Here is a 71,179-nt window from a genome sequence, read left to right on the forward strand (position 1 = left end):
GCCATGAGGGAGATATTGGCTTCACGCATGGGTGATGCCCCCTTCCTTCCTTCCTTCCTTCCCTCCCTCCCTCCTTCCTTCCTTCCTTCCCTCCCTCCCTCCCCCCTTCCTTCCTTCCTTCCTTCCTTCCTTCCTTCCTTCCTTCCTTCCTTCCTTCCTTCCTTCCTTCCTTCTTTCCTTCCTTCCCTTCTCCTTCCTTCCTTCCTTCCTTCCTTCCTTCCTTCCTTCCTTCCTTCCTTCCTTCCTTCCTTCTTTCCTTCATTCCCTCTCTCTCTTTCTCTCTTTCTCTCTTTCTTGTCTTGTTCTGTTGCCCTGGCTGGAGTGCAGTGCTGTGATCATAGCTCACTGCAGCCTCGAACTCCCGGGCTCAAGTGGTCCTTCTGCCTCAGCGTCTCTAATATCTGGGACCACAGGTGCGTGCTACTACACCTGGCTGTGAGTGACGCCTCTTATTCCACTTCTCTCTCTTCTTAGATTGTGGACATACGTGGCTATTGTTGATCATGTTGGAGATGGTGAAAGGTAGAAATAACTACACAAACCCATATCCAAAAATAAAAGCTACTTTGGATTTGGTAGCGACAAGTGTATGGGGCTTGAAAGTAGTCCAGAAAGACACATGGAGATGCATTTTGTTTTAAAACAGGCTTTGGTTCCTAGGGTGACTTTTGTGCACGCCACCTGCACGTCAGAGGTGAATGGTGGCAAGCAGGCAGTAGCGGTGGCAGACCAGGGAGACAGATACTGGCTGGGAGGCCCGCCCCCATTTTCTGATGGCAAGAGCTGCTCGTGAGTTTTGGCTCTCCACCATGGAGCCTGTGCTTTCTGCCAGCATGTGGGCAGAGAAAATGGCTCTGACACACTCAAGTACGTGGTTGTTTATGGTGATGGTGATGAGATTTCTATTGAAGACTTCATGGTTTGAGAGCATTACTAAGATTATAAAATAGTGCCTTTTTGAAAGAAAGTTTTTATTTTTTTCAGAAGAGGTTGATGTAGAAATAGAGAGAGCTAGAGATGCAGTGGAGAGAGGGAGAGAGAGGAAGAGAAAAAGAAAGAGAAAGGAGGAAGAGAGAGAGCAAGTGCAGGAGTGCCCCCCTCCCTGGCGCTAGTCAGTGTCCTAGGACCGGCCTGGAGGCCCAGGCCCTGAAAGGTTCATTGGTTGCGTGGTCCTGGCTGCGTCATCCTCCTGAGCTGGGACCACAGGACTCTGGTGACTGGCCACTGTGGCTGTGTATGTCCGTGTCTCTGTTCACGTTTCGTCTGCCTTCCCATCCACCTCCATCCATTGAGATCCGGATCTGCTCATATGTTATGTCAGCCTTGACCAAAAGTTTTAGTCCCAACCCTAAACTTTTTGGAAATTAAGAATCATTCAACAAAATAAGTGGCGTTAAAGAGAGAATCAAAACGGCACTCGCTGTTTAGTTAGTATCAATGGAATCCTGCTTTTGAGCTCTTGTAGGAGTGGTCAAAACAGTATTCGTGAAAATATACGGTGTTAACATTTATTATTCATTCATTACCATAGTATTCATTTATTACCATATAGGAAAAAATACAGATAGATATGCTATGTATTCAAGAAGTGGAAAAAAAGACAAAAAATAAGCAAAAATACAAAAGAAGAAAAGCAGAGAAAATAAGATGATATATGCAAAAATTATTATACTAGAAAACAGAAGAATATCTATGTGGGTTATAAATCTATCAGCTGGTTATTTGAGGAAAAAAGACATCCAGAAGTCAAATAATAAAGAGAAAATACAAATGCATAAAGTTAGAAGTGGAAAAGGAGATATGAATATAATCTGAAGTTTTAGAGAGTAAATGAGAAAAAACATGATTATAAAATTCTGCTTGTAAATTTTTAGGTTTTGATAAATTTGATTTTTTCTGGGAAAATAAAGTGGGCAAAACTGGATTAATAAGATGTTTAAAACATGGATAGATTGATGACACTGGAATACAATTTACATGTTGTCAAAGAATTATCTCAAATACAGGAATACATAGTTCCATGACACAGACAATTTTAGCGGCAAGTTTATTTTGTGCTATATAAATATCCAACCATAAAATGAAAAGCCTCCTGAATTCTTTTTTCAAAGATAGCAAAATTCTTATATAAATCCTGGCCGAAATAGTATATAAAACTATAAACCATTCTCACTTATGCCTATCAATGCCTTACATTGTAAATAAAATACTATCTAATCAAATCATGGAGAATATTGAAAGAATATTACATCTTAATTTTAATAATGATTTATGTCAGAAATGAGATACTGGCTTAATATAGGATACTGTTAATATAATTTGTTACATCAATAGGTTCAAGGACAGGAAAAAATATTCATCTTGACAAACTTCTAGGAGATGCTGCTAAAATTTTAGTGGATTAGGAATAAAATGATTACTTTTAAACTTGGTAAATATTCTGTCTTTTAAACTAAAACCTAACATCAGACATTAGGATAAAATAATCAAAAGAAGACTATTAAACTGAAGAATAAGGCAGGAGAGCCCATTTCCCCATTTTAACCCTGATCTATAAGTTTTAAACGTGCAGTAAGATAAGAAAAACATAAGAAGTAATAGATATATTGCCAAAAGGCAGAAAAAATTATTGTAATTTGTAGACCTTTTACTTGTCTACCTAAAAAACTCAAGAGAATAAATTGAAAACACTAGTGCTACCATTGAAAGAGTTTGTACTAAATTGGCTAGTCATAGCACAAAAATATTATCCAATAGGTGTTCTCTGCGTTGGCAATAAAAGGTTTGAAAACAAAGGGGAGAAAAGACTGTATTATACTACATAAAATATCTTGGAATCAATTTTAGAAATGGGAAGAACTTGTATAACAAAACAGTGTTTTAAAATTTAATTAAATGAAAAGATTTGCCATATTCTCAGACATGAAGGCTCAATATTATCAAGGCAATACTTTTGCTGTAATTAATTTAAAACATAATGTAATTCCAACCAAAATCATTTCAGGACAATTTTGGAACTTGACCAGGTGATTCTAAATTGGAGAAATAAAAAAATGAATGAAAATAGATGAACATTTTTGTAAAATAAAATTTAGTAGTTGTATTTGCTCTACCAAACTACAAGTATTAAAAAGAAATAGTCAATCAAACAGTGTGAGAAAGGTAGATCGACATAATGAAAAATGGGAAAACAAAATATTTTACAAAAAGTTAATTTCATATTGATTAACGTAAAATGTTAAAATGTTTTAAACTACTTTAGTATATGATAGAACGTACATTTCACATGGGTTGTTGAGTGAAGGGTGCTGGACAGTGGGTTACTATTTGGAAAAGAAGAGTTACAGTCACTTCCCATCAGACACCACCGTGTTTAAAAAACCATAAAAAAATCAGAGAGAAAAAACCAGAGCAATTTTTATCTGATCTTAGAATGGGAAAGACCTTTCAAAACATAACAAAGAAAACCTACAAATGCACAGATTTATTAGGTTTGACTGTATCAAAATTAAAATATTTGCACATTAAAAATAAGATTTCAAGTTAAAATGCAAACAAAATGTACTGGAAAAATATTCCAATATGGCAGACTAAGAGTTAAAAACCTTAAATACAAAAGTGCTCTTAAAGATCAATAAAAAAATGTTGAACATCCAGGGAGAAAAATTAGCAAATAGTGTCAACAGATAATTACCAAAAGTAAGACAAATGGCCAATAAAAATAAGTGAAATGTTCAACCCCACTAGTGATTAAATAATTTACAGTAAAATTAAAAAAATATTTTTCAGTGCTCAGATTGGCAGAGATAGAACAATGAGATAACAGTCAGTCAGGTTTAACAAAGGTTGAGTAATACAAACATTCTCCCATACAGCTATGAGTAAATTGGTATAATTTTCTGGAAGTAATTCTATGACTTTTTATCAGGATTCTTAATGTTTAAACCATTTGACCCAGCAATAAACCTGTCCTAGGAATTTATCCTAAAGAAATAATAAAAGGCTACATAGTAGAATTTTTATTTTACCGCAATGCTGTATATAATACCAAAAGAAGGAGACAGCACAAACAGCTAAAATAGGAAATTGTCCAGTAAGGAAAGCCCTATTCGTGAGTGGAATGCCACAGCCATAATTTTGAAGAGGATCTAATGAGTTGGAAAATTTGCATAATGTGTTGATACGGGAAAGAAGGATGCTGCTCATAAGAAATCGTACAAACCCAATGTTGTAAGATAAATCTTTTATATATATATATATCAAGTCCATAACGTAGTTATTATTTAGCTCTAGATGATGAGGTGAAGGGTGATTAAAAGTGACCTTTTTGGCTGGGCGCGGTGGCTCACGCTTGTAATCCCAGCACTTTGGGAGGCCGAGGTGGGCAGATCACAAGGTCAATGGATCGAGACCAGCCTGGCCAATACGGTGAAACCCTGTTTCTCCTAAAAATGCAAAAATTAGCCGGGCGTGGTGGCGGCGCCTGTAGTCCCAGCTACTAGGGAGGCTGAGGCAGGAGAATGGCGTGAACCTGGGAGGCGGAGCCTGCAGTGCGCCAAGATTGCACCACTGCACTCCAGCCTGGGCGACAGAGCGAGACTCTATCTCAAAAAAAAAAAAAAAAAAAAAAATGTAACCTCTCTGTGTCTTCCAAACTTTGTCCAATGAGCTTATATTATATTACTTTTATAATCAGTGGGGAGAAAGGAGCATCATGAGACTCAGCGAGGAACTCTGTGGACTGAAAAGGAGAGAGTAAGTTGTCTAAGAGGACAGCAGGACACGAGAGACCCGTTCGTGCTTTAGGCCTACATGACGCACGCCCAGGCTGGGGAAGAACGGCTCAGATGTGTTCTCACCCTGCTGTGGGGAGCCCTTGGCGGAGGACCAGCAGCGCCCCTGAAGGCTGGAACCGGGTGAGCATCACTCCTCACCTCTAACCGGGAGGTGCGGGCAGGGGCGGGGCTGAGGTGCGGGCAGGGGCGGGGCTGAGGTGCGGGCAGGGGAGGGGCTGAGGTGCGGGAAGGGGCGGGGCTCACGCCGGGAGGGGTGGGGCAGGTGTGGAGTCAGCCTCTTGGTGGAAGAGGGGCTCTGAGTGTGTGGGAGGTTGGGCGGGGACTCTCGCTCTCTCCATTTTCTGTTCCCAGCCCTGGGACGTGGCTGTGGATAGGTTTGGGCTTAGGTGAGTTAGTTCCTCCAGAGAGCAAAAGGCTTCCTTGGGGAATATTTTTATACTCTTGGGTATTGGGAAGCCCAATACATATTTATGTTATTTAATACTGAAGTTGCAGAAGGTGTAAGAGAAAGAGCTGCAGCGCCTTAGAGGTGGCCAGAGGCGTGTGGATCACCCAGCTCACTCCATTCCCATTCAGCGCCGGTGTTTGTTCTGGGACACCTTGAGCTGACTGCACACTTTGAGTAGAAGTGTAGCACTTTCAGAGGAGTGCTTCTCAAGTTTAGTATCCACAAATTCTGCATTGCAACCCAACTCTCTGAAGCTGGGGGCATGTCATTCTCTGGTGGCTTTTCACCTTATCCCTGGACACCTGGCCGGCAGCTCCCACCTGCTGGCCTGGGTGCACCAGGAGGTTTTTTTTTTTTTTTTTTTTTTTTTTTTTTTTTTAGCACAATGATACTAATAACAATAATTTAGCAAATTTGTTGAGTGCTTGCTTAGGGACAGGCATTGTGATTGACATAATTATCTCAGAGAAAGTTTACATTGTATAGATGAGAAAACAGAGGTTCAGAGAGGTTCAGATGTCTAAAGTCACACGGTTAAATGGCAGATTGGAGAGTGGGCTGCAAACCCCACCTGCTGACCACATGCCTCAGTACATCCCTCACTGAGATGAGTGTTTTGGTCTAGTCTAAGCATTCTCTTTGGGGATCACTTAGTATTCTCAAGAGTTAGTCTTCAAAGGGTCTGGGGCTGAACCCAGTTCACGGAATTTGGTTTGACCAGCTGAAGTCTGAATGTTAAATTCTATTGATGTAGTCCAAATTTGTGTTTTAAACATCACATTCTATTTTGCAGACCTCTCACATCTGCCATTAGATTCCCTGGGTCTTCTTCACATGTCCTAAATCATCTCGGCTCTTCTCCAGCTTACATTTGAGTTCAGGATGTTGTATTTGTGCTAGATAAATTCCATCTTTTAAGTTCTTCTGTAGATCTCATCTATTTGCATGCTTCCTTAACATTTTTGATCTGGTCATTTGAATATGAACTGTATCTTAAGCCTTTGATCAACCTTACATTTTAGGAATGGGTTGACATCTTTGACATTGGTAAGATATTGAGGAGTGATGCTCGGAGGATGGGTCCAATCACACCAAGGCCTCCTCCAAGAGACATGAGCCCGTGACCAGCGCCCGATTCCATCCTGCGGCCCTCTTCCTCTCCTGCACAGGTCCTCATTCTGTCTTCTGAAATGCCCCAAGACCGGGGCTGTGTCTGTGGCTGTCCTGGAAACGGCACTGTTGTAGCTCAGTCCACCACGTAAGTCTGTTTAAATGATGTTTTTCAACTTCTCATTAGAGTAGGATGAAGACAGGGTGTCACCTAAGCCTTTGGTCAGTGAGTTTTGTGACTGTAGCAATCTGAACTGGTGTGCTTCCTCCTGGACCAAAGGTCTACTGAGTGGATGCTCAAGGCCACCACCCTCACCACTCTGGGAGTTCCTGTGGCTTTCTCAATTTGCTTTACCATTCTGTTGGTGCTTTCTGTGCCCTGCAGGCTCACCACTCACATCTAATGGATGATAAGGATAATATCCAACCTCTAAGTAGGCCGAGTCCCTTCCCAAACACAGCTTGGATTCCACTTTGTTCTTCACACCAACAGACCCGCATACTTCAAGTGCAAATTAAGCCTCTTGCAGTAATATGCCTATGGCATGACTGTAAGGCAGTAAGATGGATTCCATAAGCCACATGCAAAACCCGTCTAAGTAATTTTGTGGTGAGGTGTCCTATGTATTTAAGTTTATCCACTGACAAAAATTATATATTGGGATAACTTTTAAAGAGCAACTGAAAAATAAAATTTTAAAAAAGATTGCATTTTAAGTACTCAGTTAAATGATGGGGTCTATTAGCTGCCCTCTGTCTTTCCAATCTCTAGACGCTCAGTTCTAGAAACTCAAAGCAGAGCAGTTGGAAAATCTAAGATTCGGACTTTTTAGCAACCGGGTTGCCTTAGAATTTAACTTCACATTGTTCTTCCCAAGCCCCCACTTAACCACACCTTCTCAGAAGTCCCCAGATCCAGGAAGGTGGTCCCAATTGTGTCATAGCACCGTGGAAAGTAGAGATGCCAGCGACACTCATGGAGTGGATAGCCTGGGAAGATAAACGTGAGAATGGGCATTGCACTGGTTTTGGCTAGTTCGAACTCGTGCTCTCCTCTCTGACTCTGAAAGTGTATTTGACTTTCATTTCTTGGAAACAATGCCACCATCTGGGATATGAAGCCAGATGGGAAGGAGCCGCCGCCGTGTGCTCTGCCTGGGAATGCTGACGATGGGCTTCTGGTACTGTCAGGCCACTGGGCGAGTCGGTGCGGTCCAAGCTCTGCAACTGTCGCCCTGACCAAAGCACTTACGATGCCGTACAGTTTCCTGAGAGGTGTGCACCTGGGAGGGTCCTAGCCACGTCCCACTGCCAAGGCACCCAGAAAACAGGTGGCTCTTTCTCATCTTACATCCGCCGTTACCCTCTCAACTCCAAAGTAAGGAAGTATTGTACAAAGAGAAATCCTTCACGGTTACTTGAGATGCCCACCCACTCTGAACACTGCGTGAGTGGCCCCCAGCACCTCCAGTCTCAGGATGGACACTCCAGTTGTCCCTGGACCTCCAGACACCCCACCAATGTCTCACGCTGGCTTTTGCCAAACATTTTCAATGAAACAACATTTCCGTACCTCCTTCGGGAAAGCATCATTACGGGAATTACAAATTCATACAGAATCAGACCCAGATACATTAAAAAAAATCAGCCTTGTCATTATCACAGTGTTTTCTCCCCCAGAATCCTGCAGAAAAGCCAAATACCATTTCTGGCTGTGTCATTGGTGCTGGCCACACACCACAGAAAGAGTCCTCCAGCCTTTGGTTTGGAAGCTGACTCAAGCTATCCATAGTCCATCCGGGGAAGCTACTCTGCTGTCGCCGCAGTCCAGGCCTGCTGTGGTGGTCTCCTTTCCTGTTTTTCTGTGGGGGGCTGACACACGAGAAGGTGACCACCCAGGGCTGTCATGGTCGGCACCAGGTGACGGGGAGCTGGGAGCTCGGCTGAGGGGAGCTGGGTTAGGCAGGGCATCCTGGAGGGGGACGGGAGGTAGTTCACAGTGCTCTTCACCAGGAGAATCCCAGACACCTGTATTCTAGGGTCAGCCTTAATTTTAACTGAAAGTTAAGTTCAGTCTTAATTTTCACCAGCACAAGATGTGCCCTGAGGCAGGTCACCACCAACCCTCTCTACGGCTAATGTCGCTCTGTACACACCGCTGACCGGTCACGTGACTGGGAACGTCCCAAAGCCTCCTTTCCACCGTCCGCGAAGTGAAGGTGATGACAGTACCTGCCTCACCTGGTTGTCGCTAAGGTAGACGAGGCAAGGAGTTATACAGCAAAGGTGAGAGCAATGGTCGCTACACTATTGTCAGTGAAAAATGGAGGTGTCAGATGAGGCTGCCTCCAAGGATTCTGCCAAATCGGTGATTCCAGGGCAGGCGGTGCTGGGCTCCCTCCAGCCTCCTGGAGACAGTCTGCTGACCGGAAACAGAAAACTTTCCCATGAGAGTGGTCCCTCCCGAGGCGGGGCGGAGGCGGAGCCACGGCAGCCACGCAGGCCCTGAAAGAAGGGCTTTCTTCAGGTCCTCTCGCCTCTGGGATGGAACGGAGGTGTTTCTGTTTGGAAAGCCCATGGCGTCTCAGATGAAAGACTCTTCACAGGATCACAGCGAGAGGATTTGCTGTCTTAATATGAATCGGAATCTATAATAGAAAGGCAGGAGACAGCTGGGCTTGGGCAGTGTGCCTGCGGTCCCAGATACTCAGGAGGCTGAGGCGGGAGGGTCACCTGAGCCCAAGAGGTCAAGGCTGCAGTGAGCTGCTATAGCACCACTGCACTCCAGCCTGGGTGACAGAGCAAGACCCTGACACCCTCCCTCACAAAAAAAATAAAAATAAAAAACATAAGGGAGAGGCTTAAAACCCAATTGTTCTGGCACACTTCTGTAATCACCCAGGAAACTCAGGAAACTCAGGGCCCAGGAGGCTGAGCGTCTCTACCTGGGCCCCTCGGGGATGTAGGGAACACAGCAGGTCTCCTTGCTCCTGCCCTCTGTCCCACACTGACTTCACTGCATGTGTAATAATACCGAACGCATTATTCGTCATGCTTCCACTTATGAAAACCTTGAATTGTGAAATATAAAGCATACAGAAAAATGCGTAAAATTTACAGACGGCGTGATGAATAATTGTAAACAACAGTGTGATTCTTTCATTGACTCAGGAAGCAGGACCCTGCTGTCTCCCCAGAAGTTCTCCTCCCTTCTCATGGGGAGCCCCAGTACTGACTTCTATGTGGAACCCTTCCTTGTTTGGCCTTGTAGTTTGGAACTATGTATATGTCTTTAAAATAGGATTTAGTGTTGCTGTTTTAAAAGATTGTAAAGTGGAATTCCACTGTTGATGTTCTCTTGAGTCATTGATTTTATTAAACATGATGTTTTAAGATTAGTCCACGTTGCTGCCTGCAGTTCTAACTTGTTCATTCGATTTCTGTATAAGGGTCTGTCTTTCTAAATGTGCCATAATCTTGTACCCATCCTGCGTTTAATGGCTATTCGAGTCATTTCCAGCTGTTAGGAGCATCACTGGTCCACGTGGCCTGTGTACGGGCCTGCGTGTCTCTAGGCTGTGTTCTCAGCAGTGGAACTGCTGGGCCCTCGGATGTGTATTTCCTCAGCTCCCCTAGACAGTCAACTGTTCTCTAAGATGCTTGTACCAATTTTCTGTCTGCTACGGTCTGCATGATTGTTTAGAAATACCTAGTGCCCCTCCTGTGAAAGGATTACATGTTTCTACCTTGTTGGACCCGAGAGCAGCTGTGTGACTTGCCCGAGTCAATGACATATGTACGGCAGAGGTCTGTGTCACTTTGGGGCAGAAGCTCCAAGAGCCAGCACATCCCACACTCTTCCTCAACCCCGTGATCCTGAAAGCGTGCGCAGAGATGGACAGGCTGCCGGCCGGGGTCCCTGAGCAGAGCTCTCGTCTGCCACGGTGGCCAGGCAGAGTGAGCTGGGACAGAAGGGGCTGACGGACCGTTCCTGCCCTGACCCACCTGCATGCCTAGACCAGGGCACAGGTGTTCCCTCGATGCTACTTTCCATGTGGTTTCCAAGCTCCTGGAAGGTCTCTGCAGCTCCTCTTCCTGTTCTTCGTATGAACTGCCTCCAAGACAGTGGGCTGGGGTGTGCTGTTGGCGTCTCTCTTTCCTTCTTGCTTCCTTTCTTATTTGCGTTTTGCTTTCCTGCCCTATGATTGCATCGGGCCCCGGACTCCTAATGGTGGTGCCCCGGGCTGTATTCCAGGTGATGCCACGGGTGGCCCGTCCGTCTGAGGAGTGACCGTTGTGATCTGAGATATAGGCTGGAGGGTGCAGGGAAGGTGCTTTCAAGAGAGGGAGTGACAGAATCTTCTGCTGGGCCTGGAGGAGGACAGCCCGTCAGTCCCCACGGGGCTCACCTGCTTCATGCGGTGCCCCTTTCATTTCTGTTCCTGCTGGAGATTCTATCTGATTAGGTAAAGGTCTAAAGAGTTGGACATAGGCCGGGCGCGGTGGCTCAAGCCTGTAATCCCAGCACTTTGGGAGGCCGAGACGGGCGGATCACTAGGTCAGGAGATCGAGACCATCCTGGCTAACACGGTGAAACCCCGTCTCTACTAAAAAATACAAAAAACTAGCCGGGCAAGGTGGCGGGCGCCTGTAGTCCCAGCTACTCCAGAGGCTGAGGCAGGAGAATGGCGTAAACCCGGGACGCGGAGCTTGCAGTGAGCTGAGATCTGGCCACTGCACCCCAGCCTGGGCGACAGAGCCAGACTCCGTCACAAAAAAAAAAAAAAAAAAAAAAAAAAAAAGAGTTGGACATCAACAGCAGGTTCTTAGAGGCTGGGTAGCCCTGAAGGTGCTGCGAGGGAGAGGGGTTTGCGGGGGGTGGGTGGGTTTGGTTTGAGTGGTCTGGGAAGCGTACTCAGGGGGTTTTGTATTTAAGGAAGATTGCTTTCCAGCCCCCCAGCCCCACGCTGTGCCCCTCTGCTGCTGGAGCGGAGGCCGGGCCATCCACTCCGGGCGCCCGGAGGCAGAGCTGGCATTCAGCAGGGGAGTGAGTGCCTGACAGCAAGGACAGACGGGCAAATGTCAGCTTGCTCAGCACACGGGGCTCTCGGCCACCCACAGGGTGGCTCCTGGTCCTGCCCTTGCTGTGATGTTGTTTTGCAGGAGAGTGTGGGGGACAGCCCTTCCCAGACACCTGTGCCTGCGCCCATTCACCACCTTCTCAGCCCTCGTGGGTGAACTGGTGCCGGAGACACTTTCGACAAGGAACAAGTAAAACTCTGTCTCTATCAAGAGGGGCTGTCCTAAGGCCTGGCCCCTTCAGGCCTGTTCGCTGGAACTGGGGGCCCAGTAGCAAAGAGCACACTTGCTGGGAGAGGGTTTCTAAATGGGGTTGTGCCCTTTATGCACCGGCGTGAAGACCCCTGATGTAGTGGCGCTGTATGGCACGGGAAGTGAGATGCAGAGGTCACGCCACACAGCTAGAGCAACGGACACTGGGCTGAGCCCCAGAGGGTGGCTGTGGGTCGGGAAGGGGCAGGCCCCTCGTCGGGCCCCTGGAGCCTGTCATAGAGGCTGGTGGCATTCTCTTGGGTTGACTTCAGCTCTGGACTGCTTGGGGCTTCAGAGGCCACACAGCTGTTGGGCACCCGCTCTGCCTGTGCCTGCCCTTGGTTCCTGCGAATGCCTTGTTGCTGGGTGTGCCTGCGGTGGCAGGAGTGTCACGGGCAGTACAGTGACGGGGAGACGCCGTGGACCTTCAGGTGCCTCAAAGCTTGTGCAAGGAGGGGGTGTCCCAGGAAGGATGCAGATGGAGGCAGCAGCCATCCTCATGCTTAAAGTTGGTACAAACCAGAGGGGCCAGGCAGGCTTAGGGATGCCTGGCAAGGCCAGGCTGGTGCCACAGGCTCTGGCCGGAGCCTGAGGAACTGGGCCGGACACAGAGCCTGTGGGTGCTGCCTGGAGTCCTGGAAAGTCGTAGGGTGAGGTTGCTCCTTGGCCTCACATATTTTCCAGCCTAGTCTAGCAGTTCATCCTGCGGCTGAGTCTTCTCAGCGTGGGCCTCTGTGCCCCCTCCTCCGTCCTGGGTGCCCTGTGAGCACGCTGCTTCCTGGAAGACCCATGAATGAGCCTGCACTTCCTGCGGCCCCCAGCCCACACCCAGGAGCTGCCTTTCTTCCCTGAGTGTTTGCTCCCGGCTCTGCCCTGGGTTTGGTAGCTGCTCCATAGAACTGCTTTGTTCTGCGTGGAGCCCGTGCACCGCCCCACCATTGTGGATAAGTCACAAAAGCACAGCCCTGAGTCACCACTGCCCTTCCCTTCCCAGGGCTGTGAGCTCATCCCGCCTCCCGTTTCCTCTCTGCACATACTGGGCTATTCGATGATTAGACTTGTGTTTCTCTTTTGATTCTCTTCTTTTCTCTCCTCCTCCCCCGTCCTTTTCCTTCTTCCTTTGGTGTTGGTGGGGGCGGGGGAGAATGAGGTGTTAGGGAAGTGAGCAAGGCACCCTGAAAACAGCGCCCCAATCCTGCAGAGTCAGAGTGGGGCCTGTGAGTGCACGCTGGGTGGAAGGGACAGACGTCCTGGGAAGCAGGCTTGGGGGTTTCGGTTCTGGGAAGGAGGTTGGATTGAGTGGCCTTGAAGCCTCCTTCCCTTCCTCAGACACTGAGGGTGCTGGGGAGTGGTGTGGCTGTGCTCCTTTCGTGGTGAAGATGCTCTGAGGGAGGTGAGTAGCGGAAATCCATGAGTCCCCGTTCATTCATTCACTCATTCGTTCACTCAGTCGATATTTATCAGGCCCTGTGCTGGGCACGGGATGTAGAGTGGGCAACACCGGCCTGTGTCACGGAGTGTGCAGCCTGGTGAGGGAAGCGCACCCCTGTGGGTGAGAAACACGGGTAAGCGTGTGCAGACGTGGAGAAGGCGTGGGGGAGCAGAATGTGGCTTTACAGGTGCGAACACAGAGAGGACAGACTGCGATGGAAGGCTCAGCCTGGAGGTGGTCCTGTTTACCTGAGCGAGAGGGCGTCTCCTGGCTCCTTTCCCTGACAAGGCCGATTCGGAGGGCAGGCTGGGAGTCTGGGGTGGGGTGGGGGAGTGAGGGGGCTCAGAGGGACACCTGCCTTCTTCACGATTTTCCCATCCAAGACTTGCAGCACGTCAGCTTCTTCCAGGCTCCACCCGCAGGCAGACCCGTGCAGCTCCGCTGAGGGAAGTGCCTGGTGCGGGTGCCCTGCCACCACATACAGCTGAGGGAGGCCGCAGGGAGCCTCCCTGGACTCCTCTCTGCCTCTGTTTCTTCCCTGTGAGACATGGGAGCTGAGACCTGCCGACTGGCTGTGCTCCTGCAGGGATTGGAGAGGGCTTAACCCAGCTTGGCAGAGAGCGCCGAGTGTGACTCCAGCATCCTGGGCATCCTGATTTTAAGAAGCACTTTAGAGCTGCTAGACCCGCTCAGGGCCTATATAATCGCTCAGGTGGCTCGCACAGCCAAGCACGCGGTCCTCGTCCCTGGCCTGGCCTCTCCTCCAGGGACTGGAGTCCCCAGGCCCAGGAAGCCACTTGGCTTCCGCCTGAGAGCGTTCTTTCGACCTCCTCTCTCTGGGTCTCTCCTCCCTCAAGGATGGCCCAGATGGTTTACCCCGGTCTTCCCCTGTCCAACCACGGCTGGGGGGTGGAAGGAATTCTGACTGTGCAGGAGACAGCTGCGTGGCCAGGTCGGACAGGAGGCCGTGCGGAGCCAGGGCTGGGGCTTCTGCGCTTGGCTGTGGCTCCCCCAGTGTGGATGGGTGTCGGCGTGGGTGCTTGTTCTTGAGGGGGCCGGGCAGAGGCGTCTGTGGTGCGGTGTGAGGACTGGGGGCCAGGCCAACCTACCAACCACACTGCCGGGGCTGGGCTGCTTTGGCCCTTGCTGTTTTATTATTTTTTAATTTAATTTTAAAAATTGAGCTATGATTCACTTATTATAAAATTAACCATTTTGAGGTGTGCAATTCATGTGTTTTAGCGTATTTCAGAGTTGTGCAGTCATCATCATTAGTAATTCCCAAACGTTTTTATCACCGCAAAAGAAACCTGTGTGCAGTAGCTGTCACTCCTCTATCTGCCCTTCCCCCGGCCATGGCACCCACGAATCCGGTTTCTGTCTCTGAGGGGCCCTGATTCTGAATACTTCATATTTTCAGGTGGGATCACACAACATGACCAGCCTCTTTCACTTAGTGTGTTCTCACGGTTCATCCATGTGGTAGCATCGGACCTTATTCCTTCCCGTGGTGGAGTAATAGTCCGGTGTGTGAATAGACCCTGTTTTATTGATGCACTTATATGTGGGTGGACATTTGGGCTGCATCCCTGTTTTGTGGGTTGTAGGTAATGCTGCTGTGAACATTCATGTGCGGGTTGTTTGTACGGATGTCAGTTTCATGTCTCCTGGATGCATTGCTGGGAGTGGAATTGCTGGATCACATGGTAATGTTATGGTTATTTTGTTATTTTATTTTATTTTATTTTTTTGAGACAGAGTTTTGCTCTTGTTGCCCAGGCTGGAGTGCAGTGGCATGATCTCAGCTCACTGCAACCTCCAACTCCCAGGTTCAAGAAATTCTCCTGCCTCAGCCTCCCGAGTAGCTGGGATTATAGGCACACACCACCATGCCTGGCTAATTTTGTATTTTTAGTAGAGACAGGATTTCTCCATGTTGGTCAGGTTGGTCTCGAACTCCCAACCTCAGGTGATCCACCTGCCTCGGCCTCCCAAAGTGCTGGGATTACAGGTGTGAGCCTGGGAAACCTCACCCTTAGTGTATCTCAAACCGTGCCAGCCTGGCAGTGTCCAGCGTGTCAGCTGGTGGCCCCATCCACACGATGGCCTCGTCCCCTCCCTTAGGGTCATCTCTGTCTCCTGTGGGTCCCATCAGTCAATGCCTAGTCAGCTTATAAATCTAGCTTTCTATACCAACCCCAGCCCCCTAAACCTTAGAAGTACATGGAGCTTTTGTTTTCTTTGTTGTATAAAATCAGGCCTGCCATTCAGCTTAGTTAAGCTGGAAGTTTAGGAACCTCGCTTTGCCAGAGACTACCAAGAAGAACCTACGTTTTGCATTTTTCTTTGAAGATGACTTTTAACTATGCGAAACTGAATTTCCAGCACATAATAAGCCCATGTCACATTCCTGGTTATTGTTATTTATTGATTGTCGACCAGCAACTCCGATTTTGTTTCTCTTCTGTTTGGGACCCAAACAAGGCAAGTGGTGGAAGGATTTTCTTTGTCAGGTCCCTTCAGGCTGAAGTGTGGGCACATTTGATGGTGGTGAAGGGAATGCACAGATGGTGGCATGCTTGCTGCCCCAGGGCGTCATTGCTGCAGGCCCTGGAGTGGGTGGGCTGTACAGGCAAAGGGACTTGATCAGGGGAGTGTCAGTGACAACAGTGACGAAGACAGAGTGCCCCTCCTTAGTGCAGCACTTGGTGAACAGGAAGGACTTTCAAGCACGTCTTGCCGAGGGCCCTCTGAACTGGATGGCATCATCATGATTTTACAGGGTGAAATGACTTTCCCAACTAGAGTGACCAACTCACCCCAGTTTGCCTGGACTTCCTGGGTTTTAGCACGGAACGTCTCGCATGCTGGGAATCCTCTCAGTCCCGGCTCACGGGTCACAGACTATTTAGTGGTAAGCTGGGCCTTGAACTTCAGACCTTTTCACTCTAGCACCTCCGCCTCTTCAGGTACTTGGAACTGTTCACTGAGGGCTGCCTGGGAGCCCCTTTGGGTGCTAACCCCCTTTTGTAAAGCTTGTAATCACATTTTCAACCCTTACCACGTCCCTAGGAGAAGAAAGTCTTGCCATTTGCATTTAATGGAAGAGGACCCGAGGCTTGTAATCAACGGATAACTCACTCATGCAGCCAGGAGAGGCAAGGTTTGAGCTCAGCCCTGACTCCAAAGCTCTGGCTTGAATGCACGTGGCCTTCACTGCTCTGACTGCAGGAGGGAGGCGGAGGACGGCAGCTCAGGGACGCTCCTGCCCTGAACCAATCCAGGGCAACGGGGAAGTGAATGGAAAACCAGTACCTGCTGTCGTCACCACGTCCCCACGTCACGTGTCCTGCATTGGCCCCTGTCCTAGGAGTAGGTCTGAATGAACCTGAACATCTTCATCAATTCCGGTGCTCAAGTCTCTCCTCAGAGGCATGAAACAGGCTACCCAGAGCTGGCCATGACCTCTGGGGGACTCAACAGCCCCCAGCACCCCAGCTTCAGCCCCCTGGCATCCAGGTCACACCCCTCACCAAGATGTTGTGCAGCTGAATGTGCCAGGCTGGGGGACAGATGCCCCTTCTCACTTGACTTGCTCCTTCATTCTTGGTCTGCATTCAGCGCCCGCGAATTTGCCTGGTGAGGCCTTCTCCATGGAGTCGGGTGCTCAGCACCTGCCTGCTGCACCCACGTACTCTATTCCCTGCCCTCTTTGGAGATAAGAAGGAAATAAATCCACTTCTTATGAAATTGCCAAAGCCTGGGCACTCACTAATGGTTTACTTTTTGGCTGAAGGACATTTTTCCCAGCCCCACCTTCAACAGAGGAGATGTCCTGGGGCCTGGCAGCCAGACACAGACAAGCTCTGTGTGGTGCAAAGAGTGCTGGCCTCAGCCTGGGCCTCACTCAGCTTGATCTCAACTTCTCCCTAAGCAACTACAAGGGAAGCCAAGGTCGGAACGCCCTTCCCCAGGTCTGCTCACTCGTAGCAACTGTGTTTGGAGGACAACGCCCCCCATTATTTGCCCTCGCAGCTGTTCCAGCACAGAAGGGGGTTTACCAGCACCTACTGCTCAATAAATGGAAAGTTTTCATTCTACCTTCCACTGCCTTCTGAGAGGTAGAGGAGGAGGAGCGGCCTTGGGAAGCCAAAACTTCTACGGACACTTAAGACACAGCCAAGGGGTGAGGAGGGTCTTGATACCAAGGCAGACAGAGCAGAGTGCACAGGGCAAGGTCTGAGAGACTCCAGCTGGGCCAAGAGGGGTGCTGGCCATGAGGATAACCCTCAGAAAGGACAGATTCCAAGATGGAGCTCTTGACACATTCCAAGACCAGCCTCTCTAGATGAGAGTCGCCCAGGGCCCTGAGACCTGAGTGGCATCCTGTGTCCTGGGACATGGCCGGGCTCTTCTAAATGGTTTCCCCAAGAGAGGGGCGCTGGCCCTGGACTCTCCTCCAGCTGGTTTTGTTGGAGCCCCCTCAAAATGGGATCATAAGCAGAGAGGTCTAAAAACCATCTGTGGCCTCTGAATAGAGCGTTTTGGATTGCTGAAGCCTTTCCTCTCCCATAAAGCTTTCTCCAGAGAGGCCAGAAGACAGTGGCATTTAGCCCTGCCTCACCGGAAGGGATACTGCTGTTAGGGAGGTGGTAGGGGTGATGGAGGTGATGGTGGTGGTAGAGGTGGTGAATGTGGTGAGATGGTAGAAATGGTGGTGGAGGTGGTGGGGGAGGTGATGGAGGTGGAGGAGGTAGTGGGGATGGGGGAGGCAATGGAGGTAGTGGTGATGGAGGTGGAGAAGGTGGTGATGGAGTTGAAGAAGATGGTGGTAGTGCTGGAGTGGAATTGCTGGAGGTGGTGGAGGTGGTGCAGGTGGTAGAGGTGGGGGAGGTGGTGATGGTGGTGGAGGTGGTGGTGGTGCAGATAGTGGAGGTGATGAAGGTGATTGTGGTTTTGGTGGAGATCAGGAAGCTGATGGAGCTGGTGGTGGTGGTGGTGGTGGAGATGGAGGTGGTAGCAGTGGTGGAGGGGTTGGAAGTGTTGGTGCTGGAGGTGCTGGAGGTGGTAGAGTGGTATTGGTGGGGATGGGGGAGGTGATGGAGACAGAGGTGGTGGTAAAGGTGGTGAACGTGGTGAAGGTCGTGGAGGTGGTGATTGTGGTGGAGGTGGTGACAGTGGTGGAGGTGGTCTTGGTTGTGTTGGAATTGGGGAGCTGATGGAGCTGGTGGTGATGGAAGTGCTGGAGATCATGGAGGTTGTGAAAGTGGAGGAAGTGATGGAGGTGGTGTAGGTGGTGGTGGATATGGTGGAGGTGGTAATGGTGATGGAGTTGGTGGAAGTGGTGGAGGTTATGGAGGTGGTGGAGGTAGTGGTTGTGGAGGTGGAGGTGGTGATGACAGTGAATGTGGTGGAGGTAAGGGTGGAGGTGATAGAGGTGGTCATGGTTGGACCATGTGGTGGAGGTGGCAGAGGTGATAGAGGTGGTCATGGTTGTGATGGCAATGGGGGAGGTGTTGGAGCTGGTGGGGATGGTGTTGGAAGGGCTGGAGGTGGTGATGGTGGTGGAGGTAATGGAAGTGGTAGTGTTGGATTTGCTGGAGATAGTAGAGTAGTTTTGGTGGGGATCCTGGAGGTGATGGAGCTGGTGGTGGTGGTGGTGGAAGTGGTGAAGGTGATGAAAATGATAAAGGTGATGGAGGTGGTGATGTTGGTGGAGGTGGTGGTGGTGGAGGTATTGTTGGTGATCGAGGTGGTGATGTTGGTGGAGGTGGTGGTGATAGATGTATTGTTGGCGATGGAGGCAGTGGTGTTGGTGGGAGTGGAGGTTGTGGAGGTGGTTGTGGTGGAGATGGAGGAGGCAATGAAGTTGGTGGTGGTGGAGGTACTAGAGGTCATGGACGTGGTGAAGGTGGTGACAGTGTGAAGATGGTGGAAGTGGTGATGGTGGTGGAGGTGATGGAGGCTGTGGAGTTGGTAGAGGGAGTGGTGGAGGAGGTGATGATGTTGGTGGAGGTGGTGGAGGTGAGGTGGTGCAGGTGGTGGAGGTGATGGAGGTCATGATCGGAGGTGATGAAACTCATTGTTGTTGTGGTGATGTGGGAGGTGATGGAGCTGGGGGTGGTGGAAGTGCTGGAGGTGGTAATGGTCATGCAAGTGCTGGAGGTGATGGAAGTGGTGGGGCTGTGGGTGCTGCAGGTGGTGGAGGTAATTTTGCTGGAGATTAGGAAGGTGATAGAGGGGGTGGTAGTGGGTGTGGTGGAGGTGGTGATGGAGGTAAAAGTGGTGACACTGGTGGAGGTGGTGGATTTGATGGATGTGATGGAGGTGGTGAGGGTGGTAGAGGTAATGGTGGTGGTGATGGTGGCTGTGGTGGGAATGGGAAAGGCAATGCACCTGGTGGTGTTGGTGGTGGTGGAGGTATTGGAGGTGTGCAGGTGGTGTGGGTGGTGTTGGAGATAAATATAGTAGAGGTACTGCAGGTGGTAAAGGTCATGGAGGTGATGATGTTGGTGGAGGCGATGGAGGTGGTGGAGGTAGTGGTGGTAGTGGTAGAGGTGGCAATAGAGGTGGTAAAGGTCATGGAGGTGATGATGTTGGTGGAGGTGATGGAGGTGATGGAGGTAGTAGTGGTAGTGGCAGAGGTGGTAATGGTGGGGTAGTGGTGGAGGTAGTAGAGGTGTGGAGGTGGTGGTGGTGGTGGTGGTGGTGGTGGTGAGGTGGTGATGGTGGTGAAAGTGGTAAAGGTGGTGGTGGTGGAGGTGGTGATGGTGGTGGAAGTGGTGGAGATGATGGAAGCAGTAGAGGTGATGGAGGTGGGTTGGTGGTGGATGTGGTGATGTTGGTGATGATAGAGGTGATGGTGAAGGGGATGGGGGTAGGGGGGCAGAGATGGGGTGGTGATGAAGGTAGTGGTGGACGAGGTGGTGGAGGTGCTGGGTGGTGGTAGAGGTGATAGAGGAGGTTATGGTGGTGGAGGTGATGGAGGTGGAGGTGGTGGCTGTTGTGGGGTGGGGTGATGGAAGTGATAGAGTTGGTTGTGATGGCTGTGGTGGTGGAGGTAGTGGTGGTGAAAGTGGTGACGGTGGTGGTGGAGGTGGAGGTGGTGGTGACTACTGTGGTGGTGGGGGTGATGGAGGTGATCGAGGTGGTTGTGGTGGTGGAGGTGGTGAAGGTGGTGGTGGAGATGGAGATGATGGCTGTTGTGGTGGAGTTGATGGAGGTAACAGAGGTGGTTGTGGTGGTGGAGGTGGTGAAGTTGGTGGTGGAGGTGGTGCAGGTGGTGGTGGTTGTGGTGGAGTTGATGGAAGTGGTAGAGGTGGTTGTGGTTGTGAAGGTGATGGCAGAGGTGGTGGAGGTGGAGGTGGCGGCTGCTGTGGTGGTGGGGGTGATGGAGGTGATAGAGGTGGTTTTGGTGGTGGAGGTGGAGGTGGTGAAGATGATGTTGGAGGTGGTGGCTGTTGCGGTGGGTGGAGTTGATGGAGGTGGCAGAGTTGGTTGTGGTGGTGGAGGTGTGAAGGTGGTGGTGGGGATGATGTAGGTGGTGGCTGTTGTGGTGGAATTGTTGGAGGAGATAGAGGTGATTATGGTTGTGAAGGTGGTGGTGGAGGTGGAGGTGATGATGGTAAAGGTGGTGGTGGAGGTGGTGGAGGTGGAGGTGATGATGGTGAAGGTGGTGGTGGAGGTGGTGGTGATGGAGGTGGTGGAGGTGGAGGTGAAGGCTGTTGTGGTGGTTGTGGTATGGAGGTGGTGGTTGTGGAGGTGGAGATGGTGGCTGTTGTGGTGGAGTTAATGGAGATGATCGAGGTGGTGGAGGTGGTGGAGGTGGTGAAGGTGGTGGAGGTGGAGGTGGTGGTGGGCTGATGGAGGTGCTGGAGATGGTGGATGTGTGGTGATAGAGAGGGCAAGGGAGGTGAGCAGCCAGAAAGAGAGGGAAGTGGTTGTTGTCATGCAAATGGGACAGCCTGCCCTGTGTCAGGTCAGGAGAGCTTGAAGGAACCTCAGGGATCCCTTATCCCACCCCACCTGGTGACATTAAGCAGCCTGCCCAGAGCTCCATGAATAACGAGGGAGAAAATCCATGCTGGATTCCAGAGCACCTGAGTCCCCTGTGGCATTTTGCAGGAACCTGAGCCCCTGCAGCTGCTTCTCTAGAGCACCCGAGTCCCCCATGGTGTTTTGCGGGAACATGAGCCCCTGAATGAACCCCTGAATGAGCCCCCACAGCTGCTTCTCTTCGGGACTGCACACAGAAGTACGGGGCTGCTGGCCTGGCTCTCTCCACACTCACGGTCCTTCCCCACCCAGGCGCAGGTGGGGAAGAGAATAAGGCTGGGCAAGGAGAGGGAACAGGAGGGGAAGCTGGCAGGCGTGCTCAGCAGGCAGTGGCTCTTCCCTGGGTGCGGGGAGGTGACGTTGCCATGAGTTGCTGCCAGGCTGTCCCCTGGCCATCGCCTGGGAAGGCTGCAGACAGGGCAGACACTGTGTGCTGGAGGGGAGGCAGCACTGTGTGGCTGTTTTTCTCTGTTTCTGCAGGACAATCTGCTCCAGGGTCAAGCTGTCACCAGGGTGTTAAAAGAGAGCAGTCAGTCATCTGAAACCCTCTCTGCTGTCACTGAGAGGCATTTTTTCAGTTTGTCAACTTATTCACAGAATTGGCAGAGGCTGTAAAATTCTCACAGTCTAGCAATTCTTGACCTCTCCAATTTAGAGAGGAACAAATCTAATCACTTTGAGGCTTGAAGACTTGTTGGAAGCCACATAGGTGGTTTGTGGCTGAGCCAGGTCTGGAGGCCTCGTGATCCTGAGCCCAGTGTCCTGCGGGATGTACCATCCACGCCCTGCCCAGCTCCCACTGCCGCCTCCTTCCCTCTGCGTCTGGCCATGCCACCCTCCCAGGGCCAGATACAATCCCAGCTGTGCTACTTAATGAGAAATTGCAGAGATGTAGTCATTAAAGTGAGGTCCTTGTCTTGTTTCCTAACAAAATGGAACGATAGCTTACCAAACATTGTCCATGTGAGATGATGCTGGCAAATGGTTCTCCAGTGGCTGGATCATGGCAGGGGCTCAGGAGCCTTGGTAACCATCATTACCACCATTGTTATCTACCAGGTCTTCTTTTTTAGTTGGTAGTTAAAAAGCCAGTACACTGCCCACTAAGAGATCCTACCTGTTGATGAGGGAATTCAGTATTTAATTCTTCGTGGAAAACGACCTTCATTAGAGATTCCCAAATGTCAATTGGAAGACATTTTGTTTTTAAAGAACTACGTTTCCCCTTTCTTAACGTGAGTGTGAATATATATGATTGCAAAAGACACAAAATACAGGCATACCTGGCTTTATTGCACTTTGCTTTATGGGCTCTGCAGATATTATGTTTTTTATAAACTGAAGGTTTGTGGCAACCCTGCACCAAGGCTAATGGCGCCGTTTCCCCAACAGCATGTACTCATTTTGTGTCTCTATGTCATATTTTGGTAATTCTCACAATATTTCAAATGTTTTCATTATTGTATCTGTTTTGGTGCTCTGTGGTCAGTGGTTCTTGATGTTCCTATTGTAATTGTTTTGGGGTGCCACAACCACACCCATGTGAAGACAGCAAACTTAATCGATAAATGTGTGTTCTGACTTCTCCACCAACTGGCCACTCCTTGTCCCTCTCCATCTCCTCAGGCCTTGCTAGTCCATGAGATACAACAATATTGAAATTAGGCCAATTAATAACTGTACAATGGCCTGTTAAGTATTTGAGTGAAAGGAAGAGTCTCATATCTCTCACTTTCATTTCTTATTGATTTTAAGAGATGGATGTCGTACTCTGTCACTGAGGCTAAAATGCAGTGGTGCGATTGTAGCTCAATGCCAATGCAGCCTTGAACACCTAGGCTCAAGAGATCCTCCTGCCTCAGCCTCCTAAAGTGCTGGGATTACAGGCATGAGCCACTGCACCCAACTACATCTCTTATTTTTAATCAAAATCTAGAAGTGATTAAGCTTAGTGAGGATGCCATTTCAAAAGCCAAGGTAGTCCAAAAGCTGGGCCTTTTCCGAATGATAAAAAAGTGACACAGCCTTATTGCTGATATGAAAAATGTTTGAGTGATCTGGATAGAGGACTAAACCAGCCACAACATACCCTGAAGCGACAGCCACAGAGAAGGCCCTAATTCTCTTCAATTCTATGAAGGCCGAGAAAGGTGAGGAAGCTGCAGAAGAAAAACTTGAAGCTGGCAGAGGTTTCTTTGTGAGCCGTAGGGAAAGAAGCCGTCTCCATAACATGAAAGTGCCAGGTGAAGAAGCCAGTTCTCCAGAAGATCCAGCTGAGATCAGGGATGAAGATGTCTACACTAAACAACAGGTTTTAAGTGTAGATGAAACAACCTTCTGTTAGAAGAAGATGCCACTTAGGACTTTCAAAGCTGGAGAGGAGAAGTCAGTGCCTGGCTTCAAAGCCTCAAAGGTGAGAAGACTGCAAAATTTTTCTCCCATTCTGTAGGTTGCCTGTTCACTCTGATGGTAGTTTCTTTTGCTGTGCAGAAGCTGTTTAGTTTAATTAGATTCCATTTGTCAATTTTGGTTTTCATTGCCATTGCTTTTGGTGTTTTAGGCATGAAGTCCTTGCCCATGCCTATATCCTGAATGGTATTGCCTAGGTTTTCTTCTAGGGTTTTTATGGTTTTAGGTCTAACATTTAAGTCTTTAATCCATCTTGAATTAATTTTTGTATAAGGTATAAGGAAGGGATCCAGTTTCAGCTTTCTATGTATGGCTAGCCAGTTTTCCCAGCACCATTTGTTAAATAGGGAATCCTTTCCCCATTTCTTTTTTTTTTCTTCAGGTTTTCCAAAGATCAGATAGTTGTAGATGTGTGGCATTATTTTTGAGGGCTCTGTTCTGTTCCATTTGTCTATATCTCTGTTTTGGTACCAGTACCATGCGTTTTGGTTACTGTAGCCTTGTATTATAGTTTGAAGTCAGGTAGCATGATGCCTCCAGCTGTGTTCTCTTGGCTTAGGATTGACTTTGTGCACATATTCCCTAGAACTTAAAGTATAATAAAAAAGCAAAAACAAAACAAAACAAAACAAAAACAAAGCCTCAAAGGACAGGCTGACTCTCTTGTGAGGGGTGAATGCAATTTAAGTGATTTTAAGTTGTATCCAATGCTCATGTAGCATTCCAAAAATCCCAGGGAACTTAAAAATTATGCTAAATCTATTCTGCCTGTGCCCTATAAATGGACCTACAAAACCTGGATGACAGCACATCTGTTTACAGCCTAGTTAACTGGATATTTTAAGTTCATGATTGAGAGCTAGTATTCAGAGAAAATGATTCCTTTCGAAATATGACTGTTCATTGACAATGTACCTGGTCATCCAAGAGCTCTGACATCAATGTATAAGGAAGTTAATGTTTTCATGCCTGCGGACACCACATCCATTCTGCAGCCCATGGATCAAGGAGTAATTCTGACTTTCAAGTCTTATATTTTGGAAATACATTTCACAAGGTTATAGCTGCCATAGACAGTGATTCCTCTGATGGGTCTAGGCAAACTCACCCGAAAACCCTCTAAAAAAATATTCGGCATCCTAGATGCCATGAAGGACATTTGAGATTTACTGGCGGAGGTAAAAATCTCAACATTCACAGGAGTTTGGACAATGCGGATTCCAACTCTTGTGGATGACTTTGAGGGTTTCAGAACTTCAGCAGAAAATGTTACTGCAGATGTGGTGGAAATAGCAAGAGAACTAGAACTAGAAGTGAAGCCTGAAGATGGAACTGAGTTACTACAATCTCAGGATAACACTTTAATGGATGAGGAGTGGCTTCTTAAAGATGGACAAAGAAAGTAGTTTCTTGAGATCAGATCTACTCCTGGTGAAGGTGCTGAGAACACTGCTGAAACATCAGCAAGGATTTAGAATATTACAAAATCTTGGTTGGTAAAGCAGTGGCAGGGTTTGAGAGGACTGACTCCAATTTTGAAAGAAGTTCTACTGTGGGTAAAATGCTATCAAACAGCATCATATGTTACAGAGAAAACTTTCGTGGAAGGAAGAGTCCATTGATGTGACAAACTTCATTGTCTTATTTTAAGAAATTGCCACAGGCACCCCAACCTTCAGCAGCCACCACCATGATCGATCAGCAGCCATCAACATTGAGGCAAGACCCTTGTCCAGCAAAAAGATGATGACTCACTGAAGGCTCAGATGCTTAAGGTACAAACACTGGTTTTTTAGACACAGTGCTGTTGACCACTTAATGGACTACAATACAGTGCAAACATAACTTTTTTATACGCACTGGGAAACCAGAGGTTTGTGTGACTCATTTTATTGTGATGTTCGCTTTATTGTGGTGCAGTAGGGTGGGCAGAAGTTTATGTTATAAATATACAGGCAGACCTCGGAGATGATACTGCAGGTTGATCTCTGATAGTGCAGGTTCAGTTCAACCTGCAGTATCTCTGAGGTCTGCCTGTGTGTTTATAACATAAACTTCTCTCACTAAGGAGCGGATGCAAAGTGTTAGCTATTACAGTGAAGAGAACAGTTTGCACTTGGCTCCAGAATGGGCATTTGTTCTTGGAGATTTGTGACTTTCCCTCGTGTGTTTCACACGGGATTGGGTGGCCCATGGAATCTCAGCTGTGAGCTCTTTGGCCCTATAGAGATGAGGTTTGCTGACCTCACTCCAGGGAGGAAGAAACCTTCACTCCAGCTGGTCACGCAGGGGCAGGTGCTTCCAAGGTGGCTTTGTTCATTTAGTTAATATTCCCTGAGCAGCTACTCTGTCCATGTCCTCTGTATTGTGAGTGTCATTCTGTTAGTTTCCACAACTCAGTGAATAAATTAATTTTGTCTATGAACAGAATGGCTGTTCCTATACCCAGGCCATGTGGATTAATAGGAGTCTTGCTTCCAAGTGGTAGAAACCCAACTGAAATTAGTTTAAACACAGGAGGAAGTTTATTGGTTCAGGTAGGTGGGAAGTTTGGGGGCTGCTGTTTTTGGCATTGCTGAATCCAGGGATGCAGACCCGAAGACTGCCCTGTTCCAGGCCTCCCAGAAGTATTCGGCTTCATTCTAAGCTGTGGCTTCACCATCTTTCTGCAAAGATGGCCATAGCAGCTGCAGAATTCCATGGTGCTCAAAGCTTGCAATTCCAGAGGGGTCAGGGAGGCTCTGCCTTCCACGTGTGAAACCCTGCAGAGAAGGACTCGTGTTGCCCCAGACTGAGTCGACACCAATACATCCCTGAAGGAGGGGAAGCAAGGCCCTTGGGCGACAGCCTCCTTAGAGTCTAACGAGGCTGGGAAGAGGCAGTTCCTGAAAGAAAAGCTGTAAGGTGGATGAAACACAGCCACCTGCCACACCATGGACTGGCACCCAGGTAGGGGGAGAGCTGAGGGCGGCAGAGCTCAGGACTGCCGGGTTGCTGGAGGCCAGAAAAGCTGCTTCCTGGAGCCAGGCAGGCACACTGAGCCCCAGAAAACATGCAAGGCAAAGTCAGTGCTGTGAGGCCAGGGATTGGTGGACACCGGACAGGGGGCAGGAGGCCAGCAGCAGGGAGCCTCGGGGACCCCATGCAGCAACAAGGAGCCCTCGTTGTGCATTCAGCTGCTCCTGGGGAAACCACAGAGGGCGAAGCCTGAGCTCCCAGGCAGAAACAGGTGAGCAGTTGAAGTAGATGAATTCGTGAACCTTCCTGGCGAGGGGTTAGCGGGGAGAGATGAGGCCAGATCTCTAGCGTTCAAAGTGGCTTTTAACCTTTGGGTTGTGATCAGTGGGTTAAAAAACCCTGAGATTCAGATGACTTGTTTATGAGTCACTGTGCCCTGTCCTTCTCTCACCAACCCTTGACAGTTTCACACCCACGATTATTTCAGTATTTTGATTCTTAAGAGAATTTCAATTTGGGCAACTAAATTTTTTCAAAATGCCAGAAAATTCTCAGTGTCAAATATGATACCTGCTTTCCTTCTGAAAAGCGTTAGTGAAGTTTTTACCTTCTAGTAGACTCAAGCATAGAAACTACCTCCTGTGTAGTACCAGTGACGATCATGATTCCAGGCACATGGTAGCCACTCAAGACATTTTGAACTGAATCAAACTTTTGCTGGAATGGCCATCACATTGTCGTCCAGAATGGCAAGGTTTTTTTTTTTTTTTTGAGACAGGGTCTCCCTCTATCACCCAGGCTGTAGTGCAGTGGTGTGATCTTGGCTCACTGCAACCTCTACCTCCCAGGTTCATGTGATTCTCTCTCCTCAGCCTTCTCAGTAGCTGGGATTACAGGTGCGTGCCACCATAGCCCAGCTAGTTTTTGTATTTTTAGTGGAGACAGTGTTTCACCATGTTGGCCAGACTCGTCTCAAACTCTTGACCTCAGGTGATCCGCCTGCCTCGGCCTCCCAAAGTGCTGGGATTATAGGCATGAACCACCATGCCCAGCCCTAGAATGGCAAGAACTTTAATCATATTTGGGATTGGTAGACAGAATCACTCTCAAGGGATCCTTGGGAAAGCTTTCACCCAATTGTGATGATTTTAGACATGGTATCCGAGGTCTGGGGTTTTAGAACTCCTGGTTCCTTTCTCAGTGGGCCTATGACATGATTTTGAATGCCACGGTCCACGGGGCGCTGTTGAGACGCTTGTGCACTGTGGTCTCTCCTAGGAACAATGTGACACTGGTAAAACTTGCTTCTGGCCTATTTCCACCTTCCTAATCTGTGTTCCACTTCTCCTTCCTGGCACCCAACTCTACTTCTGACTCTCACTCCTCAATTCCGGGGATCTTTCTCTGTCTCATTTCTGCTGTTGCTCACAAAGATGTCAACAAATCATGAAGATGAGTTAGAAGGTGGAGCCCTGTGTTCCGGCCTTTTCCCTGGTGTCCAGCCTCTGGAAGTTCAGCCCCAGCCTTCCCCACAGAAGTCTCAGCCCCAGGCTCCCCACCGGAAGCCTAGCAAATAATTCTCATGCTGTGGTCATTTGTATACTCTCTCTCCTCACGTTTTTTCAGAAAAGACTTGAAGCTAATTAATATAATAATCAAGAGAGGAAGAGATAAAAGGAAAGCAAGAATGGAGACAAAGGGGCAAAACCTGATGGGAGATTTTCTCACAAACCACGCAATGGGGTCCTGCCAGCTCACAAGGGGCGGACCACCAATTTTGCTCTGAGGTTTTCATACTTCCCTATAAGGGGGAAATATGATCAAGTACATGGCTGAAAATGTTTATAAGAAAAAAATAGAGTTTCTCAAGAGCGGCCCAGCTGTTTCCAAGGCTGAGGGAACTAGCTGTCTCCTGCAGAAACCTGGTCTTCCTGGTCCAGCCTCAGTGACTCCAGCACTGGGGGTTCTGACAGGGTGCCAGGCTTCGCAGTGGGCTCGCGGTGTGGGTCCGGTGGACGGGACCCTCTTGAGGTGGTGCTAGATGGCAGAGGCTGTGTTTAAACCCTTGGTGATTGTTGGGGTGTGGTGACTTGAGGCGATATGTCCTGAGGAGACCTGGGAGGCTTCTGCTGAGAAATGGCCTTTAGACCATGATCCTCATTGCCCACAGATTCTGTATTGTGAGTTTGCCTGCTTGCTAAAGTATGTTTGCACCCTCGAAATGAGTACTTGCAGAAGATTGGTGGTCATTTTTGGACACGTTCTGAATGGTGGAAAGTGCGAGCCCCCATCGCACAGGCCCCTGGGGAGGTGGAACCGAGCGCACTGCCCTCTTGCCCCAGCTCAGGCAGCAGCGTGGCCTCCCCTCCATGTGCTTCCTTTAGTTCCAGACATTTTGCAATTTTGTTCTGTATTGGTCATTTCGATGTTTGAAATGGTCTCAAGCATGGTGCAGAGGTGGTGTCTGTGTTCCTGAGCACAGGAAGACTGTGATGCACCTTATGAAGAAAACACGCATGTCAGAGAAGCTTTGTTCAGACTGAGTGACAGCGCTGCTGGCCTTGAGTTCAGTGTTAATGAACTGACAATATACATTAAATAAGGTGTCTCTAAACAGAAACACGCATCAGTCAAGGTCATGTATTTCTTGATCGATGAAACTGAAGTGACCGGAAGCTCACAGGAACAAAACCCTGAGTTTCCCCTAGGAGCCACCATTCAGTATCCACTAATTCCATGTCCACAGAGACTTTACGGAACACGACTGCTATGCACAAGTGCTGACAGCATCTTAGCTACCCCTGAGTCTGGGTGGGGTGGGCAGCTGTCCTGAAGTCGGGTGCCTGGTGCTGCCCCAGGGCCACCTCTCCTTCCAGGCCCGGCTGAGTTGGTGGCCTTTCGAACAAGCACCTCTTTATTTCGGGCAATTTCTAGATGACAACGGCATTTGTTTGCGAGTAGATCATGGGGCCTTTGCTCAATGTGACATTATCGGCCAATGGTGGCGGTGCTGACTTCTGTCCCAGATGCAGTCACCTTCATGGGGGTGGACTCCCTGCTTGTCTAGGCAATCTCAAATGGCAATTTTTGACCTTCCAGCTGGACAACAAAAGGATTTTGATTTCCCAGAGACTTACTGCTCACCCCATGCTTGCCTTGGCTCAGTCACATTGCTTTGTGACCTTCAGGCTGGGGACTGTTTGGAAGGTCTGGGCACGAAAGCCTACTTTTATCCAGGACAATGGAAACCCCAAGTGCCAGTTTTTCTCAATACCCGGCTTTGCTATCTGTCTCGTTCAGAACCTGTAGGAGTCTGAAATACAATGTATGGTAACAAGTGGGCCTTTAAACCGCTACTGAAAACGCCTGTGTTGTGATGAGATCGCACATAAAGCAGGGAATGGCCCCAGCCCACAGCTAATGGCAGGGGCTCAGGCTACTGGCCAGGCCGGCTCTGCAACCCCACCAGGCCCCGGCCCAGCTTTCTCACTGACGTGTCAAGAAGGGACAGGGTGAGGGTGTGGGGATGTGGGGAGGGGTGGCTGCTGGGCCTAATCCCACTCCTACCCCCGAATGACAGTGCCCCAGCAGCTCGCAGCAGAGTTTCTGGGAGCCCTGGAGGATGTCAGCGTCTGACCTTTCCTGGCTGCGGCGGCTCCTGCTGCTGTTTGCGGAAGTCCCTAAGTCAGTGGCAGGAGGGTGAGTAAAGTGTCACCCCTGTGCAATGACACAGTGCTGAGGACAGTGCTGAGGGCAGTGCTGAGGACAGTGCTGAGGACAGCGCTGAGGGCAGCGCTGGGGGCAGTGCTGAGGGCAGTGCTGGGGGCAGCGCTGAGGCTGGTGGAATGTCACAAGGTCAGGGAGAATGTGGCAGATTCCCCACACACACAGACCGGAAGCACTGTGGCCACAGACCAGGCAGCACGGGCCCCTCCAAGGGACAGCGGGACTGCACCAGGTGATAACAAGGGCTCCATTGCCCTATAAAGAAGAAATAAAATGCTCTGCTTCCCTTTGGGAGGCCGAGGTGGGTGGATCACGAGGTTGGGAGATCGAGACTATCCTGGCTAACACAGTGAAACCCCGTCTCTACTAAAAACACAAAAAATTAGCCGGGTGTGGTGGTGGGCACCTGTAGTCCCAGCTACTTGGGAGGCTGAGGCAGGAGAATGCCGTGAACCCAGGAGGTGGAGCTTGGGCAGTGAGCCGAGATTGTGCCACTGCACTCCAGCCTGGGGGACAGAGCGAGACTCTGTCTCGGAAAAAAAAAAAATACTCTGCTTCCATGCCACTAAAGCAAGCGCTTCCCACCTGTGTCCTTAGTGACCACCAGGAAGGTGATGGCTCCGAGCAGGACCTCCACCCATGGGTTACTGAGGCATCTGCACCTGTGTCCTTAGTGACCACCAGGAAGGTGATGGCTCCGAGCAGGACCTCCACCCATGGGTTACTGAGGCATCTGCACCTGTGTCCTCAGTGACCACCAGGAAGGTGACGGCTCCGAGCAGGACCTCCACTCACGGGTTACTGAGGCGTCTGCACCTGTGTCCTTAGTGACCACCAGGAAAGTGATGGCTCCAAACAGGGCCTCCACTCACGGGTTACTGAGGCATCTGCACCTGTGTCCTCAGAGACCACCAGGAAGGTGACGGCTCCGAGCAGGACCTCCACTCATGGGTTACTGAGACACCTACTGTCATTTCCAGGGTTCCGGGACAAAATAGTATGTGGACACTTGGATTTAAATCCCAGCACTGCCATGATTTCAGGGGCTGTTATTTCAGCTCCTGAGCCTGTTTCCTTGTCTGTAGAGTGGGGTGCACACGGCCAACCTCACAGAGCTGTGGGCTCCATCCAGGCGGCTGTCGCTGTTTCCCTCTCAGTGCTCAGCGGCCCCCAGGCCACCCCTGCAAAATTGCTGCTTCCTCCGAAGAGGTTTGGGCTTGGATCAGATTTAGAATTCCCTGGAAAGGGTGGTATCAAGAGGGCCCCCTTTCCAGGCATTTGCACTGATTAAACTCTCATGTGACCTGTCCATGACTCTAGGGAGAGAAGCAACGGGGGTGATGACTGTGACAACCTGGAGACCCTCTTGGACAGGTGGTTGCGATTCCATATGCTCCCGGCACCACCCTGTGAGTCATGGCAGGTGTTGGCATCCCATTTTCCTGAGAAAGAAATGGAGAAAATGTGACTTTCCACACAGCTTGTTAGTGGCAGAGTGGAGGTGAAGCCCCAGCTGTCCTAAGTCTGAGCAAGGCTCCTGCTGTGAGCTCAGTTCTGAGCCCAGGTTCTAGGGAGGTAAGGGAGGACTGGTTGCCTTAGGAAGGGGGCAGGAGGCCTGGCCCACAGGGAGGCAGAAGCAGAGCAGCTACAAGGCTATGGTGACCAGAAGTGGCTGGGGAGGGCCGGCTGAGACCAGCCACAAGGCCATGGTGACCAGTAGTGGCTGGGGAGGGCCAGCTGAGGACCCACACCTGGACCCGACCAATACTAGACTTGAGCCCTCTGCAGGGTGGATGGGGCTGAGGCTGATATCTGGTGGCAAGAAGCGGTGAGTAGGTTACTGGGTGTTGGCCTGGCAGCTAGGACGGTCAGAAGCCTCTTGTTTCAGATAGAGTGATGGGGAAGTGGACTTTGGCTGGTCTTTTTGATGGTTGATGGATCTGCTCATTCATCTGTGGGGTATTCATGAGCACCTTCCATGTTCTAGGCACGGTTCCAGGTGGGGGGATCAGGACGCAGGTAAAGGAGACAAAAAGTCTTCTCGTCAAGGAGCTTATGTGTGGTGAAGGGAGAGAAACGGTAAACAGACATAAATGAAAACATGTCATGTTGAGGGTGATGCTACTGTGGAATCAAAAAGCAGACTGGGGACCAGGGATGCTGGAGTAGAGTGAAAGGGGCTGTTGAAACCATCCGCATTGGTCGGAAACCTGAGCACAAAGAAAGACAGCAAGGAGAGCCTGAGTGTGCGCAAAGGGTGGAACAGGGAATGTAGCTCTGAAGAGAACTCAGTGGTTCTGAGTGCAGGAGCCCCAGGCCGGCCGTCTCTCAGCGAGGCTGCCCAATCCTGGAGGAAGCTGGCTGTGCACAAGGATGGGCCTCGCGTAGACCACTGGGTGCTGCATCAGAGGGCACACAATGTCCAGTGCTGCCTTGACATCTTGGAGCCTCCAAGTCCCCAAACTCTAACCTTTGAGCCCCCCTGCTTTCCCCAGAGATGGCCCCCAACTCCCTCCCCTCGACCAAGTGGGAAAGGCTCCCTCACGTTGGCTGCATGTGTTACATCCCGCCCGGCCCACAGCCTGGTTCCACCTTCCTGTCCGCCCCTGGAATCACTTACAGAAGCCATTCACTAAATCCCACGGGAACCAGTCCCCCGCCCCTCTGCCTTCACTACGTCACTACCAAGCCTACCTCCCACAGCCCTGTGCACTCTGCCCCCCAGTGGAGCCTCATGTGGCCTCCCAACTGCCCGTCTATGTAGCTGAGAAACTGATCGCATCTGTCCAGTGCCAGGTGTCATGGGTTTGAGTGTCCTCAGAAACCGAGGGTCCTCTCTCACCAGTGACGTAAAGAGGGAAACAGAACCCCGGCCATGATGTGTGCTCATGCCTGCAGGGACGCCAGGGGAGGGATGGGGAATGCCACAGGACACCAGGGGAGGCCTGCAGGGATGCCACAGAGGGATGGGCGGGGCCCCACACCCCATGGAGGCTGAGAAGGGACAGAGCGGAACAGGGCTCTAGTGTCTCCCCCATCGCCGGCACTGGGCCTCCTGGAGCCCATCAGTCATGGGACGTTTAGAGATGGGCAGTGGATACCATGCGGTAGGCTTGGCCAGTGGCTCATGGACGCACCTGCTCCCTGCTTCCTCTGCTGCTTTGCTGTCACCACAGAGTCTGTAGCTCCCCTTGTAGCTGGGTACAGCTCCACCGCCACGTCCTGGCCCATGGGGTGTGGTGTGTATCCATTCTGGGTTGCATTCTTACAAGGAATGGCTGTGCACTTTCCTTGCTTTTACCTGTTGCCGCTGGGTTTAAGGCTGAATTAGTCACCTTTGGCCCAGAATGGAAGGTCCATGTTGAGGTTGGCACAGCTGTCCTTAGGGTCCTCAATAACCTACATCTAAATTGTTACACAAGAAAAAGCAAACTCCAAGCTTGTTCAAACCATGGTATTTGGGATCATTTTGCTATAGAAGCTTGGACAATACTCCAATCCATAATGACAGGGAGACATTACTTACATACATTAATAAAAACAACACGAATGCTATTAACGCCAGAAATGTTATCCACCTTTTTTGGAGTTATTGTGTTTTACGTACTATCCTAAGAGCATTAGGATTCAGAGACATAATTTAGTCCTCACAGCAATCTTGCAAGTCTGTTATTATTACCCTGTGTTAGTCTGTTCTCACACTGCTATAAAGAAACAACTGAGGCTGGGTAAGGAAAGAGATTTAATTGACTCACAGTTCCTCATGGCTGGGGAGGCCTCAGGGAACTTACAATCACGGTGGAAGGGAAAGAAAACATGTCCTTCTTCACAAGGTGGCAGGAGAGAGTGTGAGCATGTGACGGAGGAACTGTCAAACACTTATAAAACCATCTTGATCTCATGAGAACTCACTCACTATCATGAGAACAGCATGGAAGAAACTGTCCCCATGATCCAATCGCCTCTCGCCAGGACCCTCCATCCAAGGTGGGGATTATGGGGATTACAATTCAAGATGAGTTTCGGGCGGGGACACAGCCAAACCGTATCCTCCCCTTATTTGACAAAGAAGCTAAGTACAGCAGGGAAGGTAACACTGAGACCCAGCAGGCCCACCTTCACCAAGTCCACTTATCACTAGATGTGATCTATGGGTGTATCGGTGTCTTATTGCTGCTATAATAAATTCCCACAAACTTAGAGGTCTAAAACAATGCAACTATGTGATCTCACCATTCCATAATTATAAATCCTGCATGGACTAAAATGAGGGCATTGCAAAGGCCACAGTCCTCCAGGAGCCTCTGGGAGATGATCTGTTTTGTGACCTTCCTGCCCTCGCTCCTTGAGACTGCCTGATTCTGCACCTCATAGCTCTTCCTTCTCTTCAAAGACAGCAGCCTGGCCTCTTCCAATGTCTTTCTGACCCCACCTCACTCTTCGGCATCCCCCTCTGGCTTAGACGTGAAGCCACCCTTGTGACATTGGACGTTGGTCCACCCAGATAAACTAGAACAATCCCCAATCTCAAGATTGTCTGATTACAACCCTAATTCCACCTGAAACCTTGGCTCCCTTTGCCGTGTCACCCCGAATATTCACAGGTTTCAGGCAATGGGATGCAGACATCACTGGAGGGCCCCTTATTCTGCCATCACTTGTGCTTGCAAAGTGTCTGGAATTCAGCTTTTAGAGAAGGGACCACATAGCTTTGGTTCCTCACTGTCTATCCAGCACCCAGCCTGGTTCTAGGTACACAGCAGTGCTTGGAATCTGACTGGAGGACAGTCGGGTCAAACAGCCCAGCGTCATACAGTGAACAGTGAAATGCTACGTGTGTAGGACTGCTGAGGATGGAACAATACGCTGTGTTACAGTCAGGGCTGGAAGACTCAGAAAATGCTTAGAAAGAAAGCGTTTAACTTAAGCCTACCAGGTGTGCCAGTTAGAAATGGAGGTTCCTCTTCCCTTAAGAAGCTTGGAGGCTCTGACTTCTGATGTTGGCTCAGAGTTTTCGGGATGCTGGCACCCACGTCTCTGCAGTTCGCTTGGACTTTCCCTTCTTCATCTCCTCATGGTCACAGGATGGCTGCCACAGCACCAGGGTCAAGTTACGTTAAAGAGAGGCAGGGGAGGGGGCACACCCGCAGACTTCTACTTCAGTCTTATTGCTGGAATGGTGCCACCAGGCCACCTTTAGCTGCCTTGGCAGGTGAGAGAGTAAGCAGTTATATTAAGATATCTCCAGTACAGGCAGGCAAAGGGGATGGGTGTTGAGGGTAGGTCCAGGTAAGCAACCCTAAGGGACAGCCAGGCAGGAAACGGGAGACAGAAAAGGGGTTCGCCTGAGCCAGGAGGTGGAGGCACAAAAACAGAGTGTGTGAGGATGTGGCATGTGGTCTGGAATAGCAGGACACCGAGCCCATGGGCGATGGGTGACGGTCCTCCTGGGTCAGCCCCAGATACCACACTGAGGCTTTGAACGTTGTCCTGGGGCTGGTGGTGGGGGAGGAGACATGATACGGGTGTGTTTTAGAGACAACTTTAGCAGGTGGGTGGAGGAGTGGTTGTGGATGAAACCTGGAGTCTGGACCTGCTGGTGGCAGATGGCACAGCGATCCAGGTAGCAATGGTGCACGTCTTATGGGAAGCAGTCACTCCTTGCACCCTGGACTCTGTTTCTCCCTGGGATCCCAGGGAAGGATGGAGCAGTGGAGCCTGGGAAAGGCTTCAAGGTGGAGGCAAGGCTGAGTCATCGTCTGAGTCCAAGGAAGAAAGAAGTCATCGGTCCAAGAAAGGAGGCCCATGGGTAAGGCTAGGGGAAGAGAATGGTGGCCTGGGGCTTGAATTAGAAGAGAGTTTGTGCCTTAGGTAAGATGTTTTGTGTGTCTAGGGCCAGAGGACCTGTGGAGCACAGGCTGTGGGATGCGCTGTTGGAGCAATGGGCACCCTGTGTGGGTGCACACGGGGGCAGTGAATGGCCGAAGATGTGGTAAGGTGTGGGGGGCAAGCCATTGTGCTGCCTGGAGATCCAAAATGCCAGTGACAACGCGTGTTGAGGATGGGTCCAGGTGAACGACCCTATAAGGCAAATGATCCCAGGAGGATTATCTGCAGGAGCTCTGATCCGCCGGGCACGTGGTCAGTGCCAGACAGCAGGCTGGACACGTGTGGGTCGCTTCTTTCTCATAACACTGGGAGTAGGTGTGTTTACCTCTGTTCTACAGAGGGGGAAACTAAGGCTAAGGTAACAGTGACAACAATGAAATGGAAACAATGACAGAGCTGGGCTGGAGCCAGGTCCGTCTGTGGGTAGATGGCAGATTCTTCGCCTCCTGCCTGGGGACCAGCCTCACACATTTTCTCTTCCAGGTCTTGAAGAGCTGTGCTGGGATGTGGCTCTCTGCAGAGAGGGTGACATCCCAGCCCTCTTCCTGCCACCCACAGGTCACTATCCGTGTCTCGGTCTGGAGTGTCCTGACGTGCGTGTGCTGGGCTCTGCTGGCACAGGCACCTGTTTCTGCAGGGTCCATCCTGGCACAGGGGGGTGTGGGGGCATCACTCAGTGCCCTTGGGTCTGGAGACATGAATCATGAACCCTCCCACCCGCCCCAGGATTTGGTCAGTTATAAAAATATCCAGAATTGGCATGGGGCGGATTCAGGAACCGAAGCTTGCTCTTGCCCTGTTCTTGCAGTATTGGATTGTACAATTATAGCTCTTTAGAAGTTTCCTAATGTGCCACAAGATGTCAAGCAGCAGCACCAAGATTAATACTTTCTTTAATGACCATTGCTGACTTTGACCTTGAAGTGTGTGGTGTGTTCTGAGAGCACATTTCCTCCCCTCTGCTTTGCAGCTCCTGGATTTTGAAAAATTAACTCCTTGCTCTCATTTGAACAGTTCACCTAAGGTGTTCACTTGCTCTGTTTACCTTGAGCTAAAGTGTTTTAGAGAGAGAGGAAGAGGGAGGAGGGAGGCAGAGAAAGGGAGAGGGGAGATGGAGAGGTAGGAGGAGAGGAAAGAAGGTCAGAAGGAAGGGCAGGGAGAGGTAAGGAGAAGGGGGATGGGGGAGGGGTGGGGGAAAGAGACCTTTTTATTCAGACTTCCTGCTTGTCTCCAAGTCTTTAACGGCCTGCCGGGTACCTGGTGAAGCCCCTTCTCTAAGCCCAGCCTCACGTGTGTGCTCCGCCTGGCCCTCTGGAGCCTCCGGCCCTGGCAGTGAGTGTAGGCATCCTTCCCACTACACGCTCATGAATCCTTCTCTCCTCGCTGCCCTCAGTTCTCCTCTCCTCCTTTCCTTCCACCCTTTTCTAACCTCCTCTGCTTCTCTCTCCCTCCCACGTATGGGAATCTGGTGTTGTCCTGGCCTTTGTTTCCAGCCTAGACTGCCTTGTTCAAGATGAATCCAGGAGCCCCAGGCTACTCCAGCCCTGAGGCAGGGTCCCTGGGTAGGAGGGCAGTGTGGCGAGTCAGCGGGGAGGACTGACGGCGAAGGGGCCTTTCTGTAACTGTGCGTGTCAGCCAGGCCACCCTCTCAGCTGCATCGCAGTTTACCTGGCCACGGCGGAGTGACTGGGCTCCCAATCCCATGTGACAGCAGAGGCTGAGTGCAGAGGGTGGGAGGAAAAGGGGACTCTGGGGTGGGAACAGGAGGCTGTGTTGGCTCCTTGGGCTGCCACAGAGGGACCTGGGGCCACTCCTGGGTCTGACACGGCTTGCTGTGTGATCTTGGGAATGCCACTCACCTTCCCTCGACCTCAGTTTCCTCATTTGTCCAATGGGAAAAACAGCCCTGCCCAGGCTGCTTTTCAGGGTGTGTGTGAGGCTCAAAGACGCCAAACAGGATCACATTTTGAGTGGGAGAAAGTGCTGGGCTCTATGCTGTTAGCTTGGCTGATGGGGCCACCTGGTCAGCTGGCATTGCACACAGGGGGCCAGGCCACGCTCTGGGGACCTTATGCCGTAGCCCCTGTCTCAGTCCACTCTGTGTTGCTATAAAATAATACCTCAGACTGGGTAATTTGTATGTATATTAAAAAAAAAGTGTATTTTGCTCACGGTTCTCCAAGTTGGGAAGTTCAAGGGCATGGCCCAGGCTTCTGGGGAGGCCTCTTGTGCTTCCTCATAGCATGGCAGAGAAGGCCAAAGGGGAAGCAGATGTCTTCTGCGAGGGGAAACTCAAGGGGTGTCCTGGCTCTATAACACATGAATCTAAGTTGTCCAGAATGAATCCAGTCTCTAGAGAGGGGGAACTCAGGCACTACAGGAGAATTGCACTAAGCCATTTGGGAGGAATCTGCCTCCACAACCAAATCCCTCCTACTGGCCCACCTCTCAACACCCCACGCTGCAGTGGGACGAGCAAGCTCCATCCAAACTATTGCAGCCCCAAGCATCACTCATTTGCTGGGTGATATCGGGCAGCTGCTCCAGCTCTCTGGGCCTCTGTTTAACAATCATATTAGTCCAAGATCTCTTTCCAGGTTGGGGTGGAATGTGGAATGGATGGGAGCACATTCAGAAGGGGAGGGTGTTAACAGAGCACAACACCTTTTGAGTTCGGTGCATGTGGGGCTGGGGCACAGGTGCTGGCAGTAGCACTCCCTGTCCCGAGGCCTCGTGTCTGCTGTGTTCCTGTCAGGGCTTCTCGCAGAAGGCCATCCTGTGGGCCTTTGGGGTGAGATGGTGTGCTGCCTCTTGGTGGGTGCAGGGGCACTGAGCCCGTTCCGTTAGCACTCAGGGCTGACACCTGCAGTGGCTCACTTGAGTCCGTCTGTCCAGGAGCTGCTCCAGGAATCAGCCGTGCTGCCGAGATCCCACTCCTCTTTATGGAGTAAACCCGAAATAAGGACGTTATCAGCTGTGCAGATGATGAGTTCTGGACCATCTGCCAAGAGACATTGATGATGCTCATGATCCCAGGTTGCTGGGCTCATGCTCAAGGCTTGCTTCTTATTTATTTCTCTCCCATCTTTTCTTTATGGAGAAAAGCTCTTTAGAAGTTTCCTCATGTGCCACAAGGATCGTTAGGGAATCTTCCTAATGTTCCAGTCGGACTCTGCGATTCCTGAATCTTCCCACTGCTGAGCTTTTGCCCTCCTGTCTGCCCCAGGCTGAGTCCCTGCTCCTCCTCCTCTGCCTGCCTGGGTCCAGCTGATTATGTAGGCGATGCTTCTTCTGGTACTTCACTCCACGACGAGGACCAAATTTTAAGGTCATGAATGTAAGGTGCGAGCATGGGTCCTAACTCCGGCTTCCTGAGTACACGCTGGGGAAGCAGGAAGACCTGGACCCAGACCTGGGGAGGCCATGTTTTTGTTTTGTGCTGACCACACTCGATTTGTTGTGGTTCTGTTCTGGGCCTAGCAGAGAAACGTGGCAAGAATGGTTAAAGGTCTGGACTCAAAACCGGAGCAGGGGAGGTAGGGAGGGTGCAGAAGTGCTCTGTGTGGTGGGAGGTGGGAGAGCTGTGAAGGAACACGGTGGCTGTTCCCAAATCCCATTTCTGGGTGTCCACTGAGAGAGCCATTAGCATCGATGGGTGGAAGTTAGAGGGAAATTGATTCTCTCTCTTCCTGAAATATCAATGCTATTATGGGGGGCGGGAACAAATGTTGCACCCCCCACCCATAATTCTGTGTGAAAATGCCAACACCTGATGGGATGGTGTTAGGAGGCGTGGCCTCTGGGAGGTGATTAGGTCATGAGGGAGAAACCTCATGAATAGGATTAGTGCCTGTATTAGTCTGTTCTTAGGCTGCTAATAAAGACATACCCAAGACTGGGTAATTTCTAAAGGAAAAAGGTTTAATGGACTCACAGTTCCACATGGCTGGGGAGGCCTCACAATCGTGGTGGAAGGCAAAGGAGAAGCAAAGGCACATCTTCCATGGCAACAGGCAAGAGAGTGTGTGCAGGGGAACAGCCCTTTATAAAACCATCAGATCTCATGAGACTTATTCACTGTCATGAGAACAACACAGGAAAGACCACCCCCATGATTCAGTTATCCCTCACTGGGTCCCTCCCATGACATCTGGGAATTATGGGAGCTATAATTCAAGATGAGACTTGGGTGGGGACATAGCCAGACCTTGTCAGTGCCCTAATGAAAGAGACTTGAGAGAGGCTCTGCCTCTCTTCCAGGGCATCGCGTTATAGGGAGAAGGATGTGGCCCTCACCACACTGAACTGCCAGCACCTTGATCTTGGACTCCCCAGGCTGCAGAACTATAAGAAATGAGTTCCTGTTGTTTATGAGCCACTGAGTCTAAGGCATTTTGTCATAGCCTGGACTAAGGCAATCCTAAGGGACATGGAAGTAGAGGGGTGTGTTATGAAGTAGTTATGGAACTTTCCAGTACAGGGGGATGTGTGTGGTGGAAGGGATTTGTGCTTCAAGGGAGGGGGCAGTGGCTAATTTCTCACGTGTCTGCCACCTGACATGCTGCAGCCCCGTAAGTGAGGGGTAGTTTGGGTGTGGCTTGGCAGGAGGGCTGGGGCAATGACCTCTGAAGCCTCCAGCCCAGCTGTAAGCAGGGCCTGGATCACCACAGGGAGGCAGAGGCTGAGCTCTGAGACGGACAATGGAGCGCTGGAGGGAGGCAGAGGACTCTGGGATTGGAGTGGAGGAGCCGAGAACAAGTGTGGAGTCGGGAGTGGCAGGTGTGGACCACACTGGGAATACTCAGGCTAAGTCACAGGAGTACAGGCTTTGGGAGGTGGGTGGTTTGGACTCAGGGTGTCTCCATGTGCTCCATACGCTCTCCCAGCAGAAGCTCTGAGTGCACTTAACCTGCCACCAGCACCACGCCCTCCTGCCCCAGCACCACTTCCTCCTGCACCAGCACCACACCCACCCACACAAGTACCGTGTCCTCCTGCACAAGCACCGTGTCCTCCTGCACCAGCATCACACTTTGCTCCACCATCTCCATGTCCTCCTGCTCCAGAAGCTCCAGCACCACGTCTTCCTGCTCCAGCACCACCTCCTCCTGTACCAGCACCACCTCCTCCTGCACCAGCACCACGTCTTCCTGCTCCAGCACCATGTCCTCCGGCTCTAGCACCATGCCCTCCTTCTCCAGCACCACATCCTCCTGCACCAGCACCACCTCCTCCTGCTCCAGCACCACCTCCTCCTGCACCATCTCCACCTCCTCCTGCTCCAGCACCACCTCCTCCTGCTCCAGAACCACCTCCTCCTGCACCATCTCCACATCCTCCTGCACAAGCACCACCTCCTCCTGCTCCAGCACCACCTCCTCCTGCTCCAGCACCACCTCCTCCTGCTCCAGCACCACATCCTCCTGCTCCAGCACCACATCCTCCTGCACCAGCACCACCTCCTCCTGCTCCAGCACCACCTCCTCCTGCACCATCTCCACATCCTCCTGCACCAGCACCACCTCCTCCTGCACCAGCACCACCTCCTCCTGCACCATCTCCACCTCCTCCTGCACCAGCACCACCTCCTCCTGCACCAGCACCACCTCCTCCTGCACCAGCACCACCTCCTCCTGCTCCAGCACCACCTCCTCCTGCTCCAGCACCACATCCTCCTGCACCAGCACCACCTCCTCCTGCTCCAGCACCACCTCCTCCTGCACCATCTCCACCTCCTCCTGCTCCAGCACCACCTCCTCCTGCACCATCTCCACATCCTCCTGCACAAACACCACATCCTGCTATAGAACCATGCCCTCCTGCTCCAGCACCACGACTTCCTGCACCAACACCCCCACTCCTGCTCCAGCACCACGTCTTCCTGCTCCAGAACCACATCCTCCTTCTACCTTTAACCTCCGTTGTGAGTCCTTACTTTCCCCCACTGTCCTGCTTAGAACAAAGCACTGTCGATCCCTATCATTCATGGATTCCACAGTTGTGAATTCACCTGCTCTTGAAAATCCACTTCTAACCCCCAAATCAACCCTGGCAGCACTCTCACAGTCATCTGCAGATGTGCAGAGGGGTGAGAGATTTGCACTCCCAGCTCAGGTGGTGCAAAGCTCTGCCTGCCTTCTCACACCGGCCCACGCCGTAAACAAACGTGTTGCTTTAAGGTCTATTTAGTGCCACTTTTTCCATATTTTAATGCTTTTTGTGGGTAATTTGGCTGTTTACAAGGGCCCATAAGCTCAGTGCTGAGGAGCTGTGTTCCCAAGTGCAGGAAGGCCATGATGTGCCTTTAGAGAAAATATGTGTCTCAGAGAGGCTTCAAGCAGGCTTTGCTCTGGCGCTGCTGGCTATGAGTGTTATCAATAGTATACATAATATAATTAATAGTATACATTAAACAAGGCATCTCTAAACAGAAACACAGATGAAACAAGATCATGTACTGATTGCTGATAAGAATGTGACCAGAGGCCTGTAGGAACCTAGCCTTGTATTTCTCCTAGGAACTGAGGTTCAGCTGCTGATTTCCTGTTTATAGCATAACTACTGTGGATGATGAGCATTTGGACTGGGCTCGGTTTGGACTGGGCTTGGTTTGGACCAGCTTTCTTTATGACTGTCCACATTCTGCACTGATAATTACATGAGTGCTTATTCGAATCTTTCTAGTGGCTGGACAAGCACACGGTCTATGGACGACAGTGGGTGGAGGCTGGAGACAGAACCCTCAGTTGTGAGATCTTCATGACAGTCCACGAGTGGAGAGGGGAAGCTAGAAAGGAAGGCTCAGCTGTGAGTTACTATTTGGGGAACTGACAGGACACAGACTAGCAGTACAGGATTGGGCTCACTGGCTGTGTGTCCTGCAGCAGCCAGGTCGCCTGGGTTCAAGCACCGAGGTGACACTTCCCATTCCCCGTGGGGAGGCTCCTCAATTTATCTGTGCTTCACCCTTCTTAGTTGTAGATGGGCACACCTTGCTTACATGGTCATTGTGAGGAATTAAATGAGCTCATGAGTACAAACTACTGAACATTATGCCTGGCACAGGGACAGGGCTCAACAAGCCCCAGCTCTTAGCATCTGATGGGGAGGGATGGGGAGGAGCAGGAGATGCCAGGTCCCAGTCCGCGACAGGAGAATCACCAAGGGCACCCTCACGGGGAGAAGAAGCAGTGCCAGTAACATCGGCAGTCCCTTTTACCCCAAACATTTCCTTTCCCAGCTCATCAGCTGGAACTTCTCAGCATTCTTTTCAGCTGAAATTTTATTTCTGGACGTTCCTTGCCAGCACAACACCAGCTGTTATTTGCTAGAAGGAATCCACTTATGTAACTGCCATCTTTGAAAGGGGATTGGAAGAGGGCGGAGGAGTCTGGGAGAGAGGGTAGAGAAAGTGGCCTATTTCCACAGTGCCCATGTTGACAGAGCTCTGGGGCACCTGAGCAGGGCTTTTACATTTGGAGGGGACTTAGGCGGTGAATTGCAAGAGAAGGACACCTTACCAACAGGGCACCAAAGTCTTTCAGAGGTTTGTTTTTCAGATCTCAGTAGATTCCCTCCCCATGTGATGCTTGAAAGGGTGGGAGCCCCGATACCTGCAGGGCGCCCTGCAGCCCACATGCGGGGTCTGCACTGTCTGACTGGGGCAGGCACCTGTGAGGGCAGGGCTGTTCCACGAAGGGGAGGCCACAGTTTGAGGGGTGCCTCTGCCTCGGTCATGCATGGGCAGGGCCTGGAGCGGGGGCTCTGTGAGCATGGGGCTTCCCATCCAGTCCAGAATGACGTGAGTGAGAGGGGCTTCCCTAGAGCCAGCACAGAGGCAGCTTCGGTCCCTCCACCTTTGCCTCTGCCTCTTGTCCTGAGCTGGGGGAACGTTGACAATAATGACTCAGGTTCGACAAACCACTTCCCTTCTGGGCCCTTCAGGTGAAGGCCGGAGAGAGGCCACATTGCCAAGGGAGCTTCGTGTGCAGGGGTGTGAGCTGGTCACTCACACGTGGACCCCTCTCCCCAGCACACTGCTGGCTACTTGGAGCTGGTCACTCATGCGTTGACCCCTCTCCCCAGCACACTGCTGGCTACATGGAGCTGGTCACTCACGCATGGACTCCTCTCCCCGGCACACTGCTGGGCCACATGTCCCAGCTCCTTTATGGTTAGACGTGCTGCATCATGGAAAATGGGCAGAGTGGACGTGTTTTGCTTTGGGGACTAAGTCCTTAAGAAGCACTGGGCCTCCCCACTCTTTCCCCCTTTATTGCACTGGAAGCACACGAGTGAGTCTACTGCATGGGGCAGATGATGGGATTCACTCAGGTCCCAGAGTCGCCACCTTTTGCGGCAGGAACTGCCCTCCATGCACTCCTGCTTGAGCGAGAAGTGAGCTTCCAGTGTGTTTGGCCCCATACATATTGAGAGGTCTGTTGTGACCGCACGCAGCTGACTGTAATCTGTAAACCCACTGTGCTGGTTGAAGTAGATTACTTTTGCCAGCTCTTCCAAGTAACCAAAACATCTAGTTTCCCCAACAGAGATCCATCCAGTATTTTGGTCAGTCGTGCCTCATGGTATATATGAATAACCAGTAGTTTAAATGGGGAACCGTGTCTGCTTCTGGAATCCTACCAAGTGGGATCTTGGAGCAGGTTATGCCTGAGGAAGCCTGCGTCACTTGCTGTATGTGAAAGTGAAGTGTGAGGAGGTCGCCATCATCAGCCAGGGCCCCTGGGGCTTCTGAACTTACCGTCTGCCTCAACAGGCTGGAGTTTCTAAACTGCACGAAAAGCCCCAGCGAGTTGCCACCCATCGCAGGTCAGTTATTAATGAATTGGCTGATGACTAGCACTTGCTCATTTATAATGAGCATCTTTAGCATATTCATTGATGCTGTAGATACCATCGTTCAACAGGAAGGGCTGCGAAGGGGTCTGCCTCTGGCTCCTAAGGCGAAGCTGTTCTGTGTGTGTGTGTGTGTGTGTGTGTGTGTGTGTGTGTGTAAGAGGTGCAACTTACGCAGCAGATGTTGGAGCCCCGACTGTGTCACACACCAGGAGACAGCAATGAAGAAGAGATGCACCTGTCCCACGGTGCAGAGGATTCTGCCTGTCCCAGCCTCCAGCACGGACCCACTGAAATGGTTCACATGAGGCGTCTTACTTGGTAAAGGGCTTTGTGTTCCTGGCACTACCCGTGTCCCTCTCTTGGCTGTTCTTGGTAGCAGCTGGTTTCTGGGATAATGGCTCTGCCAAGCAGACATCGTTCCCTCTATGGAAGTGTGAGGAGCATGATGTGAAGCTCGGTGAGGGAAAGTGACCTGCAGGTGCTTCATTTCTGGTAAGAGGCTTGTGATGCTTATAAATCCACAATGGGTTGAACTGTGTCTCTTCCAAATTGATAAGTTGAAGTCCTACACCCCCAGTGCCTTAGAATGTGACTTCATTTAGAGATGGGGTCTTAAAAGAGGTCATTAAGTCAAACCGAAGTCAGTAGTGTTGGTTCTAATTCGACCTGCCTGGTATCCTCATAAGAAGAAGAGATGAGGACACAGACACACAGAGGACGACCATGTGAGGACCCTCGGAGAGAGGGCTGGGGAGGAGGCAGCCCTGCTGGCACCTTGGTCTTAGAGGTCCAGCTTCCAGATCTGGGAGACATAAGCTTCTGTTGTTTAAGCCCCATTCCCCGTCCCTCCCATCCTGGGCCTGAGCTGATTGATTACAGGGTCCCGTTGGCTTGTTGCCTTGATATCACTTTCCACTACCCTCTCCCCACCCTCCCACCCTTCTCCAGCCATGCTGACATTCTTTATCTCCCTTGAACATGTAGGTGGGGTTGTCTGGCTGGCTCATCTGCTTGGAATGTTCTTCCCCAGACACCTTCAAGTGGCTGTTCCTTCACTTACCTGTGGTCTTTTCTCAGAGTCCCTGTTCCATCCCATCGGTTCTCCCTGCTCTTCCCCTATGGCGGCCACCACCATCTGCTTATTTATTCAATTGATTTCTCCCACAAGAATGGGGCTGACCTTGGGGAGGGTCTCTGCTCATTGAGGAGTGCCTGGTGCCCAGCCCACTGCCTGGCTGGCGTAAGAGAATTAGCAAATGCTCGTCCAATGAAAGATGGAAAGATGACGCTGTCCCAGGGAAGTGTGTGATCCTGGCCGTGTCCTCCCACCATTACCCACAGATCTGGTGGGGATAGTGATGCTCACTTAGCCTCATGGTTGTGAGGATTAAGTGGGACGGCACGCCAAGATCACCAGTCTTCTTGTAAGAATGCCACCTTCCCCTGGAAGACGCAGGCTGAGGACCCTGAATGCAAGGCTGTGGCATTTCTGGCAGATATCGGTGGCCTTCTGGACATTAATATCCGCAAAGTTTGCCTGGGAGCTCCACAGGAAGTTCTGGCGAGTGGTCACCTACTCCATTTTCTTGGAGCTCATGGAAAGCCTTCAGCAGTATACTCTGTCAAGAGCTCATCTCACTTGCTGCTGATTGCCAAGGTCCCTTTCATCTCCTTTCTCAATCCAGTGCAGATTTGAACACTGTGTCCCTCCATTTAGACCTTCAGTGGGCCCCTCATTTTCTAAAGAGCTAACTCCACACTTCTCCTGCCCTCTCTGGCCCACAGCAGCTGATGTCCTCCCAGCTCCAGAACCCTGGTGTCCACTGCTCCTCTGTGGGACCTCTGGTTCCAACTGGGTCCATCTCCTCACCACTCTGGGCGCCCTTCAACACCATCCTCTGTCAGCGCCACTGCTCTCACCTCCACCTTCCTCGTGTCCTTTCCCCTCTCTCACCACCCCCTCCATCTGCCTGGTTCCTTGCAGCCCTCCAGGCTCAGCTCAAGGGAGACACTTCTGTCTCTGTAGTCTTCTGTGCCTTTTCTTCTTTCTTTACCAGTAATACCACTTGCCACCTAAATATCACTTTGCAATACCTCCAAGTGTTGAGTAGTTTGAGGCCCAAGCCACACAGCCTGCAAAGCTGGAAGTATTCATTCTCTGATTGTTTACAGAAAGCATTTGCTCACCCTTATCTAGAAGGTGACCAAGTGAGGAGCCTTCAGTGATCTGTCGTGAACACTTATGTCGATTGCGTGTTTGGTGAGGGCTTTGTGGAAGGTGCTTGTGGGTGCCGCCTTTGGTGAAGGCACAGATTCCTCACTTATTTGAGGGCAGATCTCTGTGTACCAGAGAGGCAGAAGCAGGAGGTGCAGTGGGGCCACTCTCCATGACCCCAGGCAGACAGTCTCTTCTCCTTTTCTCTTCGTCTCTGTTCATATCCCCAGTTTTCCTAATTTGGGCCACATCGCTTTTTCCCAGCCCAGCACGTGGGTAGTGGCAGGTAGGCAGGCAGATCAACTTTTGCTCTAAAAAACGTCCCTCATACACAACTGCGGCACCAGTGGGGAGAGGTGCTCCAGGAGGCAACTGATTTTGCAACCAGAGGTTATTTCTTTTTTGCTATTTCCAGTCATCAGAGAAAATATGGATTTTCTGTATAGCTTTGATGTGTCAGAACCTGTAATTGTGATCAATTTCTGTGTAACAGATTAACTCAAAACCCAGCAGCTTAAAACAACAAACGTTTAACACCTCACACTATTTCTGTGAGCCAGGAATTCGGAAACAGCTTAGCTGGTAGTTTTGTTCTGGGTCTCAGGAGACCGAAGTCAAGAACGTAGACCAGGGCCAGGCTCACCCGAAGGCTTGACTGAGGCCAGAAGACCCATTTTTGAGTCTCGCTCTCAGGGCTGTTGCGGGGGAAGCCTCAGCTCCTCCCCGCAGGCCCCCACAGCAGGATGCCTGGTGCCCTTGATAAGGCAGCTGGCTTCCCCAGAGCGAGGGATCAGAGAGGGTGAGGAGAAAGCTGCAGTGCCTTTGTGGCCTGGCTTTGGAAGTGGCCCAGGATGACTTCCATCACTTCTGTCTGTTAGAGGGCAGCCATTAAGTCGTGCCCACATTCAACGGGAGGGTCTAAGCTTCCCCCCTTCAATGGAGAATTGTTCGTGGACATCTTTTAGAACCACTGCAGAACTAAATAAATATGACCAGCATGTGTGTTTGTGTGTGTGTGTGTGTAACTGTGTGTGTGTGTGTAACTGTGTGTAGCTTATATCTGTGTTTGTATATGTGTGTGTGATGTGTTGTGTGCACATTTTGTGCACCTATGTGTTGTACATATATGTGTGTGGTTTGTGTGTGTATATGTATGTGTGATGTCTGTGAATATGTGTGTGGGGTATGTTTTGGGGTGGTGTGTTTGTATATGTGTATTTTGTGTGCATGTGTGTATGTGTGTGTGGTATGTTTGTACATTTTTGTGCGTGGTGTGTGTATATATGTGGTTTTTTTGTGTGCATTTTGTGTGTGTTTGTGTGTGCATTTTGTGTGTGTCTGTGTGTAGTGTGTGTGTGCATTTTGCATGTGTATTTGTGGTGTCTTTGTGTGTGTGTTTGTGTGTACATGGTGTGTGGTGTGTGTTTGTGCGTGCATTGTGTGTGGTATGTGTGTTTGTGTGTGCATTGTGTGATTGTTTGGTGTGCGTGTGCATGTGTGTGTTTGTGTGTAGCACTGGCCATGCCGGATACTGAACTATGCGTTGAGGACGCAAACGTGATCTCAGAGGAGCTGGTGAGATCGCTGGGCCTGGGGTGTGCAGTCATGCACCAGACAGCAGCATGCGGTGGCTCTGAGTTCCAAGATAAACACACAAGGCTTTAGAGGAGAAAGGTCACCACGGCTTGGCGTGTTCCAGGAAAGCTTTATGGGAGGGTGTCAAAGGCGCCAGTGACCACTGACTGCTTTGGGCAGGGTCCTGTGGGAGACGGAGTGTCACTCAGGGCTGAAAGTTTAGGGAGCGGGTCCCTGCAGAGGCCAGCAGCGGACCCTCCACGCCCCTGTGGGATGCGGAAGCAGCAGGGTCGAGTGCAGGAGCCAAGTCTGGACGGGGTTATCGGGGTCATAGGGCCTGGTGAGGGCAGCGATGGACGTGGGGCTGTGCTGCTGCGGGCTGCAGCTACCACCACGGGGCCACCGTGATTGTGGCCTCTCCACCCCCAGCGTCCTGCCTGTGTCCCCAGTGGCCAACCCCACACAGCAGCTGGAGGGCCTGGGTGCAGGCTCAGGGCAAGTGGGGCTGGGAGAGCCGGCCTCGCCCCTGCAGACTGGGGTAGCACCGTAGAGGGGCAGCAGCTCCCAGCCAGGAGGTGGCGGCACAGGTGGGCATCAGGGCTTTGGTTAAAACCGCCTGGAAAAGGATTCCTGGAACCCAAGATGGTCCCAGAAGCGTTGCTCAGGCCTCCCCCTGCCGTCCTGCTCCGTCCACGGGTGTGGGGTCTGTGTCATTCTTTATTTGGTGGTGACTTTCCAGGGATGCATTGCAATAAAAATGAACCTGAATGTAACAAAACATCATGAATCCAGGCCTGAGGTGGGGGTGGAAGAACTCCCCTAACTTTGATGTCACTCTGCTTATTTTTGTCTGAGGATCTGAGACCCTTGAGAGAAAAATTTCCTGGTGGGGTGTCGTCCAGACCTAGTTTCCCTTTCTCTTCAAAATTGCGCTTCATCTTGTGAAGGCTGCACTGTGTTGTCTGCGGCGCACTCCACCTGCCTGAGAGAAGACAAATGCCCAGGCGGAGCTGAGGGATGCTTTGCTCGTTCAGGACTGAGGGACCACAGAGACGTGTGGCTGTTGGGGTTCAGCCGGGGGAGCCGCAGTGTGGGCCAGGGCTGCTGAGGGGGACCCGGTGCCCTGATGGCCCAGTGTGATCCTGCTTCAGTGCGTGTGGAGAAGCTGCCCTCCCCAGGGGCATTGTTCACATAGGATGTCCCCATGGTCGAAAGATGTCCTGGTCATATCAGCAGGTGCCCCCTATCACCAGGTCATATCACATAGGATAGCCCCATGGTCGAAAGATGCCCTGGTCATGTCAGCAGGTGCCCCCTCCACCTGGGAAGCTCCAGGAGCTCTACTGCATTCTTTAGGAGAGCCAAGCGTGTAAATTTGCGTGCTTCAATCACATCAGCGTTTTAGAAACCAGGATATGTGGAGATGCAGTTCACTCAGCTTCATGGAGCTTTGGTGCCTGCCCCCGTGCCTGCACGGGCCTTGCATACAGTGGGGCGTCAACAACGAGGTCTGGAAAAAAGGGTGAGCAGAGCTTTGGTGGGGTGGGGGTAGGGGGAAGTTGAGGGGGCTGGGAGGAGGGGCACATGTCCTCGGAGAAAAGACCAGGCCTCATTCCGGTCGCTGGCCTTCCTTCCAGAGCACAAACCCAAGAGGATAGTGGTACACAGAAGGAGCCGATGCTGAGTGGGGGCAGGCCCCGCACTTCTTCCTGGGATCTGAGGCTGCAGTGGCCCCAGAGCAGCTTGGACTTGTGGCCCCTGAGGGACCCTGTGTGCAGCATGGCATGAACAGCATGGATGGTAACAGCAGCTCATCGCGTCAAGGAAGAAGCTAACAGATAGCCCTGCAAGGGGCAGTTTTTAGGGTGGTGGGGACCCACCGTGCCAGCTGTAGCTTTGATGGTGGTGGGTCCAACCCTCAGTGAGCCAACCCTCAGTGAGCTCTACACCTCAGCTGCACTTGCTAAGGTGAATGAAACCCTGGGTTCAGAGCAGGGAGGGACCTGGCCCATTGGCTTCCAAACCCAGCTGCCTGTGCATCTGTCACCAGGAACTGGGAACAGCATTCCAGCCACTGACTCTGGGCCCTGCCAGTCTGAAGTGGGGCCTGCCCATCAGCATTAGAAATGGGAGTCCCAGGCAATTGTGATGCAGCTGGTTCACAGACTGGGACTTGAGGAGCCATTAAACTCATCCAACAATCTCATCTCATGTGTGGAGAAACTGAGGCTTGGAGCAGCTGAGTGATTTGTCCAAAGCTGTGCACCCAAATACTGCCTGCCCTGTGTGTGCTCTGTCCACTGCCCCTTAATTCCTGTGGCCAGTGCCGCTTGGGGCAGCTTTGAGTTTCCACGTGCACAGCCTGGGCACTGCAGGAGGCCATCGAATAGATGAAGCTGGTGTTTAGAGGCCTTGCCCATTTCATGATTTGTCTCAGGTCCCCAGTGGGTGAGGGTCAGACTCAGGGTCTGACTCCAGACGGTCTGGTTCACCACCTGTTGAATTCACCAGCTAGCTAAGGGACACCGGGTACCCTCAGCTGCACCCAGAGGTCCTCCGGAGAAATCCAGAAAGCCTGTGGTCATTGGAGTGCTCAGGGAGGCCTCCTCCAGTTGTTTTGCTGGCTAGGGCTGTTTGTCTCATGGTGGGTGCGTCCGTGGTCGCCGCGGCTGCCGTCTGGGGTCCTGCAGGCCCCATGGGCTTTTTTTGGAAGCACTTGGTGTTTTCTGGACCTGACACCTTGTATCTGTGTGCACTGCAGTGGCCAGAAGCCATGGTAGCAGAAGATACGGTGAGATGGGGTCTACGAGTTTTGTTCTTTCTTGGGTCTGAAGTTTGGGCAAAAGGATTCTTCGAGGAGTTTGAGCTAAGAACCACCAGACTTGCAAGGCCGCTGGGTGGGCCCCCTCTGTGATTCACCAGCGTCTCCCTGGCCCTGTGTGAAGCAGCCAAACCGGTTTTCTTCCCTAGCCGCACCACTCTGACTCCCTCTGGGCCTTGCTCCTGGTGACGGGGGCCCTCCCCAGCCAGCTCAGCCCTACTGCAGGGGCTCCCAGGGCCCTTTCCTCCGGGAGCATTCCTGGGGTTCAGGGGGGCCTCATTCATCCAGTCACTCAGCTGTGTGTCCAAAAATGCCTGTGGGGTGCTCCCTACGTACCAGCGTTGAGGCTCTGGGCACAGGACAGGAATCAGGTCTCCGACCTCACGAGGCTGCTTCTGTTGTTTCCTGATCCCAGCTCTGAAAGATACGCTCTGCAGCCAGGCAGGATGTCGTGCAGCACCTGTCTGTCACCATCCTTCACATAGGCTAGTCTTCGCTGCCCAGTCAGAGCACCAGCCAGGGAAGACGGGGACCACACCTCCGGCATTTGTGATGGCCTGGCCGGTGCTTATGGGGAATGGGTGGAGAGAGTTGGCTAAGCCTAATATGAAACCTCTCTCTCTTTAAAAAATCGATATGACTTCATACCTTACCACATGCACATATCAGTAAGTATTGGGAAAGAGTAAAAACAGAAGTCTTTATTTTTTAATGGGACATGATTAAACTTTAATGGCCAGTGACCTCATGAAATGAATGCCATGCAATGCCATTTACTCATCTAGGCTTGTGCATACCTTCTGGGTATTAGAAAATTACATAATTAAGTATAGATTACCACAGACGTGTCATTACGCATTTTATTATTCCTTAGAGACTTAATAGTAATACTCTGTATTTATATGTGCTTTTCATCATATTATCTCCAATCACTTTACAAATATTATCTCATTAATCCTTTGCAACAGTTTTGTGAATATCCCTATTTAATAGATTAAAAGCCGCAACCTGAACTGATTAAGTGACAAGTTGAACATCCCATGCTTCACTATGCTACAAAGGCAAGAAGGCAAGCTCATTGCCATTTCCACTTGGAGAGGACATCTTCTTTTTTCCTGTTTTCCTTTGAGATGGAGTCTCGCTCTTGTCACCCAGGTGGGAGTGTGGTGGAGCGATCTCTGCTCACTGCAACCTCTGCCTCGTAGGGGTTCAAGTGATTCTTCTGCCTCAGCCTCCTGAGTAGCTGGGATTACAGGCAGGTACCACTATGCCCAGCAAATCTTTGTACTTTTAGTAGAGATCGGGCTTCACCATGTTGGCCAGACTGGTGTCCAACTCCTGACCTCAGGTGATCCGTCCGCCTTGGACTCCCAAAGTGTTGGGATTACAGGCGTGAGCCACCGTGCCTGGCTGACATCTTCTAATTATTTGAGAACGGAAGCCCTTGTTTCCCAAGCTCACGTGAACATCAGCAGAAATACAATTGTACATCGCAGAATAATCGGAGTTACAGATTTTCTGTGGCCCCCATACTGAGAGGTCTTTCTTTGCATTTGAGTTCTAAGAGAAAACTGTAGTTCCAAAGAGAAGCAATTCTTTAAATGTCCTACCTAATCCAGTGGCGGGAGATGGGCACTGTGGGCTCGGATCACTCACAAGCACATTTGCTGTGCGTCTGTGCTGCGCTCGTGTTTGTGGATGGCAACTGCGGGTGTGATGCCCGGGTAGGCTGGTGCTCACGGACATCGAGACCGATCCCTGAGCTCCTCCTGGAGATGAGTGTCATTGGGAGGGTTTGGGCCTGATTTCTTGAGGGTTTGTGTGCTTCATACTCACCATCTTCATTCCTCATAACAAGCCCCACGGGGCAGCTGCAATGCTCCGCATTCTACAGATCAGAGAGCACAGGCTGGAAACACGAGGTGATTTGCTGAAAAAGTCACACCGTCGGCAGGCAGTGGAACGATGAAGGCCATGCTCATCTGGTGGACCCCAAGTCCCAGGCAGCCTCTGAGAAGAGAAGGGCTCTGAGGTTTAAATTCATTAGAAAACATGCAAACATCGACTCATTTAGCAAAGAGCTTTTTCTTCTGAAAAAGCGAAACATTTTCTGTCAAGTTAATAAGATAGGATTTTAGGCAGAATAAAGGTTTTCATTTTCATGAAACATTCCAGCTTAGTTAAAAAAATTACTAGGATCTTTGTTCTTGGCAATGTTCTTGAATTTCTTCCACTTTTTTTTTTTGCTTTGTTGCCCAGGCTGGAGTGTAGCTGCATGATCATGGCTCACTACAGCCTTGACCTCCTGGGCTCAAGCAATCCTCCTGTCTCAACCTCCTGAGTGGCTGGGACCACAGACACACACTGTCACCTTTCCACGTCTGATGTGGTTTGAATCTGTGTTCCTGCCCCAAGTGTCATGTCAAATTGTAATCTCCAGTGTTGGAGGTGGGCCTGGTGGGCTGAGTGGGTCCTGGGGGTGGATTTCCTTCTTGGTGCAGTTCTTGTGATAGTGAGTTCGCATGAGATCTGGTTGTTTAAAAGTGTGTAGCACTCTCCCTGCTTCTCGCTTGCTCCTGTGTTTGCCATGTAAGATGCCTGCTCCCCCTTCTCCTCTGCCATGGATAAGAGCTCCCTGAGGCCTGTCTAGAAGCAGAAGCCTCCATGGTTCCCACACAACCTGCAGAACTGTGAGGCAATTAAACCTCTTTTCTTATAAATCACTCAGTCTCAGGTTTTTTTTTTCTCCCCCGGAATCTCGCTCTGTCATCAGGCTGGAGTGAGTGCAGTGGTGCGATCTCTGCTCACTGCAACCTCTGCCTCCTGGGTTCAAGCAATTCTCCTGCCTCAGCCTCCCAAGTAGCTGGGATTACAGATGTGTGCCACCACACCCAGCTAATATTTGTATTTTTAGTAGAGATGTGGTTTCCGTGTTGTCCAGGATGGTCTTGATCTCTTGACCTCATGATCCACCTGCCTCAGCTTCCCAAAGTGCTGAGATTACAGGCGTGAGCCATCACACCTGGCCCAGGTATTGTTTTATAGCAATGCAAGAATGGCCTAATACAACATCCTAAAGTGGCTTTTGGTGAACACTCATGTCATAGAAGTTCAGAAGGGCCTTTGGTATCTAACCAAGCATTTCACAAGTTATTTTCCTGTCTGAACAGCCTCATCCTCTGTAAACCCAATAGCCCAGGAAAAATGGTAATTGAAAGTCAAAACCCTGTGCACGAACCTAAACCCAGGTGCATGGTAAGCATGCATTAACAATTCAAAATAAATACATGAGATATCTGGGGATTCTTAGTAGTCCAAAAGTCATGTTTTCTACCTCAATATTTCTTGTTGATTTTCTTCAGCTTTCCTGTCGTGAAAATGGGTGAGAGCCTTGCGTTACTGAGTTAATCTCAGTGGGATTTGTAAATTGTATCCGATCCTGGGAATGAGTACTATGGAACTGGAGTGTATTTATGTGTAATTATCATTCATTTGCCTTTTCAGCTTGATGGTGCAGGAAACAGTAAATGCATCAGATATTTATTTAATGGGTAATTCATGGTGGGGGCTCTTAAAGAAACAAATTACCTAACTAATTGGTGGAAGTTTGACTTCTTGGCTTTTTAAACGACTGTAGTTACTTTTGATAACATTAAGAAGGCAGCACCTATAATTCAACCTTCCACTGAAAACCGTGTTGGATTGGAAGGAGGCATCTGGTGGCCAGGGCAGAGCGGCTCCCTGTGCTGAGATGACCGGACAAGGTGGCAGGTGGTGGTCTGTTCTCTTCTGTCTGGGGACAGGAACGTGCAGGGGCCAGCTGGGGGTGCTCCTCCTGTGAGTTTCGGGTCAAAGAAGGACCCACAGGAGGTGGCAAAGACCTGGGCAGGAGGAGACCTGGGAAAGGGCGACATACTCGCTGAGTGGAAGAGCCAGGCCCATGGGGAGCATGGGAGCCTGGGCGTCTGCACCTACTAGGCTTTGATTTCCTTGTCGAATCAGTAAGCAGTTAGATTATGCTAGTGATTCTGAGGCTTGGATACCATCTACCGGGACGTTCAAAACAAATGAACAAATGAGCTTGCTGACTAACAAGCTGGGCTCTTTCTCTCATTGCCCAGGACATTAGAAAGATCTGTTGTTTTCTGTTTTTTTTTAGCTTAATTGTTTTTGTTGTTGTTTGTTTGTTTGTTTGAGACTGAGTTTCACTCTTGTCACCCACGCTGAAGTGCAATGGTGCGATCTCAGGTCACTGCAACCTCTGCCTCCCAGGTTCAAGCGATTCTCATGCCTCAGCCTCCCGAATAGCTGGGATTACAGGTGCCTGTCGCCACGCCCAGCTAATTATTGTATTTTTAGTAGAGACAGGGTTTCACCATTTTGGCCAGGGTGGTCTTGAACTCCTGATCTCAGGTGATCCACCTGCCTTGGCCCCCCAAAGTCCTGGGATTACAGGCATGAGGCACCATGCCTGGCCAGCTTCATTGCTTTATAAACAATAGAACATTTTAGTATCAAAAAGGAAGCCTTCAGAATGAAGGCAATCCTTCAATAAATTTGGGTTTGCGGAAACATTCTCCTCTACTGTACTTACTGTGCTCATTTCCTCCATGAAATCCTGACCTAGTCCAAGGACGACTGTTTGGGAACCCCTGGCCCAGCTGATCCTGTGGGGTCCTCAGTCACCCACTGGCAAGTCCTCTGTGTCTGGGGGTCAGTCGTGGGCAGCCCTGGCTGGATAGCTTCTGACCTGAGGACCCTCTCACTCAAGCATGCAGACAAGATTCCTCCCAGAACAGCCTCCTCCACATGCAAACATGTGGCTTCTGGGGATACAGATGAGAAAGGTGGCATCTTACGTGGGGCATCTGTGCTCTACGGTAACGCCCAGCATCATGAAGGTGGACACGTGATGTGTGGGAAGATCCGGGGGTGCACGGAGTGACTGTGGGTGTGCATGGCTTTGGAGGCACACATTAAATGCTTGCTGATCAAACCCACTGATAAACGAAGGAGGCCCTGATGAAGATCACAGACCACACAGATGTGATGGACGAGGACATTCAGGCCACCATGGGGACACATTTGTTGTTTCTGCATCGCAGCACTACACTCCTGTTTTTGTGCATTTCCTTTAGCGCTGCCATCGGTGGGTTCATCAAGGTGCCATGCCCTCTCTGGCCACAGAGCTGGTATGTGATCTGAGCTGAGCGGACTATGCTTTCTTTCCATGGGAAGAGCTAGTCAAGGATGAAGGCCTTGGAGCTGTTTTTCCTGGTGGTACTTGTCCTGAGCCGTCCGTTGGTTCCTCCTGCAGGGACCCTGGAAGCCGCCTAGATTCTCGTCCTCCCTGAGGCACAGATGTTGGCTTGTGTTCCTCTGAACTCTCCCCTCCTTTGATGTTTACATCAAGAAGAGCTAATTTCAGTTGCTTGCAACCAAATAACTTTAACTGATGCAGCAATGACATTTGCTAGTGCCATACTGGTTGCTAGGTTATGCTTTCCAGACCCCTTTCTCATGAAATTAGCTCTGGCTGATGTGTCGTAAGTGGATATCACTGGTGTCATTTGGGGGCCAAATCATTTACTTGGAAATTTAGGAAAATCAAAAATTCTCTCTCTCTCTGGTCCAGGGCCCTTGACATTCAAGGTGGTGACTATCTGGGCAGCCTTATGACCTGGCTGACTCTTACTCCTGCTACCTGTGGCCACATGGACCTGTGATGGACATAGTGCAAGGAGGAAATGAAATGTCTTAAGTCAGTGAGATGTGGGGCCTGTTTGTTATGCAGCACAATCTGGACCATCCTGACTGACGTGATGGTCAACCTGCAACATCAAGCCTTTTTCTTTTTTTAAAAATGTTTATTGATTTATTTTTATCATTTTATTTTATAATGTATTTGTTTTAAAATTGAAAAGTGGAAAAGCATATACATTTCTGGTGTGCAATGTGACATTTTGATAGATGTGTTTATTGTGGAATGATTACATTAAGCTAATTAGCATATCTATTGCCTCATGTCCTTATCATTTTTTGTGGTGAGAACATTTAAAATCTATTATCTTGGCAATTTTCAAGTGTATGATACACTATTATTAACTACAGTCATTATTCTATGCAATAGATCCCCAGACCTTATTTCTCCTGTATAACTAAAACTTGGTACCCTTTGACCAGTATCTCCCCACTCACTGTCCAATGCTTTTCTTAATTCTCACAGCAAATTTGTTAGTGAGCACCACAGACATAATCTCAGACCTCCATGTCCTCTGTGGAATGGAGATGCAAGTATGCCTGACTCACAGGGTCATGCGGCTTCCACGGGGTTAGCATGCATGAAGCGTTGGGATCCCTGGGCGCTCCACGTCACGGGAGCTGTCTGTCACTCTTCCTGGATACCTCTAAATGACACCTTGAAGCTGGGCACACCTCTCCCTCCCTCAACCACTACTACTCTAGTCCACATTCTCTGTTTTCCCTTCCTGGGTTATTCTAATGCTTCCCGATTGGCCTTTTGTTTTTATTCTTGTCCCTTTTCCCACGTGATGTATTTTTCTCACCAGCAGAGAGAGTGACCCAGTGAAAACATGAATGGAGTCATGCCACCCACTTGGCCAAGCCTTCCCCTGGCATTTCCTTGTGCTTAGGCTACAAGGCGAGTTCGTGACCTGCTAAGCTCCAGGGGATCCAGTTTCTGCATCTTGCGCTGCTCTTGTCTTGCTCTGCTCTTGTCTTGCTCTGCCCCTGCTCTGTTGATCTTCCTTCTGTTTCACAAGCAAGCCACACACAAGTCTCACCTGGCCTTTGCACATGTGCTTACCTTTGTCCACAGCCTTCATCCTCGCCCAGCTCTCACCTAGACAGACTCCATTCCATCATCCAAGTCTTAGCTCAGTTGTCATTGCCTCAGCTCAAATGTCCCCTCTCAGCCCCGCTGTCACCTAGCCATCTCATGCATAGTCGCTTTTGCTTGCCTTGGGCCTGGAGAGGAACCCAGCTTCAGGCAATCCTTACTACATAAGGACTCAATGAAGGCATGGGGGCATGGCGTCCAAGGCTGCCTCCTGTGTGCTCAGGGGTGCGGGGAGTCTGCACATCCACAGTTCTGGCACTGCGACATTTCCTGACTTGCCTACTTGTCTCTCCTGTGGAGTGATACCCTCAGTGAGAACGGGACCTTTTGCTCCTGTTCCCTGCTTCTCGGATCTCCAAGACACAGTGCTGGTTTGGCATGAAGGACGGCCTCAGTAGGCACTTGTTGAACTAGTGAGTGACTAAATACATCATTGCGCAAGATGAGATTTGGTCTCCATCTTCAAGAAGCTTCGTGTGAACTCATGCAAAACTTACGAATATCCATCCCTGAAAACTGACCACAAGCTTCGTGCCAGAACTCTTTTCCATGGCTAAAGAGCAAGACATTGCACATGAAAGCACTGAGCTTAGTGCCTGGCACATACGCATTCACCCTTTTGTTTCTGCAAAATAATTGGAGAACTTACATATTATCATGATTTTTTCCTTTTGTGAAGTGCCATGCTGAGAACTATGAGAAACACAGCCTGGAAAAGCAGGAGTGGGTTAAGCTGCAGAAGGCTGTTGATGTCCACAACACTGGATGAGGAGGGAGGGAGGAGAAGGTGAGCTCCACACAGCAAGGAGCAGCCTCAGGGCTCCAACCTGAGAAGGCAGAGCTGAGAGGAGGACTTCATCTGTCAATCCACTTTCCCCTTGTTACACTCAGCATAGATGTCTTTTCAACCTTCCTGATGTAAAAACATCAGAAAATACAGAGCGACAAAAAAAGAAAACAAAAACACTCATAATTGTACCTGCCTAAGAAATCACCACTAACATTTGGTTTAATCTTTCCAGACTCTTCTAATCTGCCAACCACTGGAACCACACAAGACATTCTGTTTTATAACCTCTTTTTTTTTTTTTAATCAGGAGCATCTTTCTCTACCACTAAGTAGGATTGCCGTGGGTGTCAATGACTTTCTCTCATTCCTTTGTAGAACGCCCAGCAGTGAGTTGAACCTGTCTCCTATTATTGGATAATTAAATTATTTATGCTTCTTCATTGTTATAAAAATATTACTAGGACTAACATTTTGGCAAACTCTTTGTACATACTCACAATCATTTCCTTAGGTTCTGTCTCTGAAAGCAGAAGTGTCCCCCAGTCACAGCGCCGGCAGGCTTGTGTGTTTCATGCAATCACGTTCAGGAAGGAGGATGGCACATCTGCCTCACACAGCTGAAGTTTCTGAGAACCAGAACAAGTTGCAGTAACCATTTCCATTAAAGGTCCTTGCTGCTGGCTATTGGTTTCCATCAGGTTCCGTTTCTTGTGGCACATTTCTACTGGTGACAGCACACACCAATTCCTATCATACATAAGATTGCCATATTTGGCAAAAACAAAAAATGAAAAATACAAGATGCCCAGTTAAATTCAAATTTCAGACATACAACTTTTTTTTTGGTATAAGCACCTCTTAAACATTGCATGGGACTACTTACACTGAAAAACATTTGTTGTTTCTCTGAAATTACCTGGCATCTTGAATTTTATCTGGTTACCGTAGTCACAGGAAAGATTTATTTGAAAGAAAATGCAGAGTGCTTTTGAGTAACTGACTAGAAATGTCCATCAGGCATGTCAGCCCTGCTGGAATGAGAGCCAGCCTTGGATGGACAGCTGCCACGTGTCCCTCACTCTTCTCAACATGCCATGCCCACGAGAGCTCCTTCCATCCTCATAGGGGCTCTGTGAAGCGGGAACCACTCTGCCCCTCTCTTTACAGTTGAGGATCCTGTGGTCCTGCTCATCAGCCATGAAGACCTGCCTCCCAGGGCAGGTGGCTCCAGCAAACATTGGCACTTTCACCGACCGCCTCTCTCCCCTCGTCCTCCCCATCCGTGTCTCACATGCACCCCTGAGCCCAGCACCCTTCCGGCTCATGCCATGCTGTTTCTTTGCTGTACCCCTGTTAAAACTTCTGTGGTCATCTCTGGAATTCTTCCATCTCTACAATTCATCCATTCCTAGAACAGAAAAGATTAGATGGTCTGGAGCTCCCGTGGCACAATCGGCTAGCATGCGGTACTTATACAGAAAAGATTAGATGGTCAGAAGGGCAGGGTTTGTTAAAATGATTAAAATTAATTATTTAATATTATTAAAGTCCATAATAACAATAGCTGACCCTTGTGGAATTCCTTCTACATGCAAACACCACAAAACACATTTTATTTACATGTGTTATTTCACTTAATCGTTATAAAAAACCTGTGATGATGATGATGCTATTAATAACCCCATTTTGCAGATGAGTAAGTCAGGGCAATGAAAAATGAAGTCGTCAAACACACCACAGTCACCCTGTCACTGAGCGCAGGTCAGCCTACATTGAGACTCTGCCTCCGCTTCTCTCGCACATTGGCTGGACCTTGGCTGCTTTTCCTTCCCCATTTTCTGACCCAAGCGAGTTGCAGATCCCGGGGAGAATCTGGCTGGACACATGGCAGCCTGAAACGTTTCTCAGAAGTCTGACCCGTCTGTCAGCCTTGGAGGGCAGCCAGGAGTCCCCTGCCAGCTCTCGATTTTGTCTTTGGGGTCTGAGGGGCTGGATCAGAATGTGATGGCTGTGACTGCGGCCCCAGAACATACAAAGGGAGCAGTGGAGCTGGAAAATCACCTGATGCTCTGTGCTCTGGCAGCCAAAGAAGATCAGAGGATCAAGGTGGGAAAGCAGGACTGAGGGTTTCGCCCCCAGGTTCTCCTGTGCTGAAGCAGTGTCCCCTGTCCTGCCACAATGAAGACATCCTCTTAGAAGGAAACGGTGGCGTGGTCCATCTGCCTCAGAGGCTTAGCAAATGTGAGTGTCATGCTGCGTGCATCACTAGCACAGCAAGCGGTAGTCAGCCTGCAAAGCATTCAGTTTTGGGGTTGTGTCCCTGCACCCCCTTTCCATGCCTCCTGTCTGAGGGGACCTCTCCATCTTCAGTGCGTGCTTCCCACCCTAAACCCTATTCCCAGGAAGCCTGAGGATTCAGTCGATGAGTCAATGAGTCTTTTTTATTTTTTGAGACAGCCTCTTGCTCTGTCACCCAGGCTGGAGTGCAATGGCACGATCTAGGCTCACTGCAACCTCTGACCCCGGGTTCAAGCAATTCTCCTGCCTGTCTCCCGAGTAGCTGGGATTACAGGCGTCTGTCACCTCACCCAGCTAATTTTTTGTATTTTTAGTAGAGATGGGGTTTCACCATGTTAGCCAGGATGGTCTCAAACTCCTGACCTCAGGTAATCCGCCTGCCTTGGCCTCCCCGAGTGCTGGGATTACAGGCATGAGCCACCGTGCCCGGCCAGTCATTGAATCTTTAGGAAGAATGTGTTTGTGTGGGCATGCATATGCGTATGTGTGTGCATGTGTGCATGTGTGTGCATGTGCGTGTATGTGTGTGCATGTGTGTGTGCACGCATGCATGCGTGCATGTGTTTATGTGTGTGCATGTGTGCATGTGCGTGCATGCGTTTATGTGTGTATGTGTGCATGTGTGTGCATGTTTGTATGTGTATGTGTGTGCATGTGTGTATGCATGTGTGTATGTATGTGTGCATGTGTGCATGCGTGTATGTATGTGTGCATGTGTGTGTATGTGTGTGCATGTGTGTATGTGTGAACACGTGTATGTGTGCATGTGTGTGCACGTGTCCATGTGTGTATGTGTGTGCATGTTTGTATGTGTATGTGTGTGCATGTGTGTGCATATGTGCATGTGTGAATGTGCACATGTATGCGTGTGTGCATGTGTGCATGTGTATGTGTGTATGTGTGTGCATGTGTGTATGTGTGGATGTGTGTATGTGCATGTATGTGTATGTGTGTATGTGTGTGCATGTGTGTATGTGTGCATGTGTGTATGTTTGTGCATGTATGTGTATGTGTGTGCATGTGTGTATGTGTGTACATGTGCACAAATGTGCACATGTGTGCACGAGGGTCTCTGGAGTTTGCACTTTAGCGCCACCTCTTGTGGGTGGTGTGGAAAAGGCTTTGTCCTCCCTTAAGCATCTTAGGTGTCAGGGGCTACGGCCTGTCCTGGAAAATGCCAGGAAAATGCCACTTTGAACTTTCCCAACAACATGGTGAAGTGACTTGTCAGGGGAGGAGAGAAAAAGGAGGGCAAGATCTCCATTCAGGGGGCTTTTCTTCATGTGGATTTCAAGATCATTCGGGCTCGATGATTTTGGGCTTTCCCTTTTGGAGGAGTTTATTGGAAATGAGGCCACCACATCCAGTGTATTTGGCTTCAGGAGCTGAACTCAAATGAGTGGCCCATGTCAGAATCTGTTCGAGACCTATGAATTACCAGCCTTAATATTTTCAGACACTTATAAAAGGCAACAAGCCAATACCAGATGGTTTCCTTTTACTAAAATGCCCAGCAGCTTTTCCTGTGATGCCTTGGATGAGAATCCAGAAGGTTTGAACTAAACTCTTGGTACTGCCACTTCCTCTTTATTTGATCCAGGCAAATGATGGTGATGATCATTGCTGTGACTACTGGTGTAGTGCTAATTGCCATTGTCATCATCACCATCATCACCACCATCATCCATCACTATCACCATCATTTTGCCTCCTGCTCTCCTCCTCACCATCATCACTGTGTAGTCCCCTCCTCCTCATCATCACTGTGTAGTCCTCCTCCTCATCATCATCAGTGTATAGTCCTCCTCATCATCATCACTGTGTAGTCCTCCTCCTCCTCATCATCACTGTGTAGTCCTCCTCCTCCTCATCACTGTGTAGTCCTCCTCATCATCACTGTGTAGTCCTCCTCCTCCTCATCATCACTGTGTAGTCCTCCTCCTCCTCATCATCACTGTGTAGTCCTCCTCCTCATCATCACTGTGTAGTCCTCATCATCACTGTGTAGTCCTCCTCCTCATCATCATCACTGTGTAGTCCTCCTCCTCCTCATCATCATCACTGTGTAGTCCTCCTCATCATCATCACTGTGTAGTCCTCCTCATCATCATCACTGTGTAGTCCTCCTCCTCCTCCTCATCACTGTGTAGTCCTCCTCATCATCACTGTGTAGTCCTCATCATCATCACTGTGTAGTCCTCCTCCTCATCACTGTGTAGTCCTCCTCCTCATCACTGTGTAGTCCTCCTCATCATCACTGTGTAGTCCTCCTCCTCCTCATCACTGTGTAGTCCTCCTCATCATCACTGTGTAGTCCTCATCATCATCACTGTGTAGTCCTCCTCCTCATCACTGTGTAGTCCTCCTCCTCATCACTGTGTAGTCCTCCTCATCATCACTGTGTAGTCCTCCTCATCATCACTGTGTAGTCCTCATCATCATAATCACTGTGTAGTCCTCCTCCTCATCATCATCACTGTGCAGTCCTCCTCATCCTCATCACTGTGTAATCCTCCTCCTCATCACTGTGTAGTCCTCCTCCTCATCACTGTGTAGTCCTCCTCATCATCACTGCGTAGTCCTCCTCCTCCTCATCATCACTGTGTAGTCCTCCTCCTCATCATCATCACTGTGTAGTCCTCCTCATCATCATCACTGTGTAGTCCCCCTCCTCATCATCATCACTGTGTAGTCCTCCTCCTCATCATCATAATCACTGTGTAGTCCTCCTCATCATCATCATCACTGAGTAGTCCTCCTCCTCATCATCACTGTGTAGTCCTCCTCCTCATCATCATCACTGTGTAGTCCTCCTCCTCCTCCTCATCACTGTGTAGTCCTCCTCATCCTCCTCATCACTGTGTAGTCCTCCTCATCATCACTGTGTAGTCCTCCTCCTCCTCCTCATCACTGTGTAGTCCTCCTCATCATCACTGTGTAGTCCTCCTCCTCATCACTGTGTAGTCCTCCTCCTCATCACTGTGTAGTCCTCCTCATCATCACTGTGTAGTCCTCCTCATCATCACTGTGTAGTCCTCATCATCATCACTGTGTAGTCCTCCTCATCACTGTGTAGTCCTCCTCCTCATCACTGTGTAGTCCTCCTCATCATCACTGTGTAGTCCTCCTCATCATCACTGTGTAGTCCTCATCATCATAATCACTGTGTAGTCCTCCTCCTCATCATCATCACTGTGCAGTCCTCCTCATCCTCATCACTGTGTAATCCTCCTCCTCATCACTGTGTAGTCCTCCTCCTCATCACTGTGTAGTCCTCCTCATCATCACTGCGTAGTCCTCCTCCTCCTCATCATCACTGTGTAGTCCTCCTCCTCATCATCATCACTGTGTAGTCCTCCTCATCATCATCACTGTGTAGTCCCCCTCCTCATCATCATCACTGTGTAGTCCTCCTCCTCATCATCATAATCACTGTGTAGTCCTCCTCATCATCATCATCACTGAGTAGTCCTCCTCCTCATCATCACTGTGTAGTCCTCCTCCTCATCATCATCACTGTGTAGTCCTCCTCCTCCTCCTCATCACTGTGTAGTCCTCCTCCTCATCACTGTGTAGTCCTCCTCATCATCACTGCGTAGTCCTCCTCCTCCTCATCACTGTGTAGTCCTCCTCATCATCACTGCGTAGTCCTCCTCATCATCATCATCACTGTGTAGTCCTCCTCCTCATCATCACTGTGTAGTCCTCCTCCTCATCATCATCACTGTGTAGTCCTCCTCCTCCTCATCATCACTGTGTAGTCCTCCTCCTCATCATCATCACTGTGCAGTCCTCCTCCTCATCATCATCACTGTGTAGTCCTCCTCCTCCTCATCACTGTGTAGTCCTCCTCCTCATCATCACTGTGTAGTCCTCCTCCTCCTCATCACTGTGTAGTCCTCCTCATCCTCCTCATCACTGTGTAGTCCTCCTCATCATCACTGTGTAGTCCTCCTCATCATCACTGTGTAGTCCTCATCATCATAATCACTGTGTAGTCCTCCTCCTCATCATCATCACTGTGTAGTCCTCCTCCTCCTCATCATCACTGTGTAGTCCTCCTCCTCATCATCATCACTGTGTAGTACTCCTCCTCATCATCACTGTGTAATCCTCCTCCTCATCACTGTGTAGTCCTCCTCCTCCTCATCATCACTGTGTAGTCCTTCTCCTCATCATCACTGTGTAGTCCTCCTCCTCCTCATCACTGTGTAGTCCTCCTCCTCATCATCATCACTGTGTAGTCCTCCTCCTCATCATCACTGTGTAGTCCTCATCATCACTGTGTAGTCCTCCTCATCATCATCATCACTGTGTAGTCCTTCTCCTCATCATCACTGTGTAGTCCTCTTCCTCATCATCATCACTGTGTAGTCCTCCTCCTCATCATCATCACTGTGTAGTCCTCCTCCTCCTCTTCATCACTGTGTAGTCCTCCTCCTCCTCCTCGTCACTGTATAGTCCTCCTCCTCCTCATCAGTTGTGCAGTGCTTCTACACCTCTTCCTCCTTCTCCTCATCATGATGACTTGCATAGAGCTCCTCGTCATCATCACTGCTGTTGTCATCAGCAGCAGCCTGGTACTCCTCCTCTTCTTCCTCTCTTATGGAGGGCTCATCATCATCATTAATCACTGTCATCAGCATCATCATCCTGCCCCTTCTCCTCCTCTTCCTCACTTATGGAGTGCTCCTCATCATTGCCCTCATTGTCATCATCACTTGAGTACCACGTGTGCAGTGCTTTCTAAACACTTAGAGTGTATTGACTCATTTCATCCTCACAGCTACCCAGGAAGGAGGGCACTGTTATGATGATCATCCTGTTACAGTGAGGAAGGAGTGCTCAAGCTCTCCATCCAGAGGTGGTGGATCTGGGAGGTGGCCCTAGCACTCCTGCCCTAGGACTGAAGTGGCTGCCTGTCCCCAGCCGTGGAGTGCTGTGGTCCTCCATTTCCTCATCAGTAAAATGGGCATAATATTTTCCTCTAGAGCTGTGGCGTGAGGACTGGAGGACTACAGCAGATAATGGATGAGAGGCTGCCGGGCACAAAGTCAGCCTGAAGCAAATAGAGGTTCAGACACAGAAGGAAAGAGCCTGCTGGGCTTAAGGTGAGGGATTCCCACGTCCAGGAAGAATGATTGGTAGACAGGGCTCTGCAGGGCCTGCAGTGGCACCGGCAGACTTGGCAAAGTCTCCCTCTCTGGCTGAGGTGCCTGAAATGCCCACAGCAAAGTGCCAGTGTTGTCGGGGAGGGGCAGAGCCAGATGATGCTTCATCTCTCTGCTCCAGCGATTACAGCAGGCCAGGGGCTGCAGAGAGAGGGGCCGTGGTGTAGCAGGGCCACAGCAAGAAAAGTCGACTGAAACCCACAGATACCGGGTGCTCCTTGGGTGGTTACAAGAGAAGACCCTAGGCAGCAAGGGAGGTGGTCTGAGGCCACAGGCGGCAGTTAGTGTGGGCATGTGTGGGGTCAGCATAGGGGAGTGGAGATTGGCTGACCTGCAGGTTCTGCAGAGCTCCAGACAGCACTTGGCATAGCTTGGAGATGGAATGGGAGCTGAGATGGATTTGCCTCTCCCAGGCTTTTCAGGGGAATTGTTAGTGAGTCATCTCACTGGGTCTCCCAAGAGCCCCGACCCGTGAGTGTGGGAGAACCATCAACACTCAGCTTGGGGACAGTCTAAACGGTGTCTGGCCTGCTGCTTCTTTGTTTCTTTCACATCATGGCACGCAGAGAAAACAAGACTTGCACATCGCACTGGAGCTAGGATGAGCTGACTGAAGGTGGACTGAGGTAGCCATCCAAGGTCTGTGCAGGGCTCCATGGTGACCCCAGGCCCTGTAGACTGCCTCCAGTGTGGAGCCCAGGCTTTGGGAGGCCTGGGCTGGTCCTCCCTCTGCCCAGTGGTCGTCCTGTCTCCACTTGGGCATCACCTCATCCAAAGTTTGCCCACTAGGCTGCCAGCAGCTTCCACTCTGAGAAGCACAGCCTGGTATGCTGTGATTTCTACCCTCTGGTCCTGTCCTTTTCTTTGGGAGCAGCAGAAACTGATACCAGGAGACTGCAGACTGGAGAAGACAGGAGGTGGCTGTGAGTTCACAGATGGGAAGTGGGAGAGCCGAGTGGACTCCTCCACAGCCCTCCCATTTGCACTTCCCAGTCGAGCTGCTGCAGAGCATTACTTTGCAGTTTCTCTGCAAGTTGTTACTGTCTCCAAGCAAGACACATATTCTCACACAGAGTGAAGACCATCCTGTTCTGTTCTGAGACAGCCTAGCCTTTGCATCCAACAGACCTGGGTTCAGATCGTGGGTCTGTCACTCAGTAGCTGAACGGCAGCTCCTCAAAGTTTGATGTGCCTGATCTGTGCAATGAGGCCAACAAACAGACCGTAGTCGTTATGCTTGGAGAGCAGTGCTGGGCATATGGTAGATGCACAGGAATGTTCGTTTTCCTTCCTCTCATCCTTCCTGGAGGGAACGGAAAAAGATCTGAACACAGGTCCACGTGCAGTGAGTCTCACCATCTTCTGGAGGGAAAAATAACCATGAGGCCTGAGGTTAGAGCTGTCAGGAAAGTGTTAGAGGGTGACTTTGCATAGTCACACTGCACTGCTGGATTTCCATTTGTTTTTAGAATTTTATTTAGAATGGGGTTTCAGAAGATGTAGGGGCAGGGATGGTTTAAGATCAGAGACAGTGGGGTGCTGACTTTGAACAGCTTATCATAGAGTTATCAGAGGATAAGTCAAGAGCAATAAGTGAAAAGTCAGCAGCTGGAAGGCAGGATGACCCCAGGGAAAAGACGTCAGGGGTGAGGGGCTGGGTGGAAATCTGTTGTGATTATTTCTAGCTTTCTAGATAAATGGTTATCAAATTTGGATAAATATTTATTGAAACCAAACTGGAGCATAAGAGAAAATCTCCCTTCTAGGGAGAAGGAAGAAAATTCCCCTCCCTTTGTTTCTAAGGTTGCAACAAAGATTTTGTGATATAAACTGTGTGATGAAAAAGCAGGACTGTCCCCTAGGAGCCAAGGTTGAGAGTTCAATGAAACATGGGTCCAGAGTGCATGTGGTCAAGACTGGGGTCAGTCCAGGTGGGAGAGCTTAACAGGGACCAGAGCTCCAGGGCCAAGTGGGGTCAAGGACAAATCTGGAGGACGGGGGTGTGATGAGGGCTGATATGATGGAGGTGTGACAACTAGGTGGGTTTCTGCAACAGGTCCTTCACTTCCCAGTTTCATGGTCCTCCCCAGCCTTTTCTTCTCCAAGCTAAGGTCTACAAACCAGGGTTCATGGAAGCTTCAAGCACAGCCAGGGAGCCTTCATCTAGGTTGATCTTTGCCATTAACTCATTGATACACCGTGGATAAGTCACTTCACTTTCTGGGATTTTCCGTATTTATCTGAAATTATGGGCTGTCTACAAATTTCTGTAATCATGACTTGCCAATGAGACAGAACTTCACAGAAAAGTTTCCACCCAATATAGAAATGTAAGACACTAGGAAATTTTTCTTGGGAAGATATTAGGCAAGTTAGAGATGAAACACTTCCTGTTCATCCTACAGTTATACTGTGGATAGAGTAGGCAATGAATGCACTGACTAATGAATTCAGGCAAGCTTTGTCTTGAACAAAGCTTTACATAGTTTTCCCTCTAAAGAGTGTGTTGTGCCATTTAGGCAAAGAGAGTGCTACGAGTTTATACTTTGATGCATCCTTTCTGCATCACACAGAACAATGATACATAAAACACAAAGAAGAGGAAGTTAAAAAGAAATAGTGTGGCTGAAAAGCAAGGCAGACATCTTTATGGATCAGCAATGGACTTGACACTCTTGTGGTGAGCTGACCTGCTGAGTCCAGGTGCAGAAGCCAGTGAAGGCTAGGAACCCACCTCCTGCAGGCAGTGGAGGAGGGTGTCCCTCCTGCTGGACTGAGCTGGGGCTGGGAGCACCAGCCAAGCCTGCTGCGTGGAATCAGGGAAGGGCATGAGTCCAGTCAGCTCAATAAGGGAGGCTGGAAACAAGAAGTGCTGTTGACCCAGGTATGTCTTTTATGAAAGTATGTGTGACTAAGGAAGTGAAATGGCGAATACACAGCCTCAAACTTGTTAACTGAGCCAAGCTCTTTATTGGCTATAACTGATATCTCCTCTGCAGTAGTAGTGATAAAAAAGAAGCCCCCCAACACCATTAGAAAACTTGGCTACAGAATATGAGAGTGGGGAGCTAGGCAGAAGCAGCTGTATTATTGTCACACAAAGAGGGGTGCTGGAGAGAGAGAAAAAGAATGGGGGGGGAGAGAGAGAGAGAATCTTCAACTCAAAATAAATCTATAGGTTAAAATTTCAATCTCACTTATAAACATAGATGCAAAAATTAAGTATAAAATGTTAACAAAATAAACTTAGCAATTTATAAAAGTAATAATATTGCAATGCCTAAGTAGAGGTTATTTTTGGGAGACAAGCACAGTTCAGGATCAGAAAATCTATTCCTATGAAAAGATTATAGGGTAAAGGGGAAAAGATGACCATGTCATTAAATGCAGAAAAGCATTTATTACAATTCAACGTTAACACATTATAAAAAGTTCTTAGCCAACCAAGAATAGAAGGAATTTTCCTAACCTGAAATTTGTAACAAACATTAAACTTAATGAGCATATCTCCACCAAATACCCTCAGTAAAGCCCCTAAAAAGACACTGACATTTCTAGCCAATGCAATAAGATAAGAAAAAGAGAAAGTAAAGGTAAACCTTATTCATGGAAAAACAAGCACAATGTCATGTCAATTTGTTTTGAATTAATTTATAAATTCAGTGTAGACAACCACATCTATATCTACAACCCTAACTCCCGAGCTGCTGGAATGCATTCGTAACTGTCTGCAAGACATCTCCATGTCTAACGAGCGTGTAAAGTTTACATTTTAGAAATGGAACTCTTGTCTTCACTTTCTACTGCTGCCCTTGAACCTGATTCTGCAAGATTTCTATTCCAACAAAACGGCACCACTATTTTACATAATTGCTCTGATTAAAAAAAAAAACAAAAAAGCCTTCTCCCTTTCTCTCCAACTATACACAAATTCATCAGCTTGACCTTCAAGTTATATCTAAAATCCAATCACTCTTCCTAGGGCACAACATACTTTGCACATGCATCAAAGCCGCTACCATCATCTGCTGTCTAAACTGTGTAAACAGCTTTCTATCGGCCTCCCTGATTTCACTCTTGGTGGATTTTCATCACACTTAAACGCACCCCGAACTTTTTAGCTTGGGCTCTAGCTGCTACCTTTCTGATCTTGTCTTCTGCCCTTGTCCTACCTTATTTATTTTCCCAGCACACTGCCTTTTCAAGTGTGCCTCAAACACACAGAACTTCTGCTTCTTGTCCCTGTACTTGGTGTTTTCTCTGCCTGGAAAATCCTCCAGGTCCATTAAAATCTGCGCTCCATGAGGGCAAGGCTGTTTTCTGGCTTTGTGTCATAGCAGCAGCATTTAGAACAGCGCCTGGCATACTAGAGGCATCCAAAAGATTAAATAAATAAGTGGTTATATGAAAGAGTGACCATTAAAAACTAAGGGGGAA

At 49.8% G+C, this 71,179-nt stretch overlaps 1 protein-coding gene across 2 annotated transcripts; it reads left to right on the forward strand.

The window, feature by feature from the left end:
* The first annotated feature begins 12,445 nt into the window (after nt 1–12,445).
* On the forward strand, nt 12,446–30,087 carry LOC140709731 (uncharacterized). 2 transcript variants are annotated; one of them, XM_073009545.1, is made up of 2 exons: nt 12,446–13,078; nt 16,190–30,087. In XM_073009545.1, exon 2 carries the CDS (start codon nt 18,423–18,425, stop codon nt 19,041–19,043), a length of 621 nt encoding a protein of 206 aa, XP_072865646.1. In that variant the 5' UTR covers nt 12,446–13,078; nt 16,190–18,422; the 3' UTR covers nt 19,044–30,087. Both variants share the same exon structure in this region, with proteins under 2 accessions (XP_072865646.1, XP_072865647.1).
* Nucleotides 30,088–71,179: the final 41,092 nt, after the last annotated feature.

The sequence above is a fragment of the Chlorocebus sabaeus genome, chromosome 21 (genome assembly GCF_047675955.1).
Source record: "Chlorocebus sabaeus isolate Y175 chromosome 21, mChlSab1.0.hap1, whole genome shotgun sequence".
NCBI classification, from domain to species: domain Eukaryota; kingdom Metazoa; phylum Chordata; class Mammalia; order Primates; family Cercopithecidae; genus Chlorocebus; species Chlorocebus sabaeus.

Coding starts and splice junctions, on each gene's coding strand:
- LOC140709731 (XM_073009545.1), top strand. CDS start 18,423: ATGGTGGAGGTGGTAATGGTGATGGAGTTGGTGGAAGTGGTGGAGGTT.